Genomic DNA, 65,937 nt, shown 5'->3' with positions numbered 1-65,937 from the left:
CACTCACTCACACACAAACTCCACAATACAATCCACAAACTACAAAAACCTGCTCCTCCAACAGAACTCCCACTGAAACTCCCCTGTTAGCAGCTCTGTTTGCTGGCTCCTGTGCCGCTGCAGCTGTCCCGAGCATTGTTGTTATAGTAATGTTATGGTAATGTTATAGGTTGTAATTCCAGGTATATAGTTATGAGGCTGAGAATGTGTTCTCATGGCCTAAAGCAAGCCCAGGCAAAGAATCTCCAAGAGCAGAGGGGCAGTTCACACCTCATCAGGGCATGCATGGGACAAACCCAGCCGAGCCTCACAGGAACAAAGGACACTGGCCTAGGCAGCAACAAAGGATCTGTTGGACTCTCGACTGAGTCACCCCCTTTCCTTTGGTCAGTTTGGCACTGTGATGGGCTAATGCTCACTTGACTCTAAAGGGGGAGGAGGCAAAGCCAAGAGGGAAGAAAGAACATGATAAAAGGGAGAGACATTTGCCATGCTTTTCCTCTCTCTTCCATCTCCATCTACAGACATCACCACCAAGCGACTGAAGCGCTGATCAAAGGGGAGAGCCTGGCTGAAGGGCAACCAGCCAGCCTGTTATGTGAAACACCTAAATTTGTAAGGGCATTGAAAGTGTTAAGATCAGCTTAGAATGTATTTTGCTTTTATTTCATTTGACCAAATCCAACTTGTTATGCTTTGACTTATAATCATTTAAAATCTATCTTTGTAGTTAATAAATCTGTTTGTTTATTCTACGTGCATTTGGTTTAAAGCAGGGGTGACCAACCTGCAGCGCCAGAGCTGCAGCAGCTCTTCAGAAGTTAATATGCAGCTCCTGCTAGGAGCCAACTCTGAGGGAAAATGGTGGGTGCTCAGCACCCACTGGTAGCCCTATCAACTCCCCTGCTGATTTGCCATTTCATTGCGCAGTTCGATGGCTCTTGAAAGGTAAAATTATTTCCAATTTTTTCCAGCTCCTGGAACCAGTAAAATTGTTTATGGAGGAGATGCACAGAATACATCCTGAGCTTACAGATCCTGGATGGGTTCTAGACTTGGCATTTCTTGCAGATATGCTGCTGCATTTGGATAAACTAAACATGAACTTACAAGGAACATTTTGGTTGCTCTCTGATCTTGTGCAGGGCATATTTGTATTCATGAACAAACTGCAGTTGTTTCACAGACAAATGTTTGAGGGAGAGCTGACATACTTTCCCTCAATGTAACAACTCCTAGCCAGATCAAAAGAAGATGCAGTAGAACTCCTAAAAAGGAGCACAACTAGGTATGCAGGCGTGATTAGAGATCTTGAGGATGGTTTTGAGGAAAGATTCCAAGATCTGCAGTGGAAAAGACCTTAAATCAGATTTCTGATTGACGCTTTTAGTGCTGAGGCCGATTGTCTGAAGCCCCCTTTAGTCACTGATGAAGCAACATCCTAGATGGAAATAACAGAACTTTTGGAAGATGACAGATTGAAATCTGTTCAGAAGACAGGGGGAACCTTTACTTTCAGGACATCTGTACCAAAGGATAAATACCCCAACATCAGAGGTGCAGCCCTAAAATTAATCTCCATGTCTGCCTTGACCTGTCTTTGTGAGTCTGTTTTCTCGAGACTTACACAGTCCCTGAAGAGAATTACTGCATGTGAGCACAACTGAACACAAACCAAATTTCAAGGGAATTGTTGAAAGCAAGGATTGCCAGAAGTCCCACTAAGTAAAAGATTATGTTATTATCATTAACTATACATTATAAATGTATAATAAATATACATTATCAACTTATATAATGATTATGTGTGAGCATTATATATATATATACACACACACACACACACACACACACATATACCAATATATTCCTTACATATTACTGTGGCTCTTTGGCAATGTACATTGGTAAATTCTGGTTCCTTCTCAGACTCAGGTTGGCCACCCCTGGTTTAAAGCATGTCAGAGACTCCCCTTGGGATAACAAGCCTGGTACATATCAATTTCTTTGTTAAATTGATGGACTCATATAAGCTTGCATCATCCAGCGGGCATAACTGGACACTGCAAGACGGAGGTTCCTAGGGTTGTGTCTGGGACTGGAGATACTAGCTAGTGTCATTTGATTGCACAATCCAAGGAGCAGCTTCCATGCCAGAGGCTGTGCGTGAACAGCCCAGGAGTGGGGGTACACAGCAGAGCAGGGAAAGGCTGGCTCCCAGAGTCAAGGATTGCAGTGACCTAGCAGACCACCAGTCTAAATAACACAAGGGGAACGTCACAATGGTACAGTGAGCAGGATGTATGTGTAGCTTGTTACTCCAAGTGGAGTTCACACTTTAAGCACTAATATTTGTGATTTTGAGTCTTAAGTGCAGTGGCTAAGAACAGTCAGGAGGAGGTCATAGCTTTGTTATTTTCTGTTTGCTTATTTCGGGAAAGGGAAGCAGGAAAATGAGTGAAAGCAGTGAAGCGATTGCAAAGTCGGAGCTTTTTAGGCTGTAGGTTGCAGAAAAGGAGAGGGAGCACCAGAGATTATTGCAAAAGATATGGAGATAAAATAAAGAGAGAGAGAGAGAAGAAAAAGAAAGAGTAAGCCATAGAGGAGGCTGCACACAGAAGGACCATGGAAGAAAAAGAGAGAGAGAGAGAGGAGAAAGAATAAGAGAGCAGGAAGGAAGAGAGACAGCGCAAAAACACCAACTGGACCCGCTAGAGAAGCAGAACCAGAAGCCCCCAAACCCAACAACTCCCATCACTCCAAAAATCCACAAACGGGAATACTTATGTCCTGCATACGGTGAAGAGCATGATATTGCTGAATATCTGACTACCTTCAAAAGGCTGTGTGTAATACATAAAATCTCTGATGATAAGATTGTTCTGTGACAGGTTTGATCACAGAAACCCCCTTGGGACTGTCACCTGATGTGCTGAGACTACCTCTGAGCCCATTTTCTCTGCCAGTTTGGGCCTCCATAACCCTGCCTTGTTGAGCCAGACAGGCCAGTCTGCTCCAACACAGTCCCACGAGCTGAACCACATGCCCCAAAGCTGCAGACTTAACTGAAAACAGCTTAAGAAGTGTTCCTGTCTCCAGCACTCAGATGCCCAGCTCCCAATGGGACCCAAACCCCAAATAAATCTGTTTTACTCTGTATAATGCTTATACAGGGTAAACTCATAAATTTTCCTCCCTCTATAACACTGATAGAGAGATATGCACAGCTGTTTTCTCCCCTAGGTATTAATTACTTACTCTGTGTTAATTAATAAGCAAAAGTGATTTTATTAAATATAAAAGGTAGGATTTAAGTGGTTCCAAGTAATAACAGACAGAACAAAGTAAGTTACCAAGCAAAATAAAACAAAACATGCAAGTCTAAGCCTAATACATTAAGAAACTGATTACAGATAAAATCTCACCCTCTGAGATGTTCCAATAAGCTTCTTTCACAGACTGGACTCCTTCCTAGTCTGGGCCCAATCCTTTCCCCTGGTAAAGTTCTTGTTCGCTCCAACTCAGGAGGTAACTAGAGGATTTCTCATGACTGGAACCCCCTTTGTTCTGTTTCACCCCCCTTATATAGCTTTGGCACAAGGCAGGAATCTTGTCTCTCTGGGTCCCCACCCCTCCTTCTAAATGGAAAAGCAGCAGATTTAAGATGGATTCTAGTACCAGGTGACATGGTCACATGTCCTGTGAGACCCCAAGCCTTCATTCTTCCTGGCCTGACACACAGGAAGGCTTGCAAGTAAACAGACCCATTTACAACCAATTGTCCTAGTTGATGGAAGCCATCAAGATTCCAAACCACCATTAATGGCTCACACTTTGCATAATTACAATAGGACCTCAGAGTTATATTTCATATTTGTAGTTTCAGATACAAGAATGATACATTTATGCAAATAGGCTGACAACATTCAGTAGATTATAAGCTTTGTAATGACAAGAGACCTTTTGCATGAAGCATATTCCAGTTACATTATATTCAAACTCATTAGCATATTTTCATAAAATCATATGGAGTGCAACGTCACAAGTTCCTACCTTGATTGTGAAATTAACTGGTAAAACTTGAAAAGTATTCAGTGGAATGCCTATTGAAGATGCTTTAGTCTATTGTAAATTTAAAGACACTGTTTTGCGACATTTTCAGATTACCCCTGAAACATATAGAATTAAATTTAGGAATCTTAAGAGGGATATCAATATGAGTAATGGGGACTATGTAAATAAAATGAAAGATTTGTTGGGAAAATGGGTTGGGGGTAAAGCAGTGGCAAGTTTTGAAGGAATGCTTGATCTTGTTGCTCAAAAGCACTTCCTAAGCATACGTAAGGCTGAAGTAAAGCAGTGTCTATGGCCCAAAGATGTAAAGTCTGTGGATGAGGTGGCTTTTTTAGCTGATGCCTTTGAACAGACTCAGGCATCTGTTGAGGGCAGGGCACAGAAGGAGGTGCTTAAAACTTGTTCGAAGGGAGGAGCTCATTTTGCCCCTGGGAAGAGAGAAGGAGGTTGGGAGCCTAAACACTCCCTTAACCAAAAACACTCCTCCAACCCTCATCCCAAATCTTCTGTAAAAGCAGAAGAGTGCAAAAGGTGCTATCAGTGTAATTCCACTGATCACCTGAGGAATAAATGCCCTATGCTAGGAGGAAGCAGGCAACCAATAGCTCATGTTAGTTCTGCTATCCACAATGCAGAAACCTCCCAAACAATTGAAACCTATCATATTGGTTTTGTGAGGTTAGCCTCTGCAGAACCGGTTACAGAGCATGTTAAGGCTGTCCAAACTGACGACAGGGAATACCTGGGGCAGAGAGATACAGAGGGCCCAGATCTCTGTGGTTAAGCAAAGTGTGGTCCCAAAAGCTAGTATGTTGCCTTGTCAAATGGCAGAGATTGTGGGAGTGGGTGAAAGCAGATTCCTAGTACCACTAGCAAAAATCCATGTGGTTTGGAACGGTTTGGAAAGTGTTTTGACTGTGGGGGTAATAGATCACCTCCTAGTTGACCTGCTTCTTGGTAATGATTTTTTAAAAGTAGCTCAGGTAAAAGAATTTACCTGCAGCAGGAAGGAGTTTTATGCTGGGACCCCTGAGGGAAGGGGTAAGGTCTCAGGAACTGCTGAGAGAATGGGAGAGAGTCTCTTTGATTCTTCTACAGCAGGTGGAAGCCACATGCTTCCAGCTGGGAGGGTGGTTGAGACCAACTCCTGCACTGCAACTGGAGGCAACACCACATCTGGAAGGGATGGGGGTGTAATGCCTGCCTGGGAGAGAACTGTCCAGGTTGTTAGCTGCCAGCAGGTTGCAGCTGAACCAGAGGCAAAACCAGCTCTAGGGAGCATAGAGCAATGTGTCCCAGATGAGAGCTCAGAGAAGGAACAGATGATCTCAGAAACCACTGAGGTGGGTGAGGATTCCTGTGACTGTAACACAGGGAAGCAGTGTGCTTCCAAGTATGGGAAGGGCTGAGGCTAGCTCCTTTCCAGCAGAAGGCAACATGCCCTCAGGCACAGGGGCAGGAGAGGTGTTGTCAATGATTAAGGAAACTGTCCCAGTTGTTAGCTGGCAGAGTTTTGCAGATGAACAAGACATAGAACCCTTTCTAGGGAGCACAGAGAAATGTGTCTTAGAAGGAAGCCCAGAGGAGGAAACTGGGGAAGGAATAGTGGGGGTACAGAAATGTCTCCTCACTAGTCTCTTGGGGAGAATACCCAGGACACTAGGAGGATGGCTGGGTCAGCATCTGTGCACCCAGGCACTCAGCCTGTGACCCAGGTTTTGGGAAGGAACTGTGTGATTGTCCTCCTGGAGGGGAGCAGTCACATAGCTGAACTTCTCAGGGACAGAGAAAGGGGTGGCAGAGGGTACCCAAATCGAGGTCCTAATTTTTCAGGATGCTATTTCTGATAAGTTTTTGGAATGTAACTGTCTCTTTAAATCAAGATGCAGCTCCAATGCCTGTGATAAAAGAGAGTTGGGACCAGGAAATTGCCAGGTGGTAGTTTGCCAGAATACAAGTGACCCAACTGACAGAGAAGGGGGTGTTTTCCTCCAGACTGGTGAGACACAGAGAGCAGTTATGGGAAAGCTGCTGGGAAAAGGTGAATTGGATCAAAAGGTAAACACTCCTAGCCCACAGAGCACAGATCACAGCCCTCTAGGGGGCAGGGAAGGTCTCAGTGCTGGGAGGGGGAAAACACAGGGTAACCCCAAAAGGGGAGCTGGATTTTCTGCATATGTACAGTTCTGGGGTTGGGAGACTGCTCCCCAAAGGATCCCCATGAACACCTATCTTGCCAGACCTGAGGCACCAAAATTCCAGAAACATGATTAAATTAAGAGCCACACAGATGGGAACACTGGAGGGAAAGAAAAGCCAGTGACTGATTACATGGGAGAGAGTCAGAGGACACTTTGGGTAATAAACAAACTAACCTCAAACTACAGTATTTGAACAGATGGTGTGGTATTATAAAGATACTTGTAAACACCTATCTATGATAAAAAATTTGGTATTAATGTTAAGTTTTGGGATAAGAATTTTGTTACTGATGTTAAACCTTATGGTAACACTAGTTCTCAGTCAATACCTAAAACAGATTTAAAGCTGATCACAGCAGAAAAACCATAATAAACCTGGTTTTCTGTGTGTGAATGGAGAAACTGAGGCACACTGCCTCATGACCTCAATGGCTGGATGTCAATAGAACTATAACACAAACAGTCTTCGAGATAGTCAGGGACTAACCCTCTTGCAGTAAACTAAGGGGAGAGGTGTGATTTTCTGTACCTTGGGGGAACACCCAGCACTCCCATGTTCATCTTTGTAATATGATTGTGTGGTATCTAATGCAAAGTTTATCATGTCGGGTGTCTTCAGAAGGCTTATGATGCCCTGAGCATTGTTATAAGAGTAATGTGATAGTAATGCTATAGGTTGCAATTCCATGTATATAGTTATGAGGCTGAGAATGTGTCTTCATGGCTTAAAACAAGCCCAGGCAAAAATTCTTAAAGAGCAGAGAGGTAGTTCACACCTCATCAGGGCAGGTATGGGACAAACCCAGCCCAGCCTCACAGGAACAAAGGACACTGGCCTAGGCAGCAACAAAGGATCTGTTGGACTCTTGAATGAGTCACTCCCCTTCTTTTGGTCAGTTGGCACTGCGACGAGGTAATTCTCACTTGACTTTGACGGGGGAGGGGGCAAAGCCAAGAGGGAAGAAAGAACATGATAAAAGGGAGAGACATTTGCAATGCTCTTCCTCTCTCTTCCACCTACATCTACAGACACCACACCAAGCGACTGAAGCACTGATCAAAGGGGAGAGCCTGGCTGAAGGGAAACCTGCCAGCCTGTGGTGAGAAGCATCTAAATTTGTAAGGGCATTGAAAGTGTTAAGATCAGCTTAGAATGCATTTTGCTTTTATTTCATTTGACCAAATCTGACTTGTTATGCTTTGACTTATAATCACTTAAAATCTATCTTTGTAGTTAATAAATCTCTTTATTTTTTCTACCTGAAGCAGTGTGTTTGGTTTAAAGCATGTCAGAGACTCCCCTTGGGATAACAGGCCTGGTGCATATCAGTTTCTTTGTTAAATTGATGAACTGGACACTGGATGATGGAGGTTCCTAGGGTTGTGTCTGGGACCGGAGATATTGGCTAGTGTCATTCAGTTGCATGATCTAAGGAGCAGCTTACAGGCCAGAGGCTGCGTGTGGGGGTTTTCACAGCAGAGCAGGGGAAGGCTGGCTCCCAGAGTCAAGGATTGGAGTGACCTAGTAGACCACTGGTCCAGATAACACCAGGGGAACATCACAATGTCACAATGGGTGCAACACAAGTTGTATGCTAGTTGGCCACCCTGATCCAAGAAATAACCAAAGATGAAGTAGTAGTGCTCAAAATATAATTATGTATAACATCCTTGTAGGAGGGACTGGACAAACAGCTAGCACTATAATACTAAAATGAAGAAAAGATTTAAAAAAAAAAATAGGGAGTAATTAAAAAAATCCTAAAATCACAAGTGAGAAAATTAAAGTGTTTCACTTCAGCTTGGAGGCTACATGAGTACCATACTGGTCACAGAAGGCCTGCATATCCCTAAACAAAACAGATGCCTCCCTTTTGGGCAGACTAAACCTTAATTATCCATTAGTGGGTTTCATTCACCTTCCTATGAAGTATTTGGTATTGGCCGCTCTTGGAGATAGAATACTAGGCTCGATGGACTCAGATTTTTAAGGCCAGAAGGGACCACTACGTTCATCTAGTTTCTAGTCTGACCTCCCGCATAACACAAGCTATAGAACCTCACCCAGTAATTCTCGTACCATGCACGTAATTCCTGTTTAAACTGTAGCGTCTCTTTTAGAAAGATATCCAGTATTGATTTAAAGATTAAAATGGAGCACTGTTCTGATCCAGTATGGCACTTCCTCTCTTTCTATAAAAATCCCATTGGTTTCAGCATTCAAAATATTTTACTTTTTTATTAATTCTCTAGCAAATGTATATTTTTAACAATAACAGATTATGAAGAATTTTGTGCTGGAAATTTACAAAGATTTTTCAGAAGTAGAGGGATTTTTTTTTTTAAATGTAAGATCCCTGTTTTGTTATATCTCCAGCTGGTCTGTAGAGCAAATACCTCTTAACGTTACTGCATTTTAGGGTTCAATTATACCTGGAAAATAGTAACTAATCCTACATCTATCAGGCTGCTGTGTCCCAATGAAATATATGCAGAACTGAGACTATTGGAAGGTGTCATTCAAATGTATTATACTTCATTGGTTTTAGAAACGACTACCCAATGGCAAATGTTTTAGAAATGCAAAGTTTTATGTCCTGAGACAGAAAGTTTGTGAGTTTAGGAAAGAAAGAAGTCTCTAATCAAAAATAGTGAGAGAAAAGATGATCCAGTAGTTTGAGCAACATCCTGGGACTTTGGAGACCAGGATTCAACTCGGTGCTCTGGCTCACACCTCCTTTGTGACCTTGAGTAAGTCATTCAGGGTTTGTCTACATGGGAGAAAAGGTCTGGAACAGCTATTTCAAAGTGGATTAACCTAAATCATACAAAGGTACCCATAGTGTCCACACAGAAAGCTAGTGTAGAATAACTATTGCACAGTAGCTATTTCACAGTGCATTCCCCTAGTAGACGAGCCCTTAGTTTACCTGGGCTTCACTTCCCCCATATGTAAAATAGGGATGGTACTTCCCTTCTTAACAGGAGGGTTGTGAGGATGAATACTAAGATTGCCAGGTGCTCAGATACGACAGTAATTGAGGCCATAGATAGAACTAAGTTGTCATTTTTAAAATGTATTTGTGTATGTCAACAGGTATGTTGATTAAAGGGGACACTGTCAGATTTTGTAAGCTCTAAAATTGTTCTACGCTACAGCAGTTATTCATGATAATTTAATTTAAGCAATACATTAAAGTTGTTATGAATTGTTGAGCAATATGGTCTGGATTTCTAAAGGCACAGCTGCACTGAAGCTGGGGGTGTGAATGGATTCTTGTGTAGACGTACCTCGTGTAGCTGTACTCTAGCTAGCCTGGTAAAAATAGCAGTGAGGGCTTCAGCATGGGCTGGACAAGCAAGGAAGTACCCACAAGGGTCACGTAGGTTGTGCAAGCTGTTCTGAAGCCTGTGCTACCACATCCTCTCTGCTATTTTCAGCAAGCTAGCCAGATTAAAGCCACCGGTCATGTCTGCTCATGCTGTAAATCACCCTCACCCACAGCCACAGTGTACATATACCCTCAGATTACTTCACATTTCTGCCACTGAGAAAAAAAGAAACAAAATGTTATTTTCAATGTAATTCTGCACATACTGTACATAGATTGACAAAACTCCAGCTGCCTGCAATGATAGTAGAACTGGACTTTCTATATAGGGCCTACATTTCTGTATATTCTGATGTACTAATGCACAGCCAGCAACCATCGCCAATATTAACTAACAATCTCTGTTTCACATGTAGCTTTTCTAAACCCTTCTGCAATGTATTATCCCACTTGTGGCACTCAGTGGAGCTGCTTGTGTAGACACTGAGTTCTCGTTCTATAGTCTTTATATTTTGTAAATAGATTTAAACAATTCTTTATTCAAAACTCCTTAGGAAGTGGTCAGTGAGAAAACGTAAAATGAAACCAGAGCTTTTTAAAGCTTCAGAAGAGGGATGGGTGGAATTGTGTCTGAGAGTAAGTCCCACTACTGCTTTTGAAACTTAAAAGTGTTCTTTTAAAAACAAAAAAACCTCTTCTAGCAAAAAACAGGTTTATCTTATTTCTGATATGATTCCATAACAAGTGAATTGCTTGGTGATTGGTGTTGTCTGAGCATAGGGCTGGAAGTCACGAACCCCTGAGTCCCACTATGGCCTTGCAAAAGTCACAGACGCAGGAGTTATAATAAAGCTTGCATGGGCACAAAGGGGGCCCAGCTCAGGACATGCCTAGGCATTTTGGGGATTTTGTAGAAATAGTTTATTAATTGCACCCAAATCCCCTCAGTGCTCTAGGGATGATGTGCTATAAGAAAACATGTCTGGGGCATGGTAAAGGGGGCTGGCTAATCAACTGGGATTTCCATAAGGGCTTGTCTACACTACAAGCATGACAGTGGCACAGCTACAGCACTGTACCTATGCCGCTGTAGCACTGTAGTGTAGATGCTTCCTATGATGATGGAAGGAAGTTTTCCATCACTGTATAAATCCACCTTTCCAAGAGGCGGTAGCTAAGTTGACAGAAGAGTCCATTTAAAAGATAATTAACCAATAGCTTGCAATTTATGTTAACTTTACAGAGAAAAAATAGCCAAAAATTGTCTGCCGTCTCCAAGTCACAAAGAGATAATGAATATTATATTAAAGTTTACAAAGTAATTCTTCTCTCCTCTAACTTTAATAGAAATGAAAGCTATTAAGTCATCAGGGAGTTTTGGTAAAGGATATGGAATTTGGCACCATTACTAAAAAAGTTTTTAGCAATTTAGGCAAGGAAGGAAATCATCCAAGACAGGGCATACACAAAAGGTATACAGATCAATTCCTTTCTAAAAAGTTAATCATATATGGACCATAGAGTGGGTAATGATGTTAACTTAGGTTTTATAACTCAATATTTGGCAGCTAACCATTTCAAAATGGAATAATAATTTTATTCCGACCCCACACATATACCTTTGCAAGCATCATCATGACTACATAGAAAGGCAGTGTAACAATTTCTTTTGTCTATTCCATTGTTGATTAATGAAAGTTTCTGAAAAATCATTGCAAACCACTTCCCTTCTCTCTCTTTCAAGACAACAAAGTTGGCTAAGAACATGTGCAATTAATCATTTCCATGCTATTGTGGCCAATACTGTATACAGTACATTCAGGCTAAAGTACACCCTGTTCTCTTTTTAAATGATTGAAACAAAAGTAGTGTCTGAGAGCCTAACAGACTAGTGCCAGATAGCTTTATGTTATCCTTTAAATAGATAGAAAAAAGTAGCATTGCAGTTGTTTAGGGTATTTCTACTATAGTCAGAAGTTAGTGTGGCATTGTTGTATCCCTTGTCCACCATACTTATTTCAAATACTGTAAAATCTTGATACATGAGAGGGCAACAGACCCCACCTCCATTTTGATCACTGCATCCAGGCTGATCCTAAAACAATGAACCTCCAAAGTCAGACATGTGCAACAAACCACTGGCCATGCTAATACCAAGATAGGCAGTCAGATTGTAGCTGGCTTTAGGTGCTACTCCCAGAAGCTTTAACATACTTTACCCATAGCCAAATGCCACTTGGAAAGGTAGGAAATTCTTTCCTGACTTTGCTGCTATCAAAGAAAATCAAATACATTATTTTCTGTTTGACCTGCTCTGGTCAATACAAATGAAGGGAAACCAAATCTTAAGAGCACCAATAGGAGGAGTATGGAAAGTAAGTTTTGATCCATAGAATGTGATTGTGTGCTGCACAGCTTTAAACCACCTTTGTGTTCCCAGTATTCTGGGCTAGCTGGGGGCCAGTACAACTCCCCATGTAACTTAATCTAACTTCCTGCCTGGGCAGCCTCTGAGCAGCTCCATCGTCTAGAGCTGATCAGAATAGCTGGGCAGTATTGATACAAGGGATTTTTCTTAATTGCTCTAGTTCTATGTGACAACTGGCAGCACCCAGGACAGAAGTATATGAATGCATCTGCAAGGAAAACCCTCAGAAAAATTCACTTTCCTCAATCAGCTTAACAAAGATGGTGACAGTGTCATGCATAAAACTTGCATAAAACTGTAGTTAGGTTTAAATTTGGAGCTTTAGATAAGTTATGATTAATGTTAATTTGTAGTTAAAAATCCAGCATGGCCATCACTATTATTTTCTATTACGAATTCCCAAGATGGAGGGGACAGACTAAATTGCAATAGCAAGTCAGAAACAGGAGTTGAACAAAGTTCAGGAGAATGACTCAAAACACCTGCAGGGAGGGGCAGAAAGTGCAGTAGCTATGATGTAAGGGCAACGCAGATTGGCTGAATGGGTTGCCACCCATACAGGGAGCTCTCAGCTTGAAAGGTCAACCAATCAAAGGAGGCCAGAAACTAAATATAAGTCTGGCCCGATGCAGGATTTGTGTGTGTATAGACAGACAAATGAACGGATGAACAAGAAGAGAAGAGGATAGAAAAGAGAAGAGAAGACTAAAGAGCAGCAGCATACTTGACAAAGCAGAAGGACCCTAGATGATTCAGAGGAATTGTTGAAAGAGTGTAAGTTTAATTTTTATGATGATTCTCAAGAAATGACTGAGTATGCCTGTAAATAAACCTGAATGCCTACTTCTGAATGTGATCTATCTCACTCCATTTTGTGACTGTCTGATCACCACTCATGAAATTGTAATTTTAATGTTCTATTGTAATGCTGTTTTATACGTATGCATGAGTATATTGTACTAGAGGCCCTATGCATATGTATGAAGAAAGTCAATGTGCACCAACTCAGAACATAAGAACGGCCATACCAGGTCAGACCAAAGGTCCATCTAGCCCAGTATCTGTCTACCAACAGTGGCCAATGCCAGGTGCCCCAAAGGGAGTAGACATAACAGGCAATGATCAAGTGATCTCTCTCCTGCCGTCCATCTCCATCCTCTGACAAACAGATGGGTAAGCCATTCCTTACCCATCCTGGCTAATAGCCATTAATAGACTTAGCTACCATGAATTTATCCAGTTCTCTTTTAAACGCTGTTATAGTCCTAGCCTTCACAACCTCCTCAGGTAAGGAGTTCCACAAGTTGCCTGTGTGCTGCGTGAAGAAGAACTTCCTTGTATTTGTTTTAAACCTGCTGCCTATTAATTTCATTTGGTGACCCCAGTTCTTGTATTATGGGAACAAGTAAATAACTTTTCCTTATCCACTTTCTCCACATCACTCATGATTTTATATACTTCTATCATATCCCCCCTTAGTCTCCTCTTTTCCAAGCTGAAGAGTCCTAGCCTCTTTAATCTCTCCCCATATGGGACCCATTCCAAACCCCTAAATCATTTTAGTTGCCCTTTTCTGAACCTTTTCTAGTGCCAGTATATCTTTTTTGAGTGAGGAGACCACATCTGTTGTACACAGTATTCAAGATGTGGGTACCATGGATTTATATAAGGGCAATAATATATTCTCAGTCTTATTCTCTATCCCCTTTTTAATGATTCCTAACATCCTGTTTGCTTTTTTGACTGCCTCTGCACACTGCGTGGACATCTTCAGAGAACTATCCACGATGACTCCAAGATCTTTTTCCTGACTCGTTGTAGCTAAATTAGCCCCCATCATATTGTATGTATAGTTGGGGTTATTTTTTCCAATGTGCATTACTTTACATTTATCCACATTAAATTTCATTTGCCATTTTGTTGCCCAATCACTTAGTTTTGTGAGATCTTTTTGAAGTTCTTCACAGTCTGCTTTGGTCTTAACTATCTTGAGCAGTTTAGTATCATCTGCAAACTTTGCCACCTCACTGTTTACCCCTTTCTCCAGATCATTTATGAATAATTGAATAGGATTGGTCCTAGGACTGACCCTGGGGAACACCACTAGTTACCCCTCTCCATTCTGAGAATTTACCATTAATTCCTACCCTTTGTTCCCTGTCTTTTAACCAGTTCTCAATCCATGAAAGGACCTTCCCTTTTATCCCATGACAGCTTAATTTACGTAAGAGCCTTTGGTGAGGGACCTTGTCAAAGGCTTTCTGGAAATCTAAGTACACTATGTCCACTGGATCCCCTTGTCCACATGTTTGTTGACCCCTTCAAAGAACTCTAATAGATTAGTAAGACACGATTTCCCTTTACAGAAACCATGTTGACTATTGCCCAACAGTTTATGTTTTTCTATGTGTCTGACAATTTTATTCTTAACTATTGTTTCGACTAATTTGCCGGTACTGACGTTAGACTTACGGTCTGTAATTGCGGGATCACCTCTAGAGCCCTTTTTAAATATTGGCGTTACATTAGCTAACTTCCAGTCATTGGGTACAGAAGCCGATTTAAAGGACAGGTTACAAACCTTAGTTAATAGTTCCGTCAACTTCACATTTGAGTTCTTTCAGAACTCTTGGGTGAATGCCATCTGGTCCCGGTGACTTGTTAATGTTGAGTTTATCAATTAATTCCAAAACCTCCTCTAGTGACACTTCAATCTGTGACAGTTCCTCAGATTTGTCACCTACAAAAGCCAGCTCAGGTTTGGGAATCTCCCTAACATCCTCAGCCGTGAAGACTGAAGCAAAGAATCCATTTAGTTTCTCTCCGCAATGACTTTATCGTCTTTAAGTGCTCCTTTGTATCTCGATCATCAAGGGGCCCCACTGGTTGTTTAGCAGGCTTCCTGCTTCTGATGTACTAAAAAACATTTTGTATTATCTTGGGAGTTTTTGGCTAGCCGTTCTTCAAACTCCTCTTTGGCTTTTCTTATTACATTCTTGCACTTAATTTGGCAGTGTTTATGCTCCTTTCTATTTGTCTCACTAGGATTTGACTTCCACTTTTTAAAGGAAGTCTTTTTAATCTCTCACTGCTTCTTTTACATATTGTTAAGCCACGGTGGTTCTTTTTTAGTTCTTTTACTGTGTTTCTTAATTGTCTCAGAGACTTCTGGGTAAATTGAATGTATAATCTTTAAATGTAATGTAACTGTGCCTTACTGCCTATTATATACTGTACTGTTCTGTCTTGCTTTACTGAATATACTGTAATCACATAATTTTATCCCAATAAATAAGACTTTGTTTTCAAAGAACTACTGCTTGTATGACAATCCTCTGAGTGGAGGGCTGTATCCATGCCTTCCAAGGGTTAGCAGGATTAGCCTGCTCTGGGGAGTCCTCTATGGGTCAGACAAACTTCCTGGCAATTCCCTTAGGGCAGGTCACTACCTTTCTCCCCATTTAGACAGACTAAATTAACAAATCAATTTATAATTATAGGCAGACCAATACTGAAGTGTCTTGGGTCCAAATTTTGGACCCAACAGTATGGTTGTGATGGGGCATTTGCTCCACTCTGACAGAAAAGGGGTTTAAAGTAGCTCTAGGGAGGCTGTACAGGAGGCAGTAAATCACAGAAGGGCTTATAGGAGCAGCCACTCGGGGCTGCAGAACAGAGCAGGGTGAGCTAGCCTCTGGAGCTTGAGAAGGGAAGAGCAGTGGCTGCCTTGCAGGCGGAGGGTAGCAAGCACCCTGGACCAAGCAGTGCTGCAGACAGAGATCCAGAGGGCTAAAGGCAGCTCCTGGTGGGCTGTGGGGATCTGTGGCCCTGATGTAAGGGCCAAGAGAGTGCTGGAACCACTGAAAGGAGTGGCTGGACAGTGGACTGCAGGTCCCCCCCAGAAGGGGGGAACCTAGTGCGGGACAGCTGGAGGGCAGGGTCACTGAAGAGGATGCCATGGTCCTGGGAGTGATATGGGTCCAGGAACAGAGGTGACAGTGGGCAAGACACCACTGTGTTGCCTCCTGCTGGTCGTGAGTGACACCCCATCAGAATAGTCCTATCTCCAAAACACTAATGTAACCCTTCTGCCCCTGACCATGCCCCTTAACCCGCGGCTTGCAAGGTGCTCTGTAAATCCCGTCAGTAGAGTTGAGTTGTCACTACACTGTACTTATGGGCTAACCACCCTAAACTAAGGCCAAAGATAGTTCTAATTTGTATTGCCAATTAATATCAACTCCTCTGTTATTACTGCAAGTTTATTTCTCAGTGTACTGAATGTTACCATTGATTCTGCTAATCCCTGCAATAGCAGAAATATAGAAATATTTGACCTTGTCACATCTCAGTAAGTGTCCTTGTTTTACCGCTCCTACTACCTTAAGTATGTTTACAAATTTGTTGGGAAATATAGGGCCAGATTTTGTTCTCGGCCACAAAGATGCATCTCCCATTGACTTCAGTGGGAGATGCATTGGAGTAACAGAGCAACAGAACTGGCTTTTGTTTGTTGGGATCTCTGTATTGAATCTACTGGCTCATTACTCGATACCTCCCCTTGTGAACTGGAGAAAAAGAATGTAACCAGTGGAAAACACTACTATCCAGTTCAATATTCAGCCAGTAGAGGGCTCCATAATCCCAAGTAAATAGGGAACGGTAGCACTATCCAGAGGACAGCGGAGACCATGCTAGGCAGAAAGCTGTAAGCTATGTGAGTTGGAGCATAAGGTCAGAGGCAGCATTGGATTGGGAGCTAGCTGTGGAGTGAAGGCTGAGCAGCAGGTAGCTTTGGGGTGGGACTGGAAGGCTGATAACTCTTGTTGGCAGGAAGCCAGCAGTAGCCACCCCAGGCAGTGGGCTGCCGGCAGGAGGACAGCATGTGGGTTACAATGAGACTTTGTCTCTCTATGCTTCTACTTTACTACTGTAGAAGCTATGCCAAGAACTGTTTTGATCTGCTAAAATCTTTATGCCAAGAGAACTTGATTCCTTCACTTTTTCCAAGACTAGTAAAATAATTCTGGGTTACATATCTGAAACTGGTGAATGTTAATGGGAGCCCACCAATGGCTAGAGCCTAGCCTAGCGCCTGGAGCTTCTACATTGCTTGTCTCAGAGCTCATGGTATGCACAACACAGTAGCGGGCATCAGGGGGATTGGTGTATCACAGTAGTCATGGCAACACTGCAGTCAATTACAGCATGTATTATTGTAGTTAAAGAATGTATTGAATATGTAGTTCCTGGAAATAGGTAGAGGAAAGAATAACCTTTCCTTCTGATTGTAAAAATTCTAAAGACTATATTGCCCTTTATACGTTCACAGATTCCAAGGCCCGAAGACATCATTGTGATCATCTACTCTGTCCTCCTGAATAACACAGGCCACAGAACTTCTCCAAAATAATTCCTAGAGCAGAACTTTTAGAAAAACCTCAATCTTGATTTTAAAATGGCTAGTGATGGAGAATCCACCACAATCTTGGTAAATTGTTCCAGTGGTTAATTTCTCTCCCTGTTAAAAATTGATGCCTTATTTCCAGTCTGAATTTGTCTAGTTTCAATTTCCAGCCACTGGATTATTATACCTTTGTTTGCTAGATTGGAGAGCTCACTATCAAATACTTGTTCCCCATGTAGGTACTTACAGATTGTAATCAAGTTACCATTAACCTTCTCTTCGTTAAGCTAAACAGATTGAGCTCCTGGGGTCTTTCACTGTAAGACATGGCATTCGTAATCACATCCCATCCTTTAGGTATGTGTCTGCTAGGAACAGAGTGCATCTGGGTGAAGGCCCTGACTAAGTCAAGCATGTTAGAACCATAAACCACTGGTCCTTTGTACACACAATCCCCTTTCTCATTCTACAAAGAGATTTTTATCCTGGTCCAACTTATTGAGCAATACTAATGCATTTTTTTAATAACATTTATTCACGTTATCCAGCACCTCCTGAGCAACACAATCAGAGGTCTTTGGTGTTTCTGGAGGTTTAGCAGTCATGCTGCATTCCTATTCTGGGAGAAACAGACTTATTTTCTCTTTATCTGCATTGCTCTGCCTCACGTATGTTGGGTACATTTGAAGCACAATGCCATAAAGTTTAGCCTTTTCGTATTCAGCTAAATCAGTCCTTTGAAGAACAGACTTCATTTCAGCATCCAGTAAGCGAGTCACGGTCATTCTGATATTTTTCCTCTACTGGAGGGGGAGCCCTTAATTGCTCCAATTGGCAGCTGGGCACCAGGTACATTTTTCTTTTTCCCTTCATACTCCATTATTAATTAGTCAAAAGTCCTGTTATCAGAGAGATAACAAAACTTAACAGAGGTCCAATAAACTCCCCAGACTGCTTCACCGGATGCTTCTTTCTTTTATTACAGGTTTCAGAGTAGCAGCCATGTTAGTCTGTATCCACAAAAAGAACAGGAGTACTTGGGGCACCTTAGAGACTAACAAATTTATTTGAGCATAAGCTTTCGTGGGCTACAGCCCACTTCATCGGATCCAGTCTATGCATCCGATGAAGTGGGCTGTAGCCCACGGGAGCTTATGCTCAAATAAATTTGTTAGTCTCTAAGGTGCCACAAGTACTCCTGTTCTTTTTATTACAGAGTTTTTATAAACATGAGTCTCTTTCAGCACGGGCACTTGATTCTATGTCAAAGGTACGTTTCCTTTTAAGGTATTGAGTGCTATTTCTGAGATGGCCACTACTAAATCGTCAGAGGCCAAAGGCTATACTGTGTTCCTTTGCTGCAGGGATGATTTGCTGAGTAATTTTAAAAGGACCAGGTTTCTCTTCATGCAGCTAGACATGTTTTTGGTTGGCAACCCTGGCTGTTAAAAAGGACCTGCTGATAATTCGTCTCTTTTTATACCCAGCTGTTGTTCTTTTCAACATATAAACTGATGGCCAATCTGGAGAGAAAAGACCGGTTCTTAGTCTGTAAGCCTCTGCTGTGGAGCATTTAAATCCACCACCAGGCAGCCATAGAGTCTTTTGGTAGCATCCTCAAAAGCTTCCAGAAAGAATTGTGCTTTTCCAGGGTACATTTGCCAAGCGAGCATAGTGATTTGTAATTTATCCCTGGGTTTTTTTTAACAGAACCATGTACTTTGCATTTAGGTTAATCATGCAACTCTTTTCCCCCCTGACAAACTATGTTCTGAACTATATACATAATGCTCAGGTTCCTGCGGTGCACATACTTGGTAAAGGCTTTCTCAATTTTATTGCTTTCACAAGCAGAGTTCATCAGAACATCTACAATAATCACATTTATTTGTATGGGTAAGAAATAGCCAGTCATCGTCAAAATCTTCAGGGCAGCCCTCCACAAAATTAATAAAGGGATATTGACCAAGCAACTTTTATACAGAGGTTGCCAGCAACTATAACAGCACATAATGTTCTCGGGCATAACTGACAACACATTTCTTATAAAGTAACTTTTTTCCACAGTTTCTAGACCCTTTGAGAATTACAGAAAAGGGGTATTTCCACTATGTATCCATTTTCAAAAGCCATAGGGCTTCTTTAAAGGCCCCTCTTGTTGTAAACAACTTTGTGTTTTCTTAAGGGTCTTTGTCTTTATTTGCCGCTTAATTCTGGTCCTTATGTTTGCACCTCTATCGTTTTTGGGGTGTTCTCTCTCAGGTCTGGATCTTTCAAACTGTCAAAGTTGATCTTTTCCCAGTTTGCTATGTTCAGGGAAATCCCTTTGACTTTCATATAGGCTTTTCCTCCCGATAGCTTGTACCAGTACATTTTTGAACTGTCTGCCGCAAACTCGGTGATGTGTTGATCTGGCGGGATCTCGCATTTGAGGTCCCCTAAATAATCCCCCAGAAAGGGGTCTCAGTCACCCTCCCTCTTCACAGATATCACTGAGTCAGTGTCATGGTACAGGCACCACTCTTGCAGCCTGTCTAGCAGGTTGTATAGTTCTAAGTAAGCGGTGGTGAAACAGGCTACGAAGACATTGGTATTGCCAGAAAGAGTACTGGTCTGTCACGTGGTTCCAAGACACGCATGCTGTTTCGTCATCGACAAACTTGCAGGATGAAACCTCGTAATTGGGGGGCGGGGGGAAACAGGGATTGAAAGAGTTCGTCAGTGTCTCTCAACGCTAGTATTGGGTAGGTTTGTTCTTTGGCCGAATTTACCCCAGAGAGCATTTAAAAACAGTTTAGCGATTTGGCGCTTAGCGGGGTTCACCGTGATCTCATGTTGGCGTAAATGCACACCTTCTTTCCAGTAGAAATCATTAACATACTTATTTTGTTTTTCTTCATCCGTGCACTAGCTGGGATACTCTGAAGCCTCTTGTTTCTGATGGAGGTGTAATTTTATGTGCTCTGAAAAGAGTTTGTCAAGCTTTTCTTCAAAATTCCAGATTTTGTAGATTTTTGCCATCGCATACACCTTTGCTACAGCCATGTTCAATTCCACTGTGCACCAAGTCCCCAGGATGACTCTCTCCTCATCAGTATGGGCGCACATCTCCTGCTGCTCGGTTTTGGCAGAAGTTTGGCAGAGCGGGAACATAAGTTTGCCACCCGCTCTGACAGATAACATCGGGGAAAGAGGCCTCACGGGATACACTTTAACTTTCGCAATTCCAAAATAATTTGTGAGGGGTCCAAATTTGTCATGAACTGTATTGGTGTGTCCAATTGGGTATTCTTTGATTTTTGTTTACGAAAGGGTACAGGCTAGTAAAATCGTAATAGTGGATTTCTTCACTGGGCTTAGGTTTGTAATGTAGGTGGATAATGTTAATCCTCCCAGCAAAAAGAGCATCACTAGGCACCAAGACTGAGGCAACTGGGCTTTGTTTAAGAAATCAGCAAGCTCCCTATCTGTTTCTACTATTGTCTCCCACTTATGCTCTCAGAGGGTCTTTTCAGACAGTTGGTCTTGAGTTGCATCTTGTAATAAAGAAACCTGAAAGTTGTCCCCATCCTAGGATTCTGTGCTTTTTCATGACAACCAGTGAAACAGCTGTGGAGAAAACACCTGTTAAAGACTATGCGTACCCAGTCAACGACAGCGCAACTATCTAGCAAATAGGGGCCTACCTGTAATTCCCCACCCCGTAATGCATGCTATGTTTGTATATTTTCTTTGTGACTGGAAACAGCCACTGAATGGCTGGTTTCAAATATCTCTTTTTCTGCCTGTGATAGTTGTCCAAAGATAGAAGGTCTACCATGTTAGACTGTAAAAATATAAACCTGTACTTTGTCATATAGACAGATGCCAGCTTTATGTACCCAAAAGGATCTATACACAATTTTACCTCTATGAATATATCAGGGTCTCTCTCTGCAATATCTCCCATCTCTGTCATTTTCATGATCACTTCTCTGTACAGAATACAGGCTCATCTCAAAATTTTGACATCCCACTGACAATAATACACGTGTTCTTTCTTCAAGTCAAATGTCTCCTATTGGTTGTCCCAATACCAGTTGAGAAATTCTACTTTCTGCCCAGGTATCATGCTGTTGACACCATAGTGCTCCTCCCCCAGCATTGGCCTCATGTCATTTTGGTTTTCTAAAGTGTTAAAAACATGTGGGAAATACCCTTTGCAACCTTCAAACCCCATCGCCTGCACGAGCTTCCTAAGCTTCATGGGCAAGAAGTTTACGGAGTTTATAAAATGAACACCCAGGGCTTTAACTTCCATACACATTAGCTTACTACCTTGAGTTATCAGTTCTGTGCACATCTTTTCCTTCAATAACTGTCTAATGAAGAAGTATACATCATAACTTTTGGAACTGTGTGCTATTAATGTGTAGTCCTGGAACCTTTTGCTGATAAAGATCGTAACAAAGGTAGAAAGACACTCACAGCCCTTAAATTTCCAGGATTTTTCTGGCTTTAGGAACATAGCAAAAATGTAATGAAACACTCATAACCCCCTCTCCTACATTCATACAAAATCATAAAAAAAATACTTTTCTGATGATTTGGGCTTTCTAATGCTGTCCATAAAACATAGGTGACTGTCTACATCATCAGTATTCAAACCCTGACACTGCTTACAGTGCCTCCATTTACACCTTCAAATCCCATCACCTGCACAAGCTTCCTAAGCTTCATGGGCAAGAAGTTTATGGAGTTTATAAAATGCACCAGTAACCTGTATAAAATTTGCACCTGTAACCCTTGTCTACATAAGACTGACACTTCTCACATTAAAATTTTAGACAGGCATTTGAGGTTGGTTTTTTTCGATGCACAGTCTACATGCCTGTCTAGACATTCTTTGGCTCAACAATACAGTCTACAGCTAGGACACTTCAGTTGAGGGTGACCATACATCCCATTTCAACTGGGGCAGTCCCTTTTTTAGGTCCTGTCCCGGCCATCCTGACTTTTTTGGCAAAACTTGACATTTGTCCTGTTTGCTCTTGCCACCTGATCATCAATGAGGTGTAACATCCCATCAACATGCATTTCTCTATTACTCTGTAACAGCTTAGAGGCTTGATTTAAAATATCTGCAGGAGACAGGTCATCCCTAGTTTTTCTTACCAGAAATAAAGAATTGGTTAAATTATGACTCTCTAAACATGCATGAATGTAATAGCCCACTGTTAATGCCATCAAAAACTAGCTGTATTTCCTTATGTATGGCTTCAATGACCTGCCAAGCTGACAAAACTAAATTCCTCACAATACACCTAACCCTCTAAATCGAGGTAATTCCCGTTGCCAACTTCTCACTTGTTCCACATACATGTCTGTTTGTGGGTCCTCATCTGCTTTTTCAGGGTTATTTGGGAGTTCCTCTATAGAACCAGCAGGTGCATTTTCTACATCAGATGCTATTTAGAGAGTCAGCCTCCAAGGGGCCATCAGAAGGATTATCAGGAGCAGATGGAGACCCATCAAGAGACTCTTCTGGGCAATTTTCTAAATCAGAATCTATGTGAGAGTCACTACCGCCTCGCAGGAACCCAGAGTCAGATTCCACCTCCCCATTCTCAGAAATGCCAGTTTGAGAGCCTCCACTAGGGGGCATCTCTTTTTGTTTTGTTTTGTTTTTCTCCTCATCACCTCTTTAGCCTTTTTAAAAAAATTTACAACTCTCATCCTAACTTTTTGGCAGATGTCTGTTTATCCCCCAAATGCTGTCCCCCCTTTTGTTTACACCTCAGCTGATGTGTACCCTTGAGGATGCCCCTTCTACCTGAGCTCCTGTCCACAACTAGTCGTGCCTGCTCAGAACCAACCTCGGGAAAACTGAACTATTTTTCAAAGTTACCCCAAAGAGCTTTTTCACTTTTGATGTAGTTTCTAGTCATCCTTTCTTTTAGAAATCCTGATGATACAACACCCATCAGCTTTCTGAACAAAGTGTCATATTTTTTCCAAATCTCTTTAAATACCAAAGAGCTATGCCTAGCTTATTGAGATGGGAAAATAGTTTGTAATAATTTTTAGATATTTCATAATGCAGGAGCTTTCAGTCCTCGTTTTTTTTTATTCACAACCCATAAAGCATGTGCTCTGTGTTGTGAATGTGTGTGTTTTCACTCAGTTTTCTCAGTAGATGTCGACTACTGAGGAACTGTGTTTGTGTTGTTGCCTTTTACCAGAGACTTTTGTTTTGTCCTTGGGTTTTACGTATCTGAGCTTTGGATGCTAAGTCTGCACTCTTCACTGTTAAAGGTCTCAGAGCAGATTCCTGGTTCTTTGGTGGTTCTACTGGAGATGTCCCTGTAGCTCTAACTATGGCATCATCAAGTGAGTTGCCCAGGCCTGATTAGGAAAACAGAGATCTTCCAATTTAGTGTCAAATAAACATTTTAAAAAATTCACAAAACCCACAAAAAACTTAACTTTCCAATCTTTCTCACTCACACCTATGCATTTGCTTAAAATACAAAACTGCATAAACAACCAAACAAATAAGCAAAATATATTTACTGGCTTCTTCCATCTGTCAGCTCTTGATGCTGGTGAATTTTCCTTTTCAGCTGTCTCTTTCTTTTGATCTTGTTTACCCTTTGGTCTAAGGGTCTCTCATGCTTTGACCATACTGTGGAGCAGACAAAATTATTATAAAATGCATGAAAATGATCCTGTAAACATTTACAAATAAAATACTCTTTAGGGTGGTTTTTCTATTTAAAAAGTCATAGATTTAAAAAAAAACACAGGTTTTGGTTTATTTCTACCACTAGTGTTTCTCCAAAATCTAGACATTTTTAATATAAGCACTTGTTTCCACCATACACATCAAAACAAAGTGTGCAATAAAATACTTTAAGCCCCCTCATAACTATGTCTTGGATAGGCCCCCCTAAATCACCAACAATAATTTAAACATTAAAACTAATTAAATAACAAACAACCCATTTAAATTTTTTTACACATGTTGCTGAGTAAAAACACCAGTAGTTTAAAACACTCAAAACCAAACAGTTTTGCAACAAAACACATCAAGAATCCCACACTTATCTCTAACATAGGCACCTAAATCACCAACAACTTTAACCATTTTAAAACACAAACAAAAAACACATTTTGCAGAGTAAAAACCCCAATGCTTTTGTGACAGGATACTAGTTCTGCACTGGAGTGGAAGAGACTAAGGCAGCACTCTTAACAGCAGAAGCCACACCACTTCAACCCTGCTGGGCCTGCTCCAACTGCTGCTGCAGTATAAAAGGGAGTAGCCTAGCTCAGTCTGTACTGACAGCCGAAGAGGAAGGATGTACCTCGCTGGCTCCAGCCAAGCAGCAGCCAGGTACCTGGACTGAGGGACCATTAGGCCGCACTCCAGACAAGTGGAGCCCTAGTGGTGCCAGCCATTGGACCACGCAGCCCTGAGGCTGAGCACAACCATATTAACTTAGCCATGGGGCTACCATGCCCTTGCCTCACCCCCAGGGTGACTGGGTGTATTGGCCTTGCGACATGTGGTGGAGAATACTGGTAACAGTTGGGACCTGCTAAAAGGCCCTGAGTGAGGGGGGACTGCCTGAGGAGAAAGTTACTCACCTTGCAGTAACTGAGGTTCTTCGAGATGTGTGTCCCTGTGGGTGCTCCACTCTAGGTGATGGTGTGTCCCAGCGCTGTCGATTGGAGATTTTCAATAGCAGTGCCTGGTTGGGGCACACGCACCTAGATGGTATCTCCCGTCTAGTTGGAATCTTCCTGAGTGCGTGCACCCCACACCCTCCTCAGTTCCTTCTCTACCATGGAGCATCCGACTAGTACTCCAAGGTAGAGGGGAGGAGGGTGGGGAGTGGAGCACCCACAGGGACACACATCTCGAAGAACCTCAGTTACTGCAAGGTGAGTAACTTTCTCTTCTTCTTCGAGTGCTGTCCCTGTGGGTGCTCCACTCTAGGTGAATGTGTAGCAGTACCCACTATGGTTGGTGGGACTTTGGAGATGCGGCAGTGAATACTGAAGATAGTACTGTATGGCCTACTATTGCGTCTGCCGAGGTGTCTTGCGTGAGAGCATAGTGTTTTGCAAACGTGCGTTCAGATGACCATGTAGCCAGCCACCTTGCAGATATCAGGAACGGGAACGTTGTGTAAGAAGGCAATGGATGCCGATATGGCTCTAGTGGAATGGGTTCTAATGTTGTCGGGTGGTTGAAGATTCTTTGCCCGGTAACAGGATCTGATGCAGTCAGAGATCCACTTGGATAGACTTTGTTTAGAGATGGCCGTGCCCTTTGATCTTTCGGCAATGGAAACGAAGAGTCGTGGAGATTTGCGAAATGGTTTAGTCCGTTCTAAATAAAAGGCAATTGCTCTCATCACGTCGAGAGTATGCAGGGTTGCATCCTGCGGAGTTTTGTGAGGTTTGGGATAGAAAGTAGGTAGCTATATAGGTTGGTTGAGGTGGAAGGTCGACACCACCTTAGGAAGAAATTTACGATGTGGTCTCAAAGTGACTTTATCCTTGGAGAAGATTGAGTAGGGAGGGTAGGGCCATGAGGGCACTCATTTCACCAACTCTCCTCGCTGATGTTATGGCGACTAGGAAAGCCACCTTCATGGACATATGGAGGTGAGAGGAGGTAGCCAACGGCTCAAATGGAGGTTTCATGAGAGCATGAAGAATGAGGTTAAGATTCCATGTAGCCACTGTTGGATGAATTTCAGGGTAAAGATTTTGCAGGCCAGAGAGAAAGCGTTTAATGGTGGGGTGTGTAAAGAGTGAGTACCCATCCAATAGATCATGGAAGGTGGTAAACGCCGCCAGGTGCACTTTGACAGAGCTGAGCCAGAGTCCGTCCTGTTTTAGTTTCAGGAGGTAGTCTAGAATGTTAGGGAGGGTCACATTATGGGGCACTAAATGTTTATGCGAGCACCAAAGAGCGAAACATCTCCACTTCTGAAGGTAGGTTTTACGAGTGGAGCCTCTCCGGCTGTGCAGGAGGACATACTAGACTTGCTCGGAACAGGCTAGTTCATGGGTTTGGAACCATGAAGGAACCAGGCTGTGAGGTGGAGCTTTTGGAGCTGGGGCTGAAGGACTCATCTGTTGTCCTGATAAAGGAGGTCTGGCCTGTTGGGGAGAGCCTATGGGTGATGGGAGGACATGTGGAGAAGGTAGGGGTACCACGTCTGTCTTGGCCAAGCTGGGGCAATAAGGATGACCTGGGCCTTGTTGTCCACGATCTTCCGAAGAACCCTGTGTAGTAGAGGGATAGGTGGGAAGGTGTACAGGAGGTAGTTGTCCCATGGGATGAGGAATGCATCCCCTAAGGATGCATTCCTGAGTCCCGCCCTGGAGCGAAACAGGGGGCATGTTCTGTTTTGGGTCGTGGCAAACTGGTCTATTGACGGCATGCCCCAGTGGGAGAAAAGCTGTTGGAGTACTGCGGGGTGCAATTCCCATTCGTGTTCCGTCGAGAAGTGTCTGCTGAGTGCGTCAGCAGTAGTGTTGTGACAGCCTGGTAGGTAGGAAGCAATGATCTGTATTCGATGTCATATGCACCAATTCCGTAGTCAAATGGCTTCCATGCAGAGGGAATGTGATCGTGCTCCCCCTTGTCTGTTTATGTAATACATACATGCTATGTTGTCTGTTAAGACTCGCAGGTATTTGTTCTTTGTGAGGGGAAGAAAGTGAAGGCATGCTCTCCTCACTGCTCTGAGCTCTAAGAGATTTATGTGTCGATGTGTCTCTGATGCAGACCACCGGTCTTGCACCCTGTGTTCTGCTAGATGCGCTCCCCAGCCAATCAGGGAAGCATCCATGGTGAGCATGAGCGTTGGGGATCGTTGCTGGAAGGAAACCCCTGTGCAGAGGTTTTCTGGACTTGTCCACCATTTTAGGGAAGTTATAACATGAGGTGGAGGAGTTAGCAGCATCCCTAAGGGATGTCTGCTGGGTTTTAAACTGGAGTTGAGCCAACCTTGGAGGCATCTCATATGTAGCCTGGCGTGTTGGACCACAAAGGTGGTAGCTGCCATGTGACCAAGGAGCTGTAGGCAGATTCTTGCTTCCATCCTGGGACGAATAGAGAGCGTACGTATGAGCTGCGTGATAGCGAGGAATCTGTTGTATGGGAGCGAGGCCCTGCTCTGGGTTGAGTCGAGACGAGCTCCAATGAATTCGATCTGTTGCATGGGTATCAGGGTAGATTTTTGGATGTTTATTTGGAGGCCTAGGCTGTGAAAAATAGAGATGGTGAAGCACGTGGCTTGAAGTGTCTCACCATAGGAGTCGCCCCTGATGAGGCAATCGTCCAGGTAGGGGAAAAGTGTGACCCTGTGTTTGCGTAGGTGAGCCACAACCACGGCTAAGGTCTTGGAAAAAACTCTTGGAGCTGTGGAGAGTCCAAAAGGGAGAACTCTGTATTGGAAATGATCCTGACCGATTGTGAATCGTAGGAAGAGTCTGTGAGCTGGATGTATTGATATATGGAAGTAAGCATCTTGTAGGTCGAGGGCTGTGAACCAGTCCCCTTGATCCAATGCAGGTATTATTGTGCCCAATGTAACCATTTTGAATCGCTGTGTCCTCACAAATTTGTTCAGTTGTTGTAGGTCTAGTATAGGCCTCCATCCCCCGGTTTTCTTCTGCATTAGAAAGTAATGGGAGTAGAACCCTGTCCCTTGGTGTTGCATCAGCACAGGTTCCACTGCACCTAGTTGCAGAAGGTGTGCCACTTTTGTGCGAAGTAACTGCTCGTGAGAGGGGTCCGTGAAGAGGGACGGGGTAAAGGGGAAAGGGTAGGAGGGTAGGATATGAATGGGATGGAGTAACCAGTCTGAACTATTTCGAGGACCCAGCAGTCCTGTGTAATCCACTGCCAAGCATGTTGGAAATACTGGAGACGGTGGCCAAATGGACAAGTAAGTGGTGGAATCAAGGGGTGGTCATGCAGACCCTCGACCAAAGCTTCAAAACTGTTGTTTATTGCCTGGTGGCCGGAAGGTGGTGGCTTGATTTTGATTTTGTCTGCGTTTGGGAGGTCTAGTACGATTTCTAGTTATGTCATATGGTCTGGATTGAGGGCGATAGTACTGATGTGTGCGTGGTCTTTGGTAGGGTTCGTATCGTTGTCTTCTGGAAAGTGATGGGTGAATGCCCAGGGTGCAGAGTGTCGTGCTCGAGTCTTTCATAGTGTGGAGGAGTTCATCAGTTTTTTTCGAGAAGAGTTTTTCCTTATCAACGGGGAGATCCTCCACTTTGATCTGGAGCTCTTTAGGAATTCCTGATGCAGAGAGCCAGGAGGATCTGCGCATAACCACAGCAGTTGCAGTGGTACGGGCTGTTGTGTCCGCCGTGTCTAAGGATGCCTGTAGGGCCATTCTGGAGATCGGTTGTCCCTCAGACAGGATTAATTTGAAGTCTGCTCTTCTGTCCTCTGGGATGTATGAGGCAAATTCAAAAAGCTTATTGTAATTATCAAAATCATAGCTGGAGAGGAGAGCAGAATAGTTTGCAATCCTGAATTGTAGTGTAGAGGATGTATAAACCTTGCGGCCCAGGACATCAAGGCGTCTAAGGTCCTTGTCTTGCGGGGTGGGTCGATATTGTGACTGTTTGGTCTGCTGTGCAATTGCATCAATGACAAGAGAGTTCGGTGGTGGATGAGAAAAAAGGAAGTCTGCGTCCTTTGCAAGAACATAGTATTTACGTTCGACCTTCTTACAAGTTGGTACTAGGGAAGCTGGGGTTTGCCAGAGAGTGTCAGCAGGCTCTATGAGTGCTTCGTTTATAGGGAGCCCAATTTTCGAGGGTGCAGATGGTTGAAGGATTTTGAGGAGTTTGTGCTGAGTCTCCTGAACTTCTTCCAAGGGGATATCCTGACTAAGTGCAACCCTCCTAAAAAGATCTTGAAATTGTTTTCAGTCGTCCACGGTCTGTGGAGGTGGAGGGAGGATAGCTTCATCTGAGGCTAACGCAGAGTTAGGGTTAGGTGAGTCAGGATATGGTGCGTAGCTCCCTGTCTCAGGAGGGGGCTTAGGCACCCTGGAAATGGATGGAGCAGGAGATTGAGGCACCGATGGCAGATGATTGGTAGGAGGATTCTGCCACGGGTACCACTGCAGCCAAGGCATGGGGTAGGAGAACCCAGGCATTGCCCATGGGGGGGCAACATAGGGAAACTGAGGCTTCTGAGCTTGAGCCATGACCAGAGGTGGTAAAGGTGCCTGTGGAGGAGAAGCAGGAGGGGAGAACTCCGCTTGCTGCTGTAGCTCAAGGTCACGGTCGGTGAAAGCCAGTTCAGGTGGAGAAAGTGGCAGGTCAAGAAAGGAGTCCTCTGTATCTAGGAGCAGAGAATGTGGCTCAGGTGGCACCAAAAGGTCACTTTGAGTGAGAAGCTGTTGCTTCTGCTCCCTAGGCTGAGCTAAGCCTGCTCTCTGCTCTAGCTCTTTAGTCGGGGAGAGTGAGAGAGAGTGTCCTGCTGTGTTTTGCCTAGAGGTGCCCTGCAGGAGGTCTGCTGCTGGTGTGCGGGCAGAAGAGTGGCTGGGTGCCGACCTTCGTGATGCCAAGGCTGATCGCGCTGTCTGCACTGCAGCTATTTTCGTTGTTGAGCCAGAGTGCGCTGGCGGGACCGCGGCCACTTTTAGCGCTGAAACTGACCAGGCTGTAAGTGCCGTGGCCATTCTGGGTGTTGGAGCCGAACGCGCTGCCGGCACCGCGGCCGTTGCCAGTGCTGAGGAGGAATGTGGTGCTGGTGCTGTAGCCTTTCTCGGTGCTGAAGAGGAGTGAGTTGTCCATGCCGCAGTCGTTTGCAGCGCTGAGGGGACCGAGTCAGTAGGTGCCTTCTCCGCACGGGAGGTCTGGTCCCTGCCTCTAAGCTCTGTCAGAGCGGTTCCTGAGGCATTAGGAGAGGCTGAAATAGCTGTCTTTCAGGCTGTCAGCACAGGGGGTAGGGATCTCGCCAGAGACCCCCTACCCTTGTTAGAGTCGCATCTGTGAGACTGTTGAGCTTCTTGCCTCCGCTGCAGGGAGGGTGAAGCAACACTTCCCACCAGTTCCGATCTGGCTGGGGAGCATGTGGGAGCGGGTTCTACCTTTCCCGTCTCGAACAGCGGCTGCAGGGATTTTTCCATCATGATGATCTTGAGGAGCAGATCCCTGTCACAGCGAGCTCTTGACTTGAGGCTCGCACAATGGAGGCACTTCACGGGGATGTGGGTGTCCCCGAGGCACTTCACACAATGAGAGTGGCCATCTGAGCGTGGTGTGGAGTCCTGACAGGAGATGCATCTTTTGAAACCTGAAGGTCCTGGCATTATGAGTTACAGAAGAGTGTCTCAATGGGAGACAAGCCTGAGGGTTTTTTTGTTTTTTTTAACAAAGTAACTAACTATGTAACTATACTAAAGGAAGGGAAACAACTGGGAAGTAATTAATAATTATTTTTATATTCTTTGTTACTGTTTCCTATAGATATCAGGGAAGAGAAAGTAGCACTGCCCAGAGTCCCGTCTTCAGCCGAGGATGGTTGAGAAGGAACTGAGGTGGGTGTGGGGCGCACGCACTCAGGAAGATTCCAACTAGACGGGAGATATCATCTGGGTGTGTGCCCCAACCAGGCACTGCTACCGAAAATCTCCGATCGACAGCGCCAGGACGCACCGTCACCTAGAATGGAGCACCCACAGGGACAGCACTCGAAGAAGAAACAAGCTTAGAGTTCCCTTTGCTTGTTAACCACTGCGAAGCAAGATGGAGACCAACAAATTATTGAATTGGTTGTTAGAGCACGAACAACTACAGACAACCCAGCAGCAGCAATGCCAAGCACAACTGATACAGCAGATCACTGCCCAGCAGCAACAGCTGATGTGTGAGCTGGCCAACCAGCACCAGACTCAGCAGGAGCAGTTGGTACAGTAAATGGCACAATTGTTGTGGCCTGGAGGGGCCCATCTCCCTGGCTTGGTGGGAGCAGATGCAGGAATGCTCCCTGCCAACCTCACGGTGCGATTTACAGAGATTAGGCCTGGAGATGACCCAGAGGCCTTTCTAATGACTTTTGAGAGGGTAGCCAATGCTGCATGATGGCCTTCCAAACACTCGGCCAACCTGCTGGCCCCCTACTTGACAGGTCCAGCTCAGTGCGCATACCGCAGTATGGACACACTGAATGCCCTAGAATACTGGAAGGGAAAGGCCATGGTCTTGGACCAGACAGGCATCAGCCCTGAGACCTACCACCAGCATTTCCACCGGGAATGGTACCCTCCTGGAGGCAGGCCAACGGTGGTGGCTCAGTGTCTCTGGGACTGTACCTGGTGGTGACTAAACTCCAAGAAACAGTCGGGGGCCTAAGCGATCAAAACCATGATCTCCAAGCAATTCACCCAGATACTTCCCAGCGGAGGGAAGGAGTGGGTCCAGCGGCATTGGCCGGCGACCCTTGCTGAAGCTGTTGAATTAATGGAGGACTATCTGGTGGCAGAAACCCCGGAGCCACAATCCCCCAAGCCAGCAACACTGAAAGGGGAAGGATGGTCCAGCTGAAGGGAGCTCCTGCCACAATGAACTGGGGAGAACACAGCTCCTACTCCAAACCTTGGATGGGTGTACCCACAGGGGGAGTCTGGGGACCGGTTCCATGAGTGTGGGCAAGAGGGACACTTTCGCCGAGATCGCCGTAACTACAATCCAGGTATGGGCAAAGTATGGGTGGCCAACCCCCAAGCCAACAGGAAGGGCCCAGAGAAACTAGTGATCCTTGTAAGTGTAAATGGGACCCCGATGCTGGCCCTGGTGGACACCAGATGCAGCCAGACCCTCATCCAAGATGGTGTGGTACCTAACCCCGAGCCCACAGGGAAGGAGATACAGTTGCAGTGCATCCATGGGGAGATATGGCTCTACCCCACGGCTAGGGTTAAAATGGAGATTACCCCACATGATGCAGTCCTCCAGGTTGATGTCACCCCCAGATTAGCATATCCTGTGATCCTGGGGAACAACTGGCTTTGGTTCAAGGAGCTCCTAAGGGATCACAGGCAGTGAAACCTGGGTACAGACAAGGCAAGCAGCGCTGTGCAGAGGGCTACTTGGCTGATCAGCAGATTCTGACCCGGGGAGAGCCCTTCTGACCCCCCTGTGGCCCCAGACAGACCACAACCCTGGGCAGAGACCTCCATAGAGGATGCCCTGACAGAACTGGAGACCAGCAGGGACTTTGTCCGGAGCAGAGGGGAGGAACCTGTTGGGTATCCTATGTCTTCAGACATGGCCAACGGACACACACAGGAACACACAGAGACTGGAGTCTTCGGTTACGGCTCGGTTTATTGTAGCAGAAGCTCAACTACACCCTGCAGAAGCATAGCTGTACCACACTCGTTTCCCTCTCTGACATCCTGAGGAGTGAGCACTGTGATCCTTTGGCATTTCCCCTTTATTGTAATCATCAGCCTCAGGTGGGCAGTTCTAGTCTCGGTCTCGGCCCAATGATTGCCAACTAAGTTTGTGGAAGATGACCTCTGACACTAGGACAGGTTGCTCCTGGCCCTGCTGTTTGTCATATGGGAGGTACCCATACATCAACTGACTTCTCCCCCTTCAAGCTTCTCTATGGGTGTCAACTCCATGGCATCCTCGACCTCATTTGGGAGAATTGGGAGGAGCAAGAGACCCGGGTCACGAGGGTGGTCTGCTATGTGTTGCAACGGCATGAGTGACTCCATACTCTGGGGACTTTCACCCAAAGGAATCTTTTACAGACTCAACACATACAAGAACAGCACTACAACAAGGGGGCCAAACTCTGCAAGGTCGAGCTGGGAGATCAAGTCCTACTCTTGTTACCCTCCCACGAGTCCAAAATGATGGCCAAGTGGCAGGGATCCTACGAGGTCACCGGATGTGTGGGACTGGTAGACTATGAGATCTGATTACCAGGGTAACAGAAAGAGACACGCATATACCACGTTAACCTGCTGAAGGTATGAAAGGCCAGGAAGGGCTTGCCCATTATGCCTTTCTCTCTGGCGCCTGAATTGGGACCTTTAGTCGATGGACTCCTAGAGTCAGGGCTGGCCACGATGGGCACCAAGCTAAGCCCTGAGCAGCAGATACAGCTACAGTAGGTCTTGTAGCCTTTCCAGAAATCTTATCTGCGTGCCTTGGGTGGACATAAGTCACACACCACCATATAGCCACCTTATTGGGCCATCGACCCCTCTGGAGGAAGATGTGGGAGGCTGTCCAGAGGGAATTAGATACCATGCTGGAGCTGGGGGTAGTGGAAGAATAAAGAAGTGAATGGTGTATCCTGATTGTCCTGGTCCTGAAGCCAGATGGGACTAGACGCTTTTATATCGACTTTTGGAAAGTCAACACCATCTCACGCTTTGATGCATACCCCATCCTCTGGGTGGAGGAGCTCTTAGGCTACGAAGGGCTACGGTCCTGTCCATGCTCGATCTGACAAAGGGGTACTGGCAAATAGCCATTATGCCAAACTCTTGGGCAAATATGGCCTTCCCAACACCATTCGATCTGTTTCACTTCACGATGATGCCTTTCAGGCTGCCACCTTCCAGAAGCTAAAGAATTCCATCCTGCAGCCTCATGACCAGTGTGCTGTGGAATATATTGATGACACATGATATATAGCACAAATTGGGAGGACCATCTCCTGCACATCGCCAATGTGTTAGGAGCCCTAAAAGAGGCCAGGCTCACAATAAACCTGGTCAAATGTCACCTTGCTCAATAAGAGGTGACATACCTAGGGTATACAGTGGGCAGTGGCAAGCTGAGGCCCCAGTAGATAAAGTGCAAACCCTAAAAGACAGGCCTGCACCATGATAAAGAGGCAAGTGAGGAAGTTACTAGGGCTGGCGGGGTATTACCACCTGTTCGTACCCAATTTCACAACACTAGTTCTCTCAGACGTGACCAAGAATTCATAACCACAGAAAGACCATTGGTCTGAGAGATGCGAGACAACCTTCCTAACACGGAAGGAATGGCTAGCCCAAGAGCCAGTTTTAACCAACCGAGACTTTACGAGGCCCTTCATTCTACAGACAGATGCCTCAGAAATGGGACTCAGGGCTGTCGTCTCCCAACAAGCTGATGGTGAAGAACACCTGGTCCAATATCTAAACCAGAGAGTATTCCCCAGGGAGACTTGATATTTGACCATCGAGAAAGAGGCACTAGCTGTGAAATGGGCAGTGGAGTCCTGCATTATTACTTACTGGTGAACCCCTTCCAGCTAATTACAGACCACACCCCCCTTTGCTGGCTTAACAGCATGAAAGACACCAATGCCCAGATCATGCGTTGGTACCTCTCCCTGCAGCCATATGATTTCCAGGTCTTCCATTGACTGGGCAAGGCACAGGCCAATGCAGACATCTTTTCAAGGCATGGTAGGGAGGAGGACAAGGAAGGATACCAGACAGGTGCCCTCTTGAGGTGAAGGATGTGTGACAGGGTGTACTGGCCCCGCACTGGAGTGGAAGGAGTTAAGGCAGCACTCATAGCAGCAGAAGCCACGTCCCTTGATTTTGCAGGACATGCTGCAACTGATTCTGTACTATAAAAGGGAGCAGCCTAGCTAAGTCTGGGCTGACTGCTAAAGAGGAAGGATACATCTTGCTGGCTCCAGCTGAGGAGCAGTCAGGTACCCGGACCAAAGGAGCAGGACATGTCCCAGGCAGGCACCCAGGTACCTGCGGATACCCTAGGGAGATTGCAGCCACCATCTGAGGCACCCTGAGTCCCCAAAGACATCCTGACTTCAGCTGTAGGAGTCGTGGTAGGAAGTTGCCAGGGACGGATTAGCCAGTGTCCCTGCAGCAGTCAGTGTGGTATGGGTGGATTCCCGGCCAACTTTGGGGACCCAGTGGAGCAGGGAGGGCTTGGGTCCCCCTACCTGGCTGCCCCCCCCCTTCTACAGGGGGTGGCCCATCAAAGCCCCCTCTATCAACTCTGGTCATAGGGCTGCACTTCCCGCCACCCTGGGGTGACCTATTGACTTTGGCCATTTGGGCTTGCTTCCCTGCAGACAAGTGGTTCCCTAGTAGGGCCGGCCACTGGACCATGCAGCCCTGAGGCTGAGCGCAACCATATTAACTGCAGGGCTACCACACCCTTGCCCCACCACCGGGGTGATGGGTTGTTCTAGCCCCATGATAGCTTTAAACACTCCAACAAAATATTTTTTAATCCTCCCACACATACCACCACTATGTCTTGCACAGGCCCCTAACTTACCAACAATAATTTATACATTAAAACCATCTTCTTTTAAACTATTTTGAAATTCATTTTGCACAGACTAGACCCCACCTCCCATAGTTTTAAACACACCAAACTGACAGTTTGCAACAAAATAGTTTTCAATAAATCTACATTTATGTCGTGCACAGACCCCTAACTCACAATTTAAACTTTAAAACCAACTTTTTAGACCATTTTAAAAACACACGCATTTAAAAACCAAATTCTAGAAATTTAACTTCCATCACAGAGTAAAGCGATGCTGCACATGGTTATTCTGTTTTCACCCCATGTATATTTGGGCCTTTGGGTTAAAGAACAAGCACAATTTTAGTTAATATTATTCCCCAAATGCATCCAACCCTTATACAACCTGTTTAATACCAGTTGTTTGTTTTTTATTAAACAGTGTTAAGCACAACTATAATTAAAAATGGAGTTTTACCTTGCCCTGGTAAAATACAGCTTGAGGTTGCTGTTTCCATGCTAAACAGATCACATTGCAATAAGGACAGGTATCAGTATTAGTAAGGACAGCATGGACAAAGAGTAATGTATGTTTTATAATATATATTTTCAGAGTTAAAAACAAGCAACATACCTCATCTTGCAGTCCAGCAGCAGCTATTCTGTTCAAGATAGTTTCTGTTATAAGAGGGCAGTCTTCCCTCCCCCCACCAAAAGGAGGGGGGTTATATCATCCTAACTCTTTGTTTCAAACAAACTTCAATGTCTGTAATTAGCAAGTTGATTTGATCACTAAAAGTCTTAAATAATAGATACTTAAGGAATTTAGGCACCCCTCCCCAAACATTCCTTTTTGTGGTCTGAGGTGAAAATTAAATTCTCTGCACAACTGGGATGCTTTTGACTAAAACTTCATTAAAATAAATTTTCCTTTTTCAATGAAAAAACAAGGGCACTGTAGCATTTTATTATAATATTAAACAGTAAAATCACCATACACAGATATTCTTAATACTACTGTCTCTCTCTTCTCAGGGGGGGAGGGATAGTTCAGTGGTTTGCACACTGGCCCACTAAATGCAGGGTTGTGAGCTCAATCCTTGAGAAGGGGCCACTTGGGGCAAAAATCTTTCTAGGGATTGGTCCTTCTTTGAGCAGGGTGTTGGATTAGATGACATCCTGAGGTCCCTACCAATCCTGATATTCTATGAGCCTCCTGAGCAGGGAACCTTGCAGCTGTCAATGACCGTCTTAAGGAGTTTGTGATTTATTTTAAACATGTTTCTTTCATGCTTAAAGTTTTTTGGTTTGTGCTGAAATAAAATGGATGTAGCATGACCACACTACAAATACCCAGAGCTTTTAAATGATTGATGGTTCTTACAGCAAATGCTTATTATATAAAAGTATGGTGGAGGGTTGTGAACCCTTGAAACATTTCAGATTTGTTTAATTTGTAAATATATTATTTTAAACTTTTAATGACTGTGAATTGCTAGAAAGACTGGCTCATAGCGTTCAACAAACTCCTGAGGTTTTTTTAACTGTCCAACAGTGTCTACAAACTCCTGGTTTAGTTCATTTAATATTAATCAGCACTCACCATCCCCACCCACCTGCCTCCCTTACTGTGGGTGTACATCCATCAGACCTGATCATTAATACCTTTATCCCAGATGGAAACAAAGGTGGATAATCACATCTAAGTCAATCTCTATTGACGCCAATAGAGTTACTCCTGCTAATTCAGTGGGGGTCTGCTTAAATGGTCAGCTCTATTGTATGCAGAAACATGTCCAAAGGTGAAAGTAAGCTGGTACAGTCCAGTACGGCGTACTGGCAAGAGCCAGCACACCGTGCCAAACCACATCGGCAGCCCAGAGCCTTTTAACTCCCATCTGTGGCTCCGGCAGCCAGGCTGGGGCCAGGATTTAAAGGGCTCAGAGCTCCCCACCGCTGCGGGCAGCCCAGAGCCCTTTGAATCCCGCCTGCAGCTCCAGCGGCCGGTTTGGGGCTGGAATTTAAAGGGCTCAGGGCTCCCTGCAGCGGCAAGAACTCTGGTTCCTTTAAATTCTGGCCCCAGCCCGGCAAAGGTCGGGGTTCCCCCCTGGCGGCCGTAGCCCTGGGCCCTTTAATTTGCCCCTGAGCCCCAGGGGACTCCCAGCCACCTCTTCAGCTGGGAGCCCCTGGTTGATTTAAAGGCCCTGGGGCTCCCAGCCACAGCCGGCGCCCCAGGGCCTTTAAATCTTGAGAGGCCCCGCCTCTTCCAGATGAGGCCACACCTCTTCCAGATGAGGCCAAGCCCCCCTCAGGACTCTGGCAGTACTGGTAAGTCCTGTAAGTTACTTTCACCCCTGAACATGTCTCAAACATCACACTTTTTTTGTTTTTTGACCATACCTCCATCCCACTCAGGATTTGACTACACACATTTCAGCTTTCTGCTGCAAGTAGGGGTATAGATTCATAGACTCTAGGACTAGAAGGGACCTCGAGAGGTCATCGAGTCCAGTCCCCTGCCCTCATGGCAGGACCAAATACTGTCTAGACCATCCCTGATAGACATTTATCAACCTTGTCATGGTATAATTCCCCCCTCTGAACCTTAGCATCCAAAAGATGGGTTACCAGCATGAATTCCTCTAAGCTAATTACCAGCTTAGAACCTGTAGCGCTGCCACCAACCAGGAATTCCAGTGACTGGTACACTCTGGTTCCCCCAAAACCTTGCCCGGGGAGCCCAAGACCCAGACCCTCTGGATCTTAACACAGGGAAAGTAAACCCTTTCCCCCACCGTTGCCTCTTCCCCAGGCTTCCCTCCCTGGGTTACCCTGGAAGATCAGTGTGATTCAAACTCCTTGAGTCTTAAAACAGAGGAAAATTCACCTTCTCCCTCTTTCTCTTTCCCCTCCCAGACTCTTTCCGAGAGAGAAAGTAATCCTGACACCGAGAGAAAATTAGCCTCTCTCTCCCCTTCCTCCTTTCTCCCCACCAATTCCCTGGTGAATCCAGACCCAGTCCCTTGGGGTCTGACCAGAATAAAAAACAATCAGGTTCTTAACAAGAAACTTTTAATTAAAGAGAGAAAAACAGTAAAAATTATCTTTGTAATTTAAAATGGAATAGGTACAGGGTCTTTTAGCTATAGACACTGGGAATACCCTCCCAGCCTAAGTATAAAAGTACAATTAAGATCTTTTCAGCAAAATACAAATTTGAACTCCTTTCAGCCAAATACACAATTGACCTCCTTCCGGCCAAATGCACATTTGCAAATAAAGAAAACAAACATAAGCCTAACTCGCCTTATCTACCTAGTACTCACTACTTTGAACTGATAAGAGCCTGTATCGAGAGATTGGAGAGAAACCTGGTTGCACGTCTGGTCACTCTCAGAACCAGAGAGAACAACAACCAAAACTAACAGCACACACAAAAACTTCCCTCCTCAAGATTTGAAAGTATCCTGTCCCCTGATTGGTTCTCTGGTCAGGTGACAGCCAGGCTTACTGAACTTGTTAACCCTTACAGTCAAAAGAGATATAAAGTACTTCTGTTTATTCATCCTACTATCTGTTTATGACAAACCTATTCTTAATATCTCCAGAGATGGAGATTCACAACCTCCCTAGGCAATTTATCCATTGTCCAACCACCCTGACCGTTAGGAACTTTTTCTAGTCCAACCTAAATCTCCCTTGCTGCAGTTTAAGCCCATTGCTTCTTGTTCTATCATTAGAGGCTAAGGTGAACAAGTTTTCTCCCTCCTCCTGATGACATCCTTTAGATACCTGAAAACTGCTATCAGGTCCCCTCAGTCTTCTCTTTTCCAAACTAAACAAACCCAATTCCTTTCAGCCTTCCTTCATAGGTCATGTTCTCAAGACCTTTAAACATTCTTGTTGCTCTTCTCTGGACCCTCTCAACTTTCTCCACATCTTTCTTGAAATGCGGTGCCCAGAACCGGACACAATACTCCAGTTGAGGGCCTAACCAGCGCAGAGTAGAGCGGAGAATGACTTCTGCGTGTCTTGTTTACAACCACCCTGTTAATGCATCCCAGAATCACGTTGCTTTTTTTTGCAACAGTATCACACTGTTGACTCATATTTAGCTTTCTGGTCCACTATGACCCATAGTCTCTTTCTGCATACTCCTTCCTAGACAGTCTCTTCCATTCTGTATGTGTAAACTGATGTTCTTCCTAAGTGGAGTACTTTGCATTTGTTCTTATTGACTTCATCCGGTTTACCTCAGACCATTTCTCCAATTTGTCCAGATCATTTTGAATTTTGACCCTGTCTCCAAAGCAGTTGCAATCCCTCCCAGTTTGGTATCGTCTGCAACTTAATAAGCGTACTTTCTATGTCAACATCTAAGTCGTTGATGAAGATATTGAACAGAGCCGGTCCCAAACAGACCCTGCGAACCCCACTTGTTATACCTTTCCAGCAGGATTGGGGCCATTAATAACTACTCTCTGAGTACGTTATCCAGCCAGTTATGCACCCACCTTTAGTAGCCCCATCTAAACTGTATTTGCCTAGTTTATCGATAAGGATATCATGTGAGACCGTATGAAATGCCTTACTAAAGTCTAGTATACCACATCCATTGCTTCTCCCTTATCCACAAGACTCGTTATCCTATCAAAAGAAGGCGATCAGATTGGTTTGACACGATTTGTTCTTTACAAATCCATGCTGCTATTCCCTATCACCTTACCACCTTCCAAGTGTTTGCAGATGATTTCTTTAATTACTTGCTCCATTATCTTCCCTGGCACAGAAGTTAAACTAACTGGTCTGTAGTTTCCTGGGTTGTTTTTATTTCCCTTTTTATAGATGGGCACTATATTTGCCCTTTTCCAGTCTTCTGGAATCTCTCAAGTGTATGTCTACACTTGCAGAGTTTCTGTGCTGTAAGTTTCACCAGTGACGGGGAACCAGTGAAAGAAAAGTGCTGGTTTCTGTACTCACTTAATTCCTCAGGCATCAGAGAGTGTTCACACTACCAGCACTTCCATCACCCATGAGAGCAGCGCTCGAGAGCAGCTATCCCACAGTGCAGCTCTCTGGATAGGTCTTGTGGGAAGGGGTGGGGGTGAGTGGAAGGTATTCTGGGTCCCTGCTCAGTGCACCATGCTGCCCTGCTTCATTTCTCAGCAGCCCCATTACTTCCTTGTTTCTTTCGTGGCATTTTTTTAACCCCTCCTGCTGTCTGGCTGCTTTTCCAGCCACATCTACAAGCAAAGGGAAAGGGAGTTTCAAACTTCCCGGGGCTTGCAGGGGGAGGGGCAGATGTCCATTTACCTGGCGTCAGAGCAGTGGAGATGCTGGCCAGAGTGGTCACTTTTGGAACTGTGGGATATCCTCCGGAAGCCAAAAGGTGTTTACACTGGTAGAATGTGTCTTCACTTTCACAACAGCGCAAAAAGATCAGCGGAAAGAACTGTGTGCCTGTCGTGAAGGAGGTTTTCTTTTTGTGGTGAAACTTCTGAGTTTCACTGTAAAAAGTCATTAACAGGTATAAACGCTCCCGCGATTTTAGCATAAAAAAGGGACATTTTGCACTTTAAATGGCAACTGTAGACATAGCCTAGGTCTCTTTACACAAAGACACAAGAGCTGGATTCCCACAAACTTTTTGTTTAAAAGACATACAGCCCCTTGAAAACAAACCAAGATGCTTCATCAAAACTTTTATCTTAAGGGCCACACAAACCTTCTATCAGAAACACAGATAATCACAAAGCCCTTTTCAATAGGTATTATTTACAGCTACCAACTTTTATATCACATGATTGTTTCCCCCATTCTCTAACTTAATCCTTTTAAATTTCTTGCAATTATATCTTACCCAGATATAACGTGACCTGATATAAAACGAATTTGAATATAATGCGGTAAATCAGTGCTCGGGGGGGAGGTGCGCACTCCGGCGGATCAAAGCAAGTTCGAGAATGCAATTTCATCTATAATGCGGTAAGAATATCAGGTAGAGGTGTAGTCTTTTTCCTAAGCAAGGTTCTGTAACTTATTGTGCAGACCAGATGGTCAATATAACGCGCTAAGTGGTATCCCCCAGTTTGGTCATTTTCTTTAGAACACTGTCAGGGGCTCGAGTGCTTTGCACAGCATTTACCAAGGTCACTCTTTGTGCAAAATTTTCCTGGGTTAGGCTCAGACATTGCAAAGCATAACCTATGGCAATAACAGCATTTAATAACCTTTCCAAACACAGGTCAGCACCCAGAGCTTGAAGTATATATCCTCTGAAGTCCAAGTCACACAGTCATGGTGCTGGTGGCCTGGCAAATCTATGACACAGCCCTCACAATCTGCAAAAAGCTTTTCCCTAAGGCAGTGTTTAAGGACAGCATAAACAGCAGCACAGACAATAGACTTCCATGATTTTTTTAAGCTTATGATGTGACACTGGGTCTGTTAGTTCCATGCTAAGGATCCTCCTTAATTTCAAATAGCCATCATCCTTGGCATCCTCATCAATGATTTGTACCAGTCAGGGGCAGCTCCAGGCCCCAGCAAGCCAATCATGTGCTTGGGGTGGCATGCCACGGGGGGGTGCTCTGCCAGTCGCCAGGAGGGTGGCAGACAGCTCCGGTGGATCTCCCACAGGCATGCCTGTGGCGGGTCCATTGGTCCCGCGGCTTCGGTGGACCTCCCACAGGCTTGCCTGCGGAGGGTCCACTGGTTCTGCGGCTTCGGTGGAGTCTCAGGACCAGCGAACCCTCTGCAGGCACGCCTGCGGGAGGTCCACCGGAGCCGCAGGACCGGCGACCGGCAAAACGCCCCCTGCGGCATGCCGCCATGCTTGGGGCGACGAAATGTCTAGAGCCGCCCCTAGTACCAGTGTTGGACCTGATTTATCTTCACTGTCTGATGCAATGCCAGCCAGGGCCTCCAGGGCCTCTACAAAGACATTTGTTGAGCTGTCAAGAGATTTTCAGAAAAGAAAATACTGTAAGCTCATGCCTCTTTTTTTTCTTTGTTTGTTTGTTTTTTAAATTTATGTAACCGTGGTTCAGTTCCAACCCATTACTCCCCATTCTCGACCATCACTTCTTAATTGTTCCTTTACCTGTGCAATGTCTTTTCTGTTCACCTTGTCTGCTGGCAACTCCCATGAGCTACAGTCACCTTCCTCTTCCAGGGGGAGCAGAAAAAAAGAGGTCGTCATGCTCATCAGTCTTCCTCATGAGCGGTGAGGTTTCAGGGTCGGGTTCTGGTGTAGTCGTTAAAGTCCGCCCAGGGATGGTGTGTAATTTTCCAAGGTTAATGGGGGGGGCTCAAGCTGGTTCTGTGTTGCATCAATGGAAAGGAATGCCCCTAGATACTGAAAACAGTCCTGGTTGCTGCTGGCTCCATCTGGCAGAAGGGTTACAGAATGTTCAATTGTTCAAGACTTTTAAAATGATATCTTACAAGGCACACTTTGTACAAAACATATCATAATCATATCCCCGTCTCCATGGTGAATATAGGGGTGCAAGGGTGCTACTCTGAGGTACAGAGTGCCACAAACATCCACAGGAATTAGCTTTCTTCCAGTCTTCTGGAACTTCCCAGTGTTCTAAGGCTTATTGAAAATCAACTTTAATGGTTCAGCAAGCTCACCAGTCAGCTCTTGGAGAAATCTCAGATGCAAGTTCTCTGGACCTGCTGATTTATACTTTAGTAACTGCTGTTTAACATCTTCCTGATATGCTAATAGCCCAGGAAGAGTGTTATCATCATCATATGATAACTACATCATCTGTTTATTCCCAAATACAGAACAAAAATAGTAATTGAATACTTTTGCATTTTTAATAATCCCATCACTTCTATCTAGTAATAAACCAATACCTGTTAGAACTCCTTTGGTTCCTAGTATACTTAAACTCCTTCTAATTGTCCTTAACTATACTGGCCACAGGTTGTTGTGTGTGGTGTGTGGTTTTTGGTTTTGGTTTCTCTCCACCAAAAGTATGGAAGAGGAATTTCAACACTGTTTCAATCCATATGTTGTAAATACCATAGCTCATTTACAGTTGAATTGCTAATTTATGGTTTTGCATGTTCCTTTCTACAGGGAGAAAGAAAATGTAGAAAGGAACATTCAGAAATTTGCCTGAGATACACTTCGCTATCACTTCTAAACCAATGATCCAAGCTCTGGGCATTCTGATTGGTTCATAAAGGTGTTCTTAAGTTCCCTTATTCACTCTACTGTGTTTTACTATATATGTATCACTCTGAGTTCTTTCAGCCTTTCAATTATGGAGATGCAGGTTCACATATTTTTATAACAAATTTCATGCCTGATACTCATTTTGTTGGTCTCTTTGGGGGTTGCTCCTTCAGAAAACAATCCTGCAAATATTTATGCATGTGAGTAACTTTACCCATGTAAGTAGTATTGTGGAGTTGAATGGCATTGTTCCCCATGAATAAAGTTATTCACTTGGCTAATTGTTTGCAGAATTAGGGCCTTATTTTGTACTACAACTTTAAAATGTTAGTGCCTAATTTTAAGGCAAGATATGGAGGGTCTGATTCTCCATTGCTTTGCTCCCTATGTCATTATTCACACCTGTGGAAGGGGTGTACAAAGGTTCAGAACAGTAACAAACAAAATAAACTATCATACTCCCTAAGTAATACATCATTCACTGTAGTATCTCCGTAAAGAGTCTGGAGGCCAATAGTCCCTTCTGCTATGCTGTTGTCATCTTGCCTTGCTGCCAGATATTGCAGGAACTCATTCTCTTCTTTTGTCATTCACCATTCTGTTTACAGTGCAACAGCCAAATTCATCCATAGTGTGAGTACACTACAATCAATGTTTATGGCCTTTAAGCCAGTTTTCAATCTACAGAACAATGTTTTTTACCCCAACTAGTTCACCTTCATTTTTCCAAGATCTTCATGAGATTGTATTATTGTTCGTGTTTTTGTATATTTGCCTGAACATTTTTCAAGGCTTTTCAATTCAATTTTTTTATTAACATAAGAAAAGAAATAAAGATATTTATTTATAAATCAAACAGTTACTACTACATGCATGTAAATCCTGAGATGCATTGTTACTATTTCTAGGGAAATAGTAGCAATGTCGTTTTAATCAATGCACAAAATATAGAACAAACAACCAGGGCCAGCTTTAGGCCAATTCCACCAATTCCCCCGAATCAGGCCCCGCGCCTAAGAGGGCCCCGCGCCCAGTGAAAATCTCTTCCCTGGCTAGAGGCGCCTTTTTAATTTTTACTCACCTGGTGGTGCTCCAGATCTTTGGCGGCACTTTGGTGGTGGGTCCTTCGCTTGCTCTGGGTCTTCGGCGGCAGGTCCTTCAGTGCCACTGAACACACCCGGAGCAAGTGAACGACCCACCACTGAAGTGCTGCCGAAGATTCGGAGCACCGCCCAGTAAGTACAAGCCCCACATGGTTTTTTACATTTTTTTTTAATAGTCATCCCTGCTGAGGCCCCGTCGAAACTGTTCGAATTTGGCCCCGCATTTCCTAAAGCCGGCCCTGCAAACAACATACAATTAAAATGCATAAAACCCTCAACCAGACAAAATACACTAACCCACCATTGTTTGGACCGGGCTACAGAAGAGAAATCTACTTGAGTTTGTAATAGACAAGGACTGATTACATTTTTAATTAACGTGGGGGAACATACAGAGATTTGGGGCCAGTTGATCCTTCTCTTTCAGTGTGCTTAAGTCCAGACCATGATATGTTCAGCATATTTTTCATTCCAAGAAGCGCACAGTTTCTCCATTACTAGAATGATCCAACAGTGCTTAATGTGTAATGAAAGAGGCGCTGGGACTCAAGCAATTTGTTTTACTTTCATAACAGACAGGACAGGCCCAGAGGTGCCAGGGATCTGAAGTGCCAGGCCTGGAGGTGCCAGGGCTCAGCCCTGGCACCATTAAGTCTGTGTTCCAAGAACAGAGATATCCAGTGTGCAGGGTAAAGTTGTTAGTTGCTATTTACAGGTAATCGGCTTTGTAGCTGCCATAATCAGAAGTCCACTGAGGCCCTGCTAATCATTGGGGGGAGGGATAGCTCAGTGGTTTGAGCATTGGCCTGCTAAACACAGGGTTATGAATTCAATCCTTGAGGGGGCCACTTAGAGATCTGGGGCAAAAATTGGTCCTGCTAGTGAAGGTAGGGGGCTGGACTCAATGAGCTTTCAAGGTCCCTTCCAGTTCTAAGAGATCAGTATATCTCCAATTATTATTGTGTTACACCTTGCATATTCATGAACATCAGTGCAGAGTGAGGATAAAATGTTACAATTCAGATCTGGCACCATTTCACACTCACTGAATCAGGCCCAGGGAATCAGATAGGGACTAGTCAAAGGAACAGAGAGCAGCTTTCCAAACAGAAAAACTTTAGGGGCAGAGAACAGTTGTATGCCAGTTACCACAGAGGGAAACTTTTGAAATACTGAGCAAATTGAATGAACCTTGTGCACAGCCACCACATGTCAGCTAATGATCTGACCACAGCACTTCCAGCTAAGAGAAGACAAGACTGGGTTAACTGGCTGAAGCCAAGCAGAGGAGATGTAGATCCAACACAGGTTTTTCATCTTGGTTCCTCTAATAGAATTAGAAACTGCACATGGCTTCATCAATCTTTTAATAGCAATTTTATCTGCCTCTAAATTTAGTTGTGTGCCCTCCAAATCTTGCCAGTTCTCCAGCAGAGAACGATCTGTGGAAGAAAGGTAAATGCTGAGATAGAGCAGTGGAACAGCACTCCACGGAATGGCTTGAAGTGCAGGTGGCAGGGAACCTGGGCAGAAAAGGCCATTGAGTAAATTGCCTAGTAAGCCTCCACCTGCACCATATTGCTGTGCTCCTCATGGTCCAGGACCCAATCATCAGCATACACTGATAGGACAACCTGGAACTCCAACTCATAGAGCACCAACCCCGTCCTCATCCTATGGAGGAGATGGAGGAAGGACTCAATGGCTAGAGTGTGCAGCTGGCCAGACAGTGGACACCTGATGTACCCCTCGCCCAAAGCTTACAGGTCCAGTCAGGGTCCAGTTGAGCTGACCAAACACTCCACGGAGGTGTACAACACCTGGAGAAAGCCCACAAACTGGGGCCCAAAGCCAAACTCCCCCAGAGTGCCCAGGAGATACCTGTCATCCACCCTGTCAAATGACTTCTCCTGGTCCAGGGACAGGAGGGCGAATGATAGACCATCCCTACACCAAAGCTTGATGAGGTCCCAGACCAAATAAAGGTTATCGAAGATGGTACGGCCCAGGATGGTATAGGTCTGGTCGAGGTGGACCAAGTCTGCCAGTACGGACCCCAGTTGCAGCAAGATGGCCTTCGGTATGACTTTGTAGTCCATGCTGAGGAGCGAGATGGGACGCCAATTCCTAAGGTTGCAGAGGTCCCCTTTCTTCAGTAGCAAGGTGAGCACAACTCACCTGCATAACAGAGAGCATGCCACTCCTTAAGAAGTTGGCCAGACAACAAGGTCCAGGCTGAGGACATCCCAGAAGGCCTGGTAGAACTCCATGGTCAGTCCATCCATGCCCAGAGATTTATTAGTGGGCATGAGATGGAGGGCTTCTGAGAGCTCGGCCACAGTGAAAGCTAGCTCCAGCCGGTCCCTGTCACCTGCACTGACCATTGGGAGTCTGTCCCAGAGCCCTCTGCAGGCATCAGTATCAGTCAGATCCAGGTAGAAAGCCTTGGTACTCAACATTTTCTGAAAATCAGGTCCCTGTTTAAGGTATGTCAAGCTAAGCCCCAAACACAAAGGTATCCAAAATCACTAGTCATTTTTGAAAATCTCGTTCAGGATCTTTCTCGGTGCTGGTTGTGGAGCTCATTAATTATCATCACAGACACTCTAATACAAACTTTACCTGCCCCTTGGGTAAAAAAAGCTTTTTAACTTTTTTAAAACAGCAATAATTAAACTTATTATGCACCTGCAACTATGAATGTTCTCCAAAGCACTTGAAATAAAAACCCAAATCATCTGACTCATTGAGTTTTTACAGGTAGATTATTAAAGCAGGGCAAGCTGGAAATGTTATCAGAATGGCCTGAAGCACTCTACTATTTTAGGGACACTGAAAAACAGTTTAAAAAATAATCCTCTCAGAGGGGATTTGTGCCACCACTGACTGATCATGGCCATTTCTAGTAAAATCGTATTTTTCGTGAGCTCTTAATTTGTGCCTATTGTGTTTGAATGTCCAGTTGTGTTGCGTCATGGTAGCTGACTTGTGTGGGCTTGCTTAGCTGTGCCATGAATTTCTTCATTCTTTACCATTTTCACTTCAGTTGCAACATATCTGTATAGCTTTTAAGGCCATCCTAGGGATAGAAATGAGTTAGGTGCCATGATATTGAAACTTTGTTGATGCTAACAGGATATGTGGCTAGTTTTGTATCTTTGGAGTATTGTCCCTGTAAATTGAAGATGTCTGCCTCACAATCTGCTAGGATTCAAGATGGAGGAACAATATTTAATATTTATATAGCACTTTTCATTTGTAGATCTCAAAATGCTTTAAAAGAAGCTAAGCATCATTATTCCCTGTTCTAATGAACAGAGCCCTGCAAATCAGTGGATATCCACTTTAAATCTGTGGACCATTTTTGCAGATTGCAGCTTGGATGCAGATACAAATTTTGTATTCATGCAGGGCTCTGCAGCACACACTCACCTGAACAGAGTGGCTGTCAGCCAGCCCTCAGGCTCCAGCTCAGCTCTCTGAATCACGCAGCAGCGGGCTGCAATATGTGGTAATAGCCCCTGGGCATGCTAGGATTTGCAGTCCCCAGCTTGCTTGGACAGAGGAGGTAAACTACAACTCCCAGAAGGGAGTGAGCCAAACCCTATTTCGGAAGAGGTGTGGTTGCACTTTAAACTAGTGGGTGGCAAGGGTGGGTGCTTCGAAGAGAGTAGTTGCCACTGTCTGTCCTGCTGGACCTGCATGCATTAGGGCCACTACAGCTGCATAGGGGTGTCTGAGCCCTCCCACTGGAAGGGCAGAACTGCATACAAGGGCCTAGGATTGTAGCCTCCTGGCTACGGAGGGGCAGAGCAGTGGTCGAACAGAAGGTCTTGAGGAAGAAGTGGGAGGTGGGTGTTTGAGGGTGGGCACTTGGCATCACTGCTGTGCGATGTCCTGTGGAGTTGTTAGTAGAGCCCTACAAATCCACAGATACCTGTGGATATCTGCATCCATGGATACAGAGATATCTGCAGACAACTTTTGTGGATCATGGATCGGATGCGAATACAAGTTTTGTATCTGCACAGGGCTCTATTGATGGGGGAACCAAGCTGTACAGTAGATACCTGGAGATACTTGTACAACAGCACAGTTCTCAGAAAATGATCCCTGCTCACATTAGTCAGGCCAGCAATAATGCTGCCTCATATGGAGAAACAGCAGTGTTCCACTGGGGACTTGAATTTTACCTGAAACACTGCAATTTAATTATTGGTGTTATTTTAGGCTAGTGTACAATGCTGAACATTGATAGCCTGATTCTGCAAGCCCTATGCATGGAATGCCCATTGCAGTCAATGGGAGCTCTACTGCTTATTACTCTGGGTAATTCCATTGATTTCAATAGGGCTATTCACAGTAGTAAGTACCATGCCTGGTACAAAAGTGCTTGCGTTATTGGACTATTTGTTTATAGCTGACAGTTATGTAGCCTTTTATAGCTGAAGCTGTCCCCAGATGCATGTGGTTGCATGAAGAGCATAACATTTATTTCATGAGACATAAGCATTAATACAGCTCTCTCCTTTAACACACGTAAATGCCTGAGACACCTGGAACATAATGGAAGACAAAATGTAACTCATGGAAATGCAGAACAGAATAGTAATTATAATAGTACCCGTGAATGCCATTACAGTCTGTCTCTGAACATTTCCTTTAAAAAACCACTAATGTAAAAGGTTTATAAGTTTGTCCCTCAAATTTCTGGACTCAGATGTGGCACAAACCATGTCATCTTAGAAGCAAGTATTTTATTAATTTGGTTTAAATCAATTTAATTATTTTTAGGATACAAGAATGCAACTCAAATTTTAGAATTGTATTATTCTCAATAAATATCTGATTCAATAAATAGAATTAGTGAAATGTATCCTTATAAGACTGTACTTTTATAAAGTTCATAAAAGCAGACACAGAAATAATTTGATTTAGATACCTTCTGGACCTACTGATCATTGTATATTACTAGTAAGACAATTTAGATAAAGGTCTGATGGCGGTTAATAGTTGGGGCGAAATATTAAAAAGGACTACCAACAGCTATTACTTAACTCAGTATGATTTGGAGATCCAGTCCATGAAACCAGTCAACATTTTCCTCAAAGCCTGTTTGACCTTAGCAAATTTTCAACCTCAGGCATATGCAGAGTTGCACACACACACACTCCTGCATCTGTAAGAGTCCAGTTTACACATGCAGACAGATGTTTAGCTACCTACTTGTGTTCACTTGCCTGATTGCACATGTAATTGCCAGTGTAAACCTGAATGAGGGGGTTTGTGGTTGTATCCTATGTTCCACTGACTGAAAGTATGGCCTCAGCTGCAATTTCTCATCCCCCGAGACTTGGCACTGATTCTTTGATTCAATCCAAGGTCATGTAAAGTACAGCAACGGATAAAGCTACTTTAACAAATTTCTCCTGCAAGCAATTTAATCTCATTTCAGAAAAGTCATTAAGCAAACATATGTAGGAGTCACACAAATCAGAAACCACAGTATTTCACAGAAACATTCAATTGCTAGAATCCAAATCTTTGCATTTCCAGACAGCCTAACACCATATGAAGAACAGGAGTACTTGTGGCACCTTAGAGATTAACAAATTTATTTGAGCATAAGCTTTCGTGGGCTACAGCCCACTTCTTCAGATGCATAGAATGGAACATATATTGAGGAGATATATATACACATACAGAAAGCATGAAACCTCAATGTAAACCTGCACAAAGTGTACATGTCAAAGGTGTGTGTGTGTGTGTGTGAGAGAGAGAGAGAGAGAGAGATGGTGATGGGACTGGATAGACTGCTATCAAAATGCATGTGTATCAGTTTATTTACTATGAGTCTAATCATGTGATTTAAAAAAAGAACAACAACCAGCAGCTAATATACTTTTGATTTGCAGACAAAACTGTGTGGAATAAATAATAAGAACTTTAATATGGCAGAAATATTATGTAGGCCTAAATTGACCAGTTCATGCCTTGAGCCCTCGGTAGGAAATAGGCAGGGTGCCTTAGATTGAGTGAGTTGCAATTAAATTGGATCTATTTTATTTCTGTCTACCTGCTTTTATCACTGTAGTACCTAAGAGCAACACTAGGAAGACCAGACAGACTATAGTGGCCTGATTGTCAGAGATGCCGAGCAATGAAAGCTGCAAGTGCTCAGCAGGGCCAGCTCCAGGTTTTCTGCTGCCTCAAGCAAAAAACAACCACCAAAAAAACTGGAGTGCAGCCCCTTGGGAAAAGCTGCCCCCAAAGGGCTGGAGTGCTGCCCCTTGGGAAGAGCTGCCCCAAGCACATGCTTGGAATGCTGGTGCCTAGAGCCGGCCCTGGTGCTCAGTACCTCTAGATAGGTTATATGCCTTTAACTTTTTACAAGGTGGTCATATTTCAGAACATTATATCTAGGTATCAAAATTATAATGCATTCAAAGGGACTAAAGGTTAGCGATGATGCAATACTCAAAAAGGCATTCTTTTGGGACAGTAAATTCACTGAAGTGTCACTATACAAATTCAACATTGATTAAGTAAAGATGTGTGGAATCAAATGGCTGCCTTGTCTGCTATTTTATGGCCTCATCTACTAGTTAAAAATGATATCATATGTTACTTTTTCCACATAATAGTTTTTCCAGTGGCTTGTTGGACTTATTAAAATGTTTCTGCCTATGAAGAGACACTGGGCCCACTTATTTAATTTTAGCTCCTTAAAATACTCAAAAGTAATCCTTTCTTCAATTTTGTACATGTGTCCTGTGGATTGAGAAGGCTGTTTTAGTCACATTTAAGAAAGCCAGGAGAAGAAGTTTTTGAGATATAGCTACAACACCTGTAAATCATATTTGGAAAAAATCTTTTAATACTTTTTTGTCACTCCCCTCTAAGTGTGTCAGCCAAACCCAAACTATCTTCAAATCTGTTTCTTTCCCTAAAGATCTGGATGAAAACTAGTATCTTAACCATTTTAAAGAAATGGAACAGCATATTTAGAAGTTATTCATGACTGTATTCAAAATATCAGAATGATATTGGACTTTTAAAATAAAAATAATAAAATCTAGCAATAATATTGAGCTTTTCATCTGTAGATCTCAAAACACCTTATAAGGGAGGATCAGTATCATTGTCACTATTTTTACAGATAGGGAAACTGAGAAACAAAGAGGTCCAAATTCACACAGTGGCTTGGAATTCAAAGTTCAAAATCCACAGTTCTCTTTGCAGGGTCAGGGCTGAAGTCCTTAATCCTTAAACCCACTAGAGCCCTGTGATGTCAGTGGGGCTCTGCACAGCTGCAAGATCTCACTGTAGTATTGGGTGTCTTGACTCTAGGTTGGTGCTCTTAGTGACTGGTTACCATACTGCTTCACCAAAGACCAGATTAGAATAGAGTGGTCCACGCTTTGTAAATTGCTTGGGATACCTGAACTTTGCATTTCCATATTTCCCAGTGTTTGTTTTATTTTATGTTTTGAAGATTTGCCTTTTCTGAATGAACATTTCCTGACATTTCTATTATTGGATTGGTGGGTTTTTTTTAAAAGCTTTCATGCTTTTTTCAGTTTTTCCCCCATAAAGTATTGATACATATTTTCAAAAACTGAAGTCCAGCTGAGTTTTGGTTTTGGTCAGGACCAAGTTCATATCTGCACAGTGCTTTGAAGATTTAAATCACTCTAGAGGTGCTAAAATATTACTTTATTGCTATTCATTTTAAAACTAGGCTGCCAAAGTTAGTGGTCCAATTTTGAATTTGTCTGTCAAGTTTTATGCACCTAGTTTCAGATCTGTAAAACTTGAGAACCTTAACTTATTATAAGTATCCATTAGGATGGGGTGTTTACAAATGTATGTCAGACAGGAAGGGTCAGATAGCAAAGTGAAGTGAGTTCAAATCACGACTGCTGCAGATACATCTAGCAAACAGGTCTATGTCATCCTGTTAAGTACAAATCACTGTGGACACTGTATTGATGACATTCAATTGTCATGATACTAGAACAGTGCTGCAAGAATGATTTGTATAAAAATGATATCTGTAAATAGGGTGACCAGATGTTCTGATTTTTATAGAGACAGTCCTGAGTTTTGGGTCTTTTTCTTATATAGGCTCTTATTACCCCCACCTCCTGTCCCGATTTTTCACAGTTGCTGTCTGGTCACCTTATCTGTAGATAGGTACATTTTGATACTTTGTTAATATTGTTATGACAGGAGTCACCCGATGGAGCTGTTACACAGTCTTATAGGTTCTTTTAGTGTGTGAGTAGTGAAGAAATTTCTTTGAAGAAATTATGCACTGTTAGCTTTGACGGGCACTTTCATCTTGCAGGAGCTGTGGCAAGCAGCGGAGGAGTTTGCCCTCTGCCTTAGTCTCTCTAACTAGAGTCAGTTCATGAGACAGATGTGTTCCCTGGAAACCTCGCATTAGTGTTTGGGCTGAGATTCCTGAAGGAGGTGAGTTGATTGTTTAACACTGCTGTTCAGGAAATGGTATATACAACATAAAATAAAACAAATTGAACTAAGAATATACCCAGACTGTATCGCTGATTTCTCCTCCGACAGGAAGCTGGCCTGCAAGGCCCCAACACCTACGACAGCTCAGCAGAGGGGTGACAATACGCTGGCTGGCTGAATGAATGAATGTACATATACACTTAAGCAGCGCATAGAGTATGGACACTGCACGCCTAGCTAGCATAGGTATAAATAGCAGTGTAGATGATAAGAAACAGCTTAGGAGAGTAGGCCCTACGTGCCTGAACCCTAGGGGATATACCCTACGCAGCTCTCTACATGCCCAAGCTATGCCTCCTATGTCTACACTGATATTTTTAGCAGTGTAGTGTATCACTGCCTACCTACCTGCTGCCAGAACCTTTTCCCACCATTGTGAAAGACTCTGGCAGGGGAAGGCAGTGGGGAAAGGCTTCAGCAGCGTCCCACTTCCAGAGCCTTTCACGGTGGCAGGGAAAGGCTCTGGAAGCTCTCTGCTGCTGGAGCCTTTCCTGCCGTGTGTAGCTTCACATCACAGAAACAAGTGTGGATGCTGCCTGTCTTTCACTGTGGCGTGTAGCTACATGTGCCCTACCCACCATCACAAGTGTAGACAAGGTCTCCCAAGTATCTCCAAGGGGTGTGTCTTCTCCATTCTAGGAAGCATCTCTTAGTTTGAGAAGTAATTCTGAGAGGAAGCTAAGGGATGTGCCTGATTTTCCTACATCTCTGATAATGTGTGAATGTAAGCCGCAGCAGCAGCAGGCACTGGACTGCTTTTGTACCTTCTTTGCAATTAACTTCTGCTACTGTCATGGTTCCAGGGGTTGTATCTTTTTGTGTTAACTGTGACACTGCACCCCATATTCTTCATCAGGCTATTAATATGATACGATAAAATACATCATAATTATGCTATAATGCAAGATAAGTCATGTGAGGTATCATTGGCAAAGTGATGATTTGCTGAATATTATTATCCTATTTGTATACATGTATCATTTTTGTATCTGAAGATACAAATATTGACTATGTATCTGTATTTCAAATGTAGTTATACCTGGATAATGCCCACTAGACAAGATACTTTCAGTCTAAATAGTTGGTTGTAAAGGGCCTATTCAGGGTAATTGGCCATTAGAGAACAATAGGCCTCAGGAGAAGCTTATCTCCTTCCTGATGAGCCTTCCTGAGAACGATACAGACAGTCTGATTGATGGCTGCTCGGATGCTACATGGATATATGACCAGGCCACATGATGCTGGACTCCATCTTTGGATGTCAGTATTTTTCTACAGACTGGTCTGGGAACCAAGCTTTGGAATGAAGGGTTCCCGCCATATGCAAAAGCTATATAAGGCAGGGAGTGACATCATCTGTAGTTCTTTACTCCCCACACAATCGTGGAAACACCTGAGGAACAAAGACTGAACTGGGGGAAGTGCTTGAACCAGGCAAAAGGGATTTCTAACCTGTGTATGAAACACCTGGGGATTCTAAGCTGTAACACAGTGCAGCTTGCCGCTTAAGAATGTACAAGTCCACCTGTACCATCATTTAGGGTGAGAATCTGCTATTCATATCTAATCGATCTAGTATATTAAGCTTAGCTTGCATTTTTGTTTGTGCTAGGTAATCTGCTTTGATCCATTTGCTATCACTTATAATCACTTAAAATCTATTTTGTAGTTAATAAACTTGTTTTGTTTTAATCTAAACCAGTAAGCTTTGATTGGAGTGCTTGGGGGAAAATTTCTGCTTGGTTACCACAGGGGTTCATTTTTCTCTTCATGCTGAGGGAGAGGTGAACCAGGTATTAAACCCATATACTGGCCAGATTCAACCAGAGCAGGACAGTAATGCTCTGGGGTCCCAGGCTGGGAAGCTGGTGGCTAGAAAGCCTGCGTTTAACTTCAGCTGGGTGTGTCCCTACCTGTAGGAATGCTGGTGAGAGTGCAGGCTGGAAGGCTTTGCAGCTTGTCACAGCAGTACAATGTGAAAGAGACTCCAGACTGGTGGGTCGGGGGCTCAATGATACCCCAGTTCCAGGTGGCACCCAGGAGGAACTTGTCACACTAACCCACTGATAAAGACCAAGAGGCCACATAGAATTATTTCATTCTTAGTGGGATGTACCAATTTCTCTGCAACAAGGAGGAGAAAACAAATCAGGTACTTACTAGCTGAAGGAGAAAGAAGCAACAGACAGTTGCAATATGGCTACTATAGTACTGCTGCTGCTAGGCTCTGCTAAATTAAAATAACATCCCTAGAAAAGCATGATGGGAAAAGGTTACTTTAAGAGGGCACCCTGCACTTAGGGGGAATTATTTGGAAGTCCCTAAGGGAGGTGTGCCTAAAGAAGGGGCCTAAACATTATAGTATGCCCACTTTGGATTTTAGGGTTTTTGTCTCTAAAAACTGTTTGCAAGAAGGAATGCTGAGCACAACGTGCAACTCACGTAGCTGGGTGTGGAAAACAGTAAGAAGCCTCCTCCTAGTCTGAGCAGCTGTAAAGCACTCAATGAAGATTGCTGCATCCCAATAGCTGGCTGAATCTACATGAGCCCTTATGCAATGTTGTTACCACAGTGAATGCTAGAATGTAGATATAGCAGTTGATCCTGTGGCCCCACCCACACCCAGTGTGCTGCCCTATAGAGAGCCCTCAGGCATAGGGCTTTGTATAGCGCACAGCACAGACTTTCTGGGTGTCCTCCCCTACTCCTGTATGCCACATTTGGAAGGACAGTGGTTCACTTGCCAGCTGCAGATTTCTTCTGTCTGAAGCCAAGCAGGATTTACCCTACAGGGACTAAGGAATAGATTTCTAAAGGAATAGATTTCTAAAGGAATTTAGTTGTCTAAAGATGCAGATAGATGCCTAGTGGGAAATCAATGGGAGTTAGTACTGGAACTTTCAAAAGCACCTAGGAGCCTAGGTTTCTATCTGCATATTTCTATTGGTCCCTGTCAAGGCTGATTCCCCACTCTGGCACATTGAGTGCAGAAGGTGGGAGCCCGCAAGGACTTTAAGAATTAATACTGGCCACTCCAGGCTGGTATTAAACTCCAAAGGTTACAGCTTTTTACTGACCTTGGATTGGTAGATTCTGCCACCACCCAAGTGCAGTACTCCTTTGAGAAACCAGGAAGGCACACTTGGGAATTCCTTGCTGTGAGATACCTCAAGCCCTTTCACCCCCTGTCCGAGGAAGAACGGAGAAAGAAGGAAAAGAAAAAAGCAATTAGCTGTTGCTATCAGCTAATTAAACATGTGCACAAACCTCTTAAGACACAAAAATCCAATTCTGTTCTTAACAAAGGTAAATTTTATTAATTAAAAAAAGAAAGAAAATACACTTGGGAATTTAGGCTTTCTGCTACATTAAAAAAAAACAAGGATTAAGCATTAAGAATAGTTTTTTTGATGTCCATCTTAAAGGTTACAAGCAAAACAAAAGCACTTGAGGTTAGCATAGAGGAGTTCACAAGCCATAAAGAAATAAAAAGAGATAAACCTAACTGCATCTTCCTAGACATTTCCTGATCTACTTACATATCTGTGTTTCAAATGAGTAGTTTCTATAGATGCGAATGAGGATTTTTCATACCTGGCCCCATGCTTCCTACAGCATAACTGCAGCCCTATCTGCCTCTCCCTGGAGATCAATCACAGACAGACAAAAGGAGAGTGTTTGTTTCAATTTTAAAAAGTTCTAGCCTTCCCATTGGCTCTTGTGGCCAGGTGTCCACTCATTTCCTTTTACCTATGCATAGCAGTAAGACTTTTTAACCCTTTAACGGTAGAGCAACTAGACAGCAGCTACCAAGAGGGATTTTATAGCTGCTGGCTAGGTGTTTATAAGAGGGAGCCCCGACACACACACCCCACACAGACACATTTCATTTATCACAGTCCCTAAATATCCCATGGCTAAGCAACATACTGTAATTAATGTGGCATTGACATATGATACACTGTGATCCGTGGAAAAACAGTTTTCCGTCGCTTCTATTGTCTGATTTCACCACTGCAATGGGTACAGTTTACTGCAATAAAGGCTTTTCCATGGTTCCTTTTATCTTTTGGGTATTGTAGTTCAAGAACTATACTTGCATTGATCTTGAAAAGCCCTACAGTTCATTGCAGCATTCTTGTTTTCATAGCACCTTCAATCCTGATCTAAAATTAGAGCCTGCTCCTGAAATGAATATGTTGCTCTTCAATAAGCAAGCTGCAAATTGAACACTAAATTCTTGTCTCGTATACTTTATGCTGAATTAGCCTGAGGTAAGATAGGAAGATTTACTTCTTGCCACATCTAAGTTCATAACCTGAAGTAATAATAGAAACTGTTTCCATCCTGTCTATTTGTAAGTGATTGCAGCTTATTGGCTCATACAGAGCAAATTCTGCCTGGCAGCACAGATTTAATAGGCAGGAGAGGGAGTAATAGAACACTCTCTGTTAAATGAATGTGTGTCTTTGTAGCTATCAAGAATTTAAGCTACTGTGCATATCTAAAAGCATTTTTTGCTATTGTTGTTTCTTAAGGCTATGCATTTTATTGTTCTAAAATCACCCCCAAGCTGAGATGTACAAGAATGGATCCAGTTTTATTTGAAGAGATTAATGATTGTGTGCTAAGCAGCCTGCTGCTGGCAATGTTATAAAGAGTTCCACAACAAGGCCCTAATGCTATTTTTCAGGAGTATTCCCAAGTGCTTCACGCTCTTCAGAAAAAAAAACAAACTTTGGCCCTGATCTTTCAAAGACTTTGTGCTTAATATTGCAGAGTGTGAGTAGCCTCTGACTTCAGTGGAGTTACCCATGATGCAAAATGTTAACCATGTAATTAAGTTAGTGTGAGACTGGGGCCTTTGTTTGAAATAGCTATTGTTTTGTTGTTTTTTAAGCTTGCTTTCTGGTGAATGCAGCCCACTGTTCAGTTTCTGTGTGTGCAATACTGTTTTATCTACTTCACTATTGTTGCAGTCTGATTTTGAGGAACATGCTGAGAGAGTCTGGAAACTGTGTAGGAGGGTGTTGAAAGTTGGTGGCCTACCCACACTTTTCGCAGAGCAAGAGTTCCTGATATCACCCACAGAACAATATTAATGCCTCTCTAGGAGTTATTGACTCAAACCATTTTAGCCAATACATCTGGCTTAAAAAATCCACTCTGCAAGCAGGAATCTTTCCCCTGTGAGTGCCATCAACTTCTGTTCAAAACTTTTATTTTATTTATGTAACCCTTCTGCCCCTCTGAGTTGGCAGCAACAAGGGCCGGGTTCAGTATCCAGGGGTTCCGTTTCAATAACACAATGCAAAACCAGCTCGAGCCCCCACCCAGTGACCTGGGAAAATCTTACACATACCCCTGGGCGCCTCGAAGAGGCAATATTTCCCCTCTCGCAAGCACAGAGTCTCGGTGTAGCAGAAAAGGTTTAATTACATGAGATAAACAACAAGCATTAAATTGGGAAAACCACTCTCAACAAGTTCATAGACCAAACGTGAGCAAAGACCACCCCAGGAATTGGGCCGTGTCCTTTTCCCTGGGCTCTTGAGTCCAGCAACCCCAAATCACCCACAGTCCCAAAGTCCCACAATCCAAAAGTCTCTGTCCTGGTCAGTGCAGCCCCAGAGTTCGAGAGTCTATCTGCAGAGGTCCCCCCCCCGAGCCTGCTGGTAGAAGGGGGCACCTTACGTGGTCCGGGGAACTCAACTGCCCTGCTTCTCCGTGGGGTTCTGCCTTCCGCCTTCTCCACAAACTGCTCCGCTCTACCAGCCACTCCACTCTGCTCCTCCAGCCGTCCTCACAAACTGCTCCGCTCCGCCAGACCGCTCTGCTCCACCAGCTGTCCCCGCAAACTGCTCTCATGCCCAGTCCTGCTCCACTCTGCCTGCTCCATTGTCCACTCTGCCAGCTGCTTCCAATCCAGCTCTGCCAGCTGCTCTGCACAGTATAGCTTCAGCTCTTCCCTCACTAGTTAGCACAGTACTCAGTGCTCTCAGCTCAGTAATTCCAGCTTCTTTAGTGATTTCAACTCTTAGTGATTTCCAGCTCATAGTAGGGGAGCCCCAGTGCTAGTGCACCATTAGCCCAAAGTGAGTTCAGCTCAGTAACCTGTATCTAGATTCTTAAGGGAATAAAAAAATCAACTCTGATATTCCACAGTGGAGAGAGGAGGGGTGGAACTGGTGCTTCTGGCTCCACAAGGAAGCCTACACCACCAGGCACAGATACCTGTCCCAGCCTCTCTCAATTCACTGGGTTTTGGAACCCATGTCCCTTGTCTAGCAAGTGTCACTTAATTTATATTGAGACATCTCTGTTATAAAGCAGTCTCGTAGTTCCTCATTCACATAATCAGGGTGACAACACTTTATTCCTCCTGCCCCAATAACAAAGAAATTGGGGGTCCCAGAGCTGTCAAAATAACCATCCCAGGCTGCCATGGGCTATGCTAGGTGGAGTGGGTGTGCCAATGCAAATACCTAAAATTCCTTTCCACACTCCCCATAATTCACGACCAGATATCAGGGTAGGGCTCATCCTGACTCTGCTTACATCTGTAAAATATGTTTCTAGTCCTGTAATTGTAAAGAAACCCTTCCAAATGTGAATAAAGCATGAAATGATGTGGTAGTGTGTAGTAAGGTATTGGAAAGCCTGAGAGGTGTGGGGCAGCACCAGCCTGCCCGCTTCTAAAGACCCCTCCCTCAGCCTTGCAGGAGGGACCACTGGACCTGGCATCCAACTAGATACAGGAGACAGCTAAAGAATAACAAGGCAAGGAGTAGAGGTCACAGGTTCAAAACCAGGGATCCAGAGGGGGACACCAAGTAGAAAACCCTGGACAGTGCCCACTGCTCCTCAAAGCTGTCTAGGGAACCAGCAGATGCTGCCCAGAGGAACTCTGCCCAGATGAGTGAGACCACGGCGAAGCAGAGATAGGCCCCACAGTCGCAGAACACCCCCTCGTCTAGCATCCTCCTCCTGGTGTTAAACATGGCCACTTTGTTCAGGGCCAGGAGGAGGTTGATGAGGAAGTCTTGTGACTTCGTGAGGCCATGGACAGGGTGTGTGAATATAAACAGGTGTTGGGAAAAGTGCAGCCAGAACCACAACAGGAGGTTCTGGAGGAGCCAGAATAGGGGCTGCAACCTGGTGCATTCAAGATAAGCGTGCACCAGCTTCTCCCACAAGCTGCAAAAGGGGCAGGCGTTAGGGATGAGGGTGAACTGCGCCAGGTACATGCCCTTGCTCATGGCTCCATGGAGGAGCCACCAACCACTATTCCTGGCAGGCCGTGGGACGAGGATGGAATAGAGGTTGGCCCACTGGGGTTCCTCATCCTCCACAGGTGGTAGATAGTCCTGCCACTTAGTATCCGGGTGGGACAAGAGGGTGAGGAAGTGAAATGTTTGGTGCATGAGTGTGTATAGTTGTTACCTTGGCACAGTTCAAAAGCAAACTGGCTGCAGGGCACGCAGCTGGCTCAGACTGTGGAAGGGAGGGGGCCAGGAGGGCTTGCGGGATAGGGGCCCATGAAAAGGTCTGGAGGGCCTGAGGTAAGGGGTGGGCAGGGAGCACCCTCTCACAGTACCTGCTCAAGGAAAACCCGCGAGGTGGGTTACAAGGCTGCCCCCACCTCCTGGAGCACACGTGGGGGGTGGGGTCAGGAGGGTGTGAAGAGCCCCATGCACCGACTGAGCGCTCAGGGATCCACCCAGTCCCCCGTCGTAGTCCAGGAGGTCTCCATTTCTGACGGTTTCTACCAGGACCAGCCTCCAGTGCACTAAGGGGGACTCCACAACCTGCACACATAGGTAGGGATTGTGTAGCAGGGGCTCCATGAGGAGGTCCGCCCCTACGATGGCCACAAAGAACCTGGTCGCTGAGAAGTTTCCAAGTCTGGAGGATATCCTGGTAGAAGACTGGCAGCTTGGAGAGGTCTCGCAGAAGACCCCTCGGATGGAGGAAAAAAAAGCTGCCGATCGTATCAGAGCCCTCAGAGGCGGCAGAGAAAGGTGTGTGCTAACGTGCTCCATGCCGGACTATCTGCACAGTAAAGTCTCTGCAGGCCCTAGAGGCAGAAGACATGGACCTGGCTGCAGAGGCAGACCAGGTCCTGCCCTCCCTCCTTTAGGGGAAGACTCAAGACCCCTGAAGAGACCCAGTGCAGTCCTGGCCAGAAGAATTCCAGAGCTATCTTCTGGAGACAGGCTGGATACCCAAGGCCAGGCTCAGGGTGTTGAGCCAGTGCCAGAGCATGGACAGGACTAGTTGGTTCAGTACCAGTGCCCTCCCCTGCAGGGAGAGGCACCAGAGGAGTGCCGTCCATCTCCGCAGCCGCTCACCCACCATGACCTCCAAATCCTGCCAGTTCTCTGGCAGAGAAGGATGGGTGGCAGAAAGGTAAATGCCAAGATAGAACAGAGGACCTGTGCTCCACAGAATGGCTTGAAGAGCAGGTGGGAGGGAGCTCGTCTGCCACCCTGACCATCAGATCAGAGCTCTAGACCCAGTTGGCCTGGGCCCACCTCCTGTGCCAACGCCTGCACTTAGGTCTCCATGTGGGGTGAGGTGGGCATCAGGAGGCAACAGATGCCATGCTTCCTGGTCAGGGTGGGGAAGGGGCCCTGGCCTCAAAGAATGGAGCTGGAGGCAGCAGTCGGGCAAATGACGTGGCAGCGCCTGGATGGGCTGCGGCCACCTGAGCATACGCTATGGTGGCCAAAGGTGGATTGCCCCCAGAGCTGATAGACGGAACAGAAGAGGAGGCCATGGCAGATGATGGGGTCGCAGCAGGGCAGGTGGCCCCACCTGCGGGGAACTATGCCTTCCAAGCAGGGCCCTTGCCCTTTTTATTCCCCTAGCCCTTTTTACTGGCCGAGAGAGCTCCCCTCGATGCAGAGGGGGTAGTGGCCGCTGCGGAGTCTGGACTAGGGGTCGAGAGGTTGGCCGCTGGGAGAGATGGGGGAGTTGTGGGGGGGCAGAGTCATTGGGAGCAGTTCCACCCACAAGTTTCCCCTGCCATAATATCAAGGGGCAGGAGGCAATACCAGAGGGAGGTAGGGGGAGGGAAACAGAGGGGAAAGGCCAACCACTCCTCCTCCTTAGGCTGTGGGCAGGGCAGGAGGATGCTAATGGTGCGGGGACGGGGAGGGCAACCACTCCTCCCTGCTAGGTTGCAGGTAGGGAAGGAGGCACCAGTGGGGCAGAGGTGTGTGTGTGTGGGAGCTCTAGGATGACCAGATTTCCCAATTTTATAGGGACAGTCTCGGTTTTTGGGTCTTTTTCTTATATAGTCTCCTATTACCCACCAGCCCGTCCTGATTTTTCACTTTTGCTGTCTGGTCACCCTAGAGAGCTCCAGCCAGCAGGGGAGCCAGAGCAGACTGGTCAGGTGCTGAAGCAGGTGACCAGATGTCCCAATTTTATAGGGACAGTCCCGATTTTTGCGTCTATTTCTTACATAGGCTTCTACATAGGCTCCACCCCTTCCTGATTTTTCACATTAGCTGTCTGGTCACCCTATGCTGGAGTACGGTCAGGAGGGGGTTCCCACAGCCCTGGAGGGAGAGGAACCCCTCACTGAGCCCTGATGGGCAGAGTCAGTCCAGGCTCACCCCTGCCACCAGAAGTCAGTGGCCAGGACAGGAAGCATAAAAGGCAGGTCTGAAAGCTCAGTTGGACTGCAGCCACTGGAGGAGTGAGAGGTCTCCTGCTTGCTCCTGAGTTGGGAGACCGCTGCCGGCCCCTGGGAAGCTGAGGATTGGCCAGAGCTGCCGGAGCTGTACACTGACCTGACTGCAAAGGAGCTGCCAGCACTACCAGAGGCCCGGACGATCTGGACAACCCTCTACAGAGCCAGGTATGTCCCGAGTGGGAGTTAGGAAGTGGTCCAGGGGCAGCCGACCCTAGTCTGGCTGCAGCACTGCCTAAGCATAAGTCAGCCTGTTGCAGTCAGGATCCCCACTGACCCAGTAGCAAAGCCTGCTGCCACTGTTAGGGTCCTGGGCTAAGATGCAGTAGAGTGGGTGAAGCAGGCCCGAGCTATAGACTCATTGCTCCGCCCTGCCTGAGGGCTTGGGCTATCTAACGGTGTTGGTTGCTTGGCCTCTGACTACAGGCCCAAGCTATAGACTCTTGTTGCACCACTAATTCTCCATGACAGGCGATGCCCAGAGACACAGTGAGGCAGACTGACCTCCCACGGACCTGGAGGGGGAGGAATCCCACCGCTGAACCACTACATGCAGTCTTTCTGAGTCTGCAAACATAGCTCCAGAGACTCTTCTACTACTCCATCTTTCCAAACTGCAGCAAAGTGAAATCTGACCATATTTTGAATTTATTTTGGCAGACACTTTACAGATTTTACTATTTATGATCCAGAAGATGACAGCAACTCTAAGCTCTTGCTGATGACTTTGAGGTAACTCTGAATTATTTTGGCAGTATCTACCATCAACACTGGGTTGCTATCACATCAGAAATCTGAAGGCAATGGCCTAAAATCATCATTTAACTCTCATCCTTTTGGTACATATCACAGAAACCGAATCAGAGACCAATGTACTTTGAATTAGGGGTATTCTTAATGGATATTATTTCCTGTTCTGTATTAACCCTGGTAGTCGGCTACACTTTAGTACTGTGTTAAATATGTATTAAAATAAAAATATATTAAATATTTGATTGTCTAAATAGATTTTACACTCTTTAGGGCAGGGAGTACATCTCCCACTGTGTGTAGAAAACAGCTGGCACATTTTGAGCACAGCTGTATTGCAAATGATAATAATTTGGTTGACAATGTTACAACTAACGCCAGTAAACAACTGTTTAATTTTTTTAGACTACAGAAGGCATGCCACTTTGATATTTTTCACTCTTGCCAATAGGCTTAGACCTCATGGGCAGTAGGCATGAGATCAATTGTTCAACTACCACTCATACACAATTAAAAAAAAACCCAGAAATAACAGTCTTTAAATATAAACACTCCCTATGTGCAGGGTTCCCACCAGAACATCTATCACACCAAAGACCTTAGCTAAATAGCAATAGATCTGACTCTTCCAATTTTTACTAGAAATACACAAACATCTTCAATCTAATCCTACTTCTGCTGATAGGTAGGATCTGGCCTGACTCCTGTTAGGATGGCTTAGATTTAGCCTGCTTTCTCTCTATTGACTCACTCCATCTGGTCTTGTTATTCTCAGGACAGATCTGGACTTGCCTGGCCCCTCCTCCCTGGATAATCCTGGACACTTGACTGTACAGCAGAACCAGGCACTTACTTGGGGCAGTAAAACACTGTTTGAATGTTGCTGTTAAGATACAGATGTTTCCTGGTTTGCTTAGGGCAGTAGAATCTCTAGAGCTAGCACTGGACCCTGACAGGATTCAGGATTTCCTTTCTGCCAGCAGCCATTCTTGTAGAAGTAAATGGAGTCAAACCTGAAGTCAGTGGAGGGCCAGTGGAGTTGGGCCTGTTTATACCAGAAGTGAAATGACATGTGTGTGTGTGTATATCTATATATATATATCTATATTTATAACCCACATTAGAAGTAAGGGGGTCTTGAAGAGTGACATGTTTGTTTTTCTTTGGACAATGCTGTTACAGGGTAGATACATCCCTTCAAGGCATGTCCAGTCACACATAGTCTTCAGGGAGTTTATGCCTGGATTGCTAGAGTCTCTCTGATGGCCTAACCCACAAAATGGGAGAGTGCAAGCTAGCAGTCAGAGTCCTTTGGGCTAACCTTACCCTTAGGGCACTACCTAATAGTCAGAGTAGATTGGTCCGCCCCCCAAGGTCTCAGGCTCTCAAGCAGGGTAGAGCATCAAATCAACAGTCTGGGTTGCTCAGGCTCTCAGACAGGGCAGAGCAGTAAACACAGTCTTAATAGTCTAGCGTTCTGACTCAGGTGAACAGTAGACAGCCGCAAGCCTCTAGGCCTAAGGTGGGGAGAAGCTACCATCCTGGTGTGGGGTTGGCAGTAGAGGGAGCTGGGTCCACTCACTCTATCAGGTCCTAGCCCAGGGTCCTAACAGTGGCAGGGTGGTCCCACCATTAGGTCAGCAGGACTCCCACCAAAACACACTGACATGTCTTCCAGTCCTATGACCAGACTAGTATCTATTTCCCCTGGGCTATTCCTACCTGGTCTGCCAGTACAGCAGTCCATGGGTCCTCTGGGTCTCTGGGGTCATCTGCTGGTGAAGTCTGTGGCAACTCAGTCCCTTTCCTGGTCTCTGCCATCCATCCAGTGTCCAGCTAAGGTTCAGTGTGACTAGCATGTATGCAGCTGCATGGAGGAAACTCACAATATACATCCAGCCACCCATCCCAACTGAGCTGGGCTGCTTCCCTTT

General features: G+C 44.8%; 2 long non-coding RNA genes across 2 annotated transcripts; both read right to left on the bottom strand.

The window, feature by feature from the left end:
- Positions 1 to 20,953: 20,953 nt before the first annotated feature.
- On the bottom strand, positions 20,954 to 36,704 carry LOC116825570 (uncharacterized). Its single transcript, XR_004373859.2, has 4 exons — positions 36,197 to 36,704; positions 23,995 to 24,106; positions 23,661 to 23,826; positions 20,954 to 21,051 (listed from the first exon to the last, which is right to left on the bottom strand). It is a non-coding gene; the product is annotated as an uncharacterized LOC116825570 (long non-coding RNA).
- A 6,084-nt stretch (positions 36,705 to 42,788) lies between these two features.
- On the bottom strand, positions 42,789 to 56,715 carry LOC116825571 (uncharacterized). Its single transcript, XR_004373860.2, has 3 exons — positions 56,631 to 56,715; positions 55,467 to 55,677; positions 42,789 to 43,107 (listed from the first exon to the last, which is right to left on the bottom strand). It is a non-coding gene; the product is annotated as an uncharacterized LOC116825571 (long non-coding RNA).
- Between the last annotated feature and the right edge of the window lie 9,222 nt (positions 56,716 to 65,937).

The sequence above is a fragment of the Chelonoidis abingdonii genome, chromosome 3, assembly GCF_003597395.2.
Source record: "Chelonoidis abingdonii isolate Lonesome George chromosome 3, CheloAbing_2.0, whole genome shotgun sequence".
Taxonomy (NCBI): Eukaryota; Metazoa; Chordata; order Testudines; family Testudinidae; genus Chelonoidis; species Chelonoidis abingdonii.
Note: the sequence above shows the minus strand (reverse complement) of the source record. Positions and strands in the feature narration are given on the sequence as shown.